General features: G+C 34.5%; 1 protein-coding gene across 1 annotated transcript; it reads right to left on the bottom strand.

The window, feature by feature from the left end:
- Positions 1 to 5,045: 5,045 nt before the first annotated feature.
- Positions 5,046 to 57,278, bottom strand: LOC118191218 (neprilysin-2-like). The gene is made up of 12 exons (XM_085814141.1): positions 57,060 to 57,278; positions 50,815 to 50,913; positions 45,494 to 45,571; positions 45,296 to 45,399; positions 43,361 to 43,425; positions 29,144 to 29,195; positions 28,930 to 28,997; positions 27,447 to 27,574; positions 21,648 to 21,713; positions 12,188 to 12,283; positions 9,625 to 9,701; positions 5,046 to 5,369 (listed from the first exon to the last, which is right to left on the bottom strand). The coding sequence occupies exons 1-12, from the start codon at positions 57,264 to 57,266 to the stop codon at positions 5,270 to 5,272; spliced, it is 1,140 nt and encodes a 379-aa protein (XP_085670267.1). The 5' UTR covers positions 57,267 to 57,278; the 3' UTR covers positions 5,046 to 5,269.
- Between the last annotated feature and the right edge of the window lie 3,670 nt (positions 57,279 to 60,948).

Below are 60,948 nucleotides of genomic sequence, written 5' to 3'. Positions count from 1 at the left end.
CCAATACGTGCACGATAGTGCAAGATAGTTTGTCAGCCACTGAAAAGCTCCTAAAGATTATTTCAGCTCAGAATTTACAGTCTCAAAATACAAGTCTTGAATTTATAGTTTTATTTTATGATATCCGTCAATTTTATTAGTATGCTAACAAAACAACGCATCTGGGAACCAGTTATTTATTACCATTAAAAGTATTTTGATAACAAAATGCATAAGCAGTGTTAAAATGTTAAAATTATCTTTTTGAGTTTACGTAAAATTAATTTTACTTACTTGCGGAGAGAAACAGTCGGCAAAAGATGTCTGTTACAACACCCATTTTAAACTTCTTGAATGTAGTTATTATGAACAGTTTGTAGGTTATAAAGTGTACTATGCACTGTTTCAAAAACGGAAAGCTATTGAGTGGATTGCGTTAGTATAAAAACAGCAGCTTTCGCTACGTGAACAATACGAAGCTTTTCATGTGGCGTCACTATAGCAGGAGTTATATCTGCTGAATATTATTTTTTCGTGCCATATGACATCAAAATCCGGCATTGTTCAACTTTATCCACATATGTTCTGAAGCTTACATGTGAAGAATTAAATATCGCAATTGCCAATCAATGACAATGTTTTACCAATTAGATAAATATGCATGTGGCGTACAGTTAAGCGTTAGATAAATATCAACCTTTCTTACGCTCCATTTATGGTATTTTTAACCCTAATCAGAATACTCTGTCTTAAACATCAGCTTTTGCCCTTCTAGAAATAGTATATCCTTATGTACAACTCACAATATGCAAATAGTTAAAGTAGCTGAAATTTTAAGATCGCTTGCTTACGGGTCTGCTTGGAGTTCTCACTGTGCTTAATGTGAATACTAGTCAATTTCTTTTAAGAATTTCCGCAAAGGTCTCTAGTCTAAGGCGATTTATCCTCTTCTCTTGTGCTAATAAATTTGTCTTAAGTATAAATATACGTTAAAGCTGCATTTAAGGTCACTGCGAATTATCGACAATAACTTACATTGACTATTACACAACATTATATTGGCTATTACACAACCCCTGAATAGCCGCTTAAATTCTTAGGCATTACTTTGGTTAAGCAGACTTAAAATAATTTATAATGCAACGTAATAGCTGATTCCTTGCGGAACACACCACTGTCCTAAAGAAAACGACAATTAACATCTGATTTCCCCATCGGCACCTGTAAATGATCTATATTAATGCGAATCATGTATATACGTAAATAATTTCAGTGAAATTATGTGCGAGATCGTAGTATTTTTGTAGTTGCATGGCGAAACCAAACAATACGAGACTTAAAAGAGAATTTCGAGAATATAAATGGCCGCGAAAACATAATGAGTTAAGACTTTTAGATTTACGGGCAGATAAAGGAAAAGTACCCTCTAAAGTGTTTGTCATAAATCTCAACGTTGAACAGTGGGGAAACGGGCGGTAAGTTTGGCTCAAAGCATATAGGGTAAAGGAAAAGCGTCTGTCAGTATTTCGCACGACAACGTCGAAGATATTTGGCGCGTCCCTGTGAAAGTATAAACAATGTTTATTAGAAATATTCACATACCAATATAAAAAAGGACAAAAGTCGTTTCTTTAGATTGGAGATTCTTAACCGGTAGTATGCGTACCACTGGTGGTAACGCAAGGCAAAAACAGGTGGGTACACAAGGAAAAAAATTACCCCACGATGTCAGGCCTCTCCAATGCTTTATTGCTTGCCTTGTGACGTATGGTCACCCCCTATTTTCCATTTTCGACCTCCTATTTATGCGCCAAACTTATCTACGTTATGTACTGTTAAGCAATAAATTTATTGAGCCGGAAACTTCGCGCTTCGGCGTGATATCGCGTCAATACTCGTCTAGAACGAATTAATACAAAGAAAAGTATCTTTAACTATAAATTTAAAAATTAAATACACCAACATCCCGTTTAATTTGTTTGTTGTTGTTGTTGAAGTATTTCGTTTCGTTGCATATTTGTCTCCAGTCAGTCGAATCATGAGCCATTCTCGGAATTTCAAGGTCTTTTATTTCCAACTGTGAAGCTTTTCGATGCAATAAATCAACGTTATGGAAATACATCTTGACTAAATACAAGCTTGTTTTTCTTTTTTATCCAAATAGAGATTTATTTTAGAATGTAAAATGTATTATAAAAAAATTTGCATTTTGTCCTTCTTAAAAACGTAGATTACCGAGCGTAGCTTCCTGGATCAGAACGCTTTCCCGCGGCAGTCAACCTCTAGGACAGGAGTCCCAACATTTTTGTCCCTAAGAGCACATTCTAAAATATCTGTTAGACGGCGGGAACCATTTACGTTTTCAAGATGAATTTATAGTTAAATAGACTTAGTTATACATGCAAATAAAAAAGGAGATCGGTCGCATTTCGCTTTGTGTTGGTATCTGTGTTGGACCCAAATTTTATTCTGTTAAAAATGGGAACCCTTGATCTAGGAGATAATAGGGAAGTAAATGCTATTTATTGATAGAATATTGTTTATTTAATTCCCATATCGAGTCATCCAACACGAAATTGAGAGTACAAAAAACGAAGCAGATCATTATTGTGTATGGTGGTGCCAACGGGCCGGCTGCATGGGTGTTTTAGTAGTTTTCCCCATGTGTAACGTGTATACGAGTCAGTTTCACTTAGAAAGTCCTCCAAGAAGGCATCCTTCCCCTTAGGCAGATAGCCCTCGAGGCTCTCATGAAAAATGGAAAATGCTCTCATGAAAGTTCTGATGTTTGCAAACTGCACGCCAACTAAACTAAGTCCTGTTTAGTGGCTAAATCAACTGAAACCTTCAGCAAATCGGGATAAACCACCTGATGCATCCCTCCCCTTAGGAAGATAGCCCTCGAGGCTTTGCCATAATTAAATAACCTAACTTAACCTAACCTAACCTTGTGTATGGTGAAAAATGTTGCCATGAAATTTCTGATGTTTGGCAAACCGCACGCCAACTAAACTAAGCCCTGTTTAGTGGCTAAATCAACTGAAACCTTCAGAAAATCGGGATGAGCCATCTGATGCATTTGTGGCAAAACTCTACTACTATTTTGACGGAATTTTCGAAAATTTTCTGATCTATTGTATTCATTATTATGTAATGAGCACAGACGAAGGAAAATGTTCTGTATGCAAACCTTCCAATCTAGAGTTGCAAATTTATGAAAATCACTGCTGATTCCTGTTTCCTTAACATTCGTAATTGTCGTTATTCGGCGTGTTATTTTTACTTTAAAATGGCACTTATATTCTTACGTTTTCTCAAAAAATAATCGATAACTTTTATAATACGAGTATCTTTGAGGTATCCATTACTTTCCACCTGTTAATAGTACGAAGTTTCGTGGCAAGGTTAGTGCATTTTTGTTTGTATAGGATTACATATTTAATTGCAGAAAAATGACTGCAATGTATGCCAAGAAATACAAATGCTTTCGTTAATTACAATATACTGAATTTATCATACGTAAAATTTAAGCATGATGTTGCCCGTTCTTATTAACAATTGGTAGTGTGCAGCACTAGCCCTTCCATGACTTTTCTATCACTGCTAAAAACTATGAAACATTTCTGTATTGTGTGGAGAAAAAAACTGCTGCGAAATTTTCATCTCAGAAAGTTTACGGGAACAATACATAAATTCGTTTCATTTATTATTCCTTACATCTTGGGATATGCATATCTATCATTGATGATAAATCTGGTGTAAAAGGATAATATAGCTTATTTGTAGATAATTTTTCCAATGTAATTTTCTAAGTTTAATGTCCACTGGTGAGAAAATGTAAATAGGCCATAGAAAACTTTTATTACTTTTATAACTCTTAACTTTTATATAAATATCAGCGGGTATTATTTCTTTATTTAAGCTCTTAGCATCATCTAATCCATGTGCAAAAGATGAACTAGTACGTATTCAATGAAAAATATTGTTTACTTTTTTTAGTCCAAAGGGATTTGAATCCCGAAGGACTATTAGTTTCGTTTTGGCATTTTGTGTCGGACTCATAAATGTCGGTTCACTTTTCAAACTGTTGCCACAAAATGTTAGAGTCCTGCATTATATTTGAAGAAATTAAATAATGAAAAATCTGCATAAATGTATGTATATTTCTCGTATTGTGATTAAACAACGGTACATAGAGTCATCGAATTTTGAATAACGTACCTCCAACGAATATGAGCATGTGGAAGACCAAATTTGAAATTTGAAATTTGTTTTAGGATCGATTTCCTATTTTTTAAAACTTTGACGAATTTTTGATTAACAAACTCAAGGATTTCAAAGCGAGCAATGGCAACGTTGTGCAGAAAAAACATTTTTATCTCCAGCGCGTGAGTCTCTGTATCGGAAATTCTAAAGATATGCTCGTTTTAAAACTATTTTGCGATATTGCTGTTGCACTGGATCTTATGGTTTAAGTGCGAGGAACATGATATTTAATAAAGAAAGGTAACACACAAAATGTTAAAAAACGCCCCTTTGGACGTAATTTAAAATCTGAAACATTTCACATTTTTTTTTTTTTTTTTTTTTTTTTTTTTTTTTTTTTTGCTAGTAGTCATTAATGTTACAGACTTTTGATGTATTATGTTCTCCATTCGCCAGAGTGTATATTTTTCCTCATTTATTTACTTTTGTTTTATTTTATATTCAAAGTAAACATATTGGATTTTAAATTCACCTTTGTTTCCAACTTTTTATTTCACTTAAACATGTTTTTCTTTTTAATAATTCGTTCTTTACTTTGAAAGTTTTAATGTTTTTAGGACAATTTATGTTATTAGACAAATTTTTATCCGATTTAATGTCGAACAGTAATTAAGAAAGGAAATTAGTTCCAAAATGATGTAAATCTTTCATTCCAACAGCTGTTTTAAGATAAATATAAGGAATGCAGACCTTGAACCTATTTTCATTTCGTTTTATTGAAGAAAAATATCCAACAAATAAAGGCAATTTTTAGAGGTGGTATAAATTTTTAGTCACAATGTGTTTTGTTACTATATGGCTCTGCGTTAAATGATAATTACTGTCTGATTAGATTTGAGTTAAAAAAATGCCAGAATTTATGGAAAAGGAAATCCAGTATGTTATTTAATTAAAAGAAACCAGATACAATTGTAGATCTGTGTACAACTCTTGTCTTGTCTTATAATAATAACAGCAAAGAGTGAATACAAATATCTAAGAAATTTATTTCTGAAATGTTGGTTGAAATGAATTGATGATATTCCTACCAAACTCGGCATTTGGTTTCTCGATTCATTTGTGAATATGTATTACACTGAAAGTCTTCTGCAAACTCTGGTAGATTAGACATGGGTCCTATTGCTCTGAAACAGAATACATATAATAAATTTTAAATTAATTTAAACATAGTTTAAATTTAACAATATAACATTTGGGTCAACATTTTTTTTAATTTTGTTTTGAAATAATTAATTAAAACTCGTACATTAAACATTAGAAACAATGGAAGAAAACCTGAAACAAATTTATAGAACCTGGAATATTCCCTTACGAAAGTATCATTTCAAGAAATAATGCTACAGTTTTAACACCCTCCAGAAAAGGACATTAAAGCATTTTTTATTTCATTTCGTGTTCTTATCCTATACAGCAATATAATTACATGTAGAATAGTTAGTCGCTTGTTTAAATTTTTGGTAGATGGCTTGCCACCGAAAGTCTTTGCAGTACACGCTGCACACACACTGCACACACATACAGAAAGGGACCATTCTATATCTACCATTCTATTGGGCCGCTTGACAAAATTTAACTTGCGTTTTTTATGTCTCGAAAGTTCGACTTATGATACGAATTAGATTTATATTCAACACTGTTATAACAGGTAAATCGGACTTTTTTCGAAATGACATACCGATGTTTTTACATATTTAGACTGTACGATTCAAATTACGCCTAAATATAAAATTGTGTAAAATTTGGTCAGAAACTTACCGAGAAATTTAAAATTTATCTTCGCGTACTTTTTCCCCCACTTTGCGTCAAGAATACTTCACTTGGAGAAATTAATAATTTATGGTAACCTATTTCCCTTTCCCTTTTTTCATTGTGCACGAGCAAAAAAAAGGGGCCATCGTTCGTTCTTATTAATGGTTTGAATTAAGTGCGTAAAATACAAATGGCGTTATTTTCGCTTTAAACAAATATGCCAAACTTCAAAACGCGCCAATATGTAAATTCACTTGCATCATTGGAAATTTTAAATAAAATACTCTAATTTGTTGCAGGTATGCCTAAAAATACATCTACTTTAAGGTGATGGTAAAAACTTTATATATGTTATAATTAAAAAATATTTTCGAAAAATTTGCAATCTTTGTTCAAAAATGCAAGTTTTAAAAATAAATCAGAAAATACGGGTGAATTTTACTTGAATTGAACCTTAAATTTTGTTTGTGAGAAAAGAGATATTAATAAATATATGCTAAATTTAATTACCGTATTTATGCGAATCTAATGCGCATCAATGGTATGAGGAATTTGTTGAATCTTATTTAGTACAACAATGGATTTGTATATAAACTATCAGTCAATGTTATGATAATTTTATTTAAATTTAGATACCATATTTTATACAACAAGTAGTAGAACATAGAATTAACCTATTAGTGTGCTATTGTAATGTGAAACAATCATTGTTAATTACCACTATCGTATATACGGTACCTGTCGTAAAATATGAACATGAAATAAATAGTAACATTTCTATCTAGCTAACAGTTTCTAAAATCAGTGATTAATAGTAAAGGTCTTTATTCACTAAAGTTTTCATCACGGGAACCCTCGCAGCTCCCTTCGTCAGAAGCTGATTCATTTCTTCTTTCCTCATCATCATCGTCGTCATCCTCGGCGTTCCAGAGCACGTCATCTTCACAGCCATTCAATGAATTTGACATGCAGCATTTCTCAAAAGATTTCACAATCATTGGTGCTTCGATGCTTTTCGAGGCAGCAGAAATCCAGTGTGCAACAATGTGCGGTGCAGCATGCTTAATTTTTCCTGTCGGGGGTCTATTCGCGGTTTGGCTCACAAAACCATTTTTCGTACTCCGCCTGAACGTACCCCTTAAAAGTTTTATTTATACTAACGTCCAGGGGTTGTAACACAGACGGCATCCCTCCAGGAATGATAAAAAGATCACTGCCTAGGGTGTGCATCTTCTTTTTTACGTCGTCGGTGAGATGACCACGAAATGCGTCCAGACAAAGCATTGATGGTGGATTGGAGAGCCCACCGGGACGGCGTTCCCGTACATTTCGGAGCCAATCAATCGTCATCCACCCCTTCTCTTGGTTTCGAATCAGAACATCATCTGGGAACAGCTTTTCATTCTTAGGGGTTTTAGGGCATGTTTTCCGTTTGAAGATTAAGAAAGGGAGACGTTTGCACCCGTCTGCTGTTATTGCCAGCATTATTACGCGTTGTTTTTCACATCCCGAAGTTTTGATGATAACTTCCTTAGTCCCCTTCTCCGTAACAGTGTAGTTAGGAGGCATATCAAACCAAATTAGCGTCTCGTCAGCGTTGCCAATTTGCCCCATTGAAAAATTCTTTTCCTTCCAAGTGTGATGACATACCGCTGAAATGTTAGTAGTTTTCTCTCAAAATCTGCAGGAAGCTTTTGGCATATTGTTGTACGGCGTCTTAGAGATAAGGGCATTCGCTTCATAAACCGATCCACCCATCCACGGCTAGCCTTAAACTCTTTTTTTCGGTATTCCAAGAACTTCAGCCTCCTCTTTTGCTTTATATCTTATGGTGTCACTAGTCACAAGTTGTCCATTTGTCCTCCTTTCACGTACAAATTCCAAAACGTTTTCTTCAATTTTAGGGTGTCTTCCTTTGCGAGGGCCAGCGAATTTCTTTCTACTAGCTTTAGTTGCAAACAGTGCCAATTTCTGTTGCTGCCACAAGCGAACATTGCTTTCAGCTACGTTGAACTCTCTCCCTGCCTTTCTATTGCCCGCGTACGATGATCGGGACAGAAGTGAATATTACGTGGAATATTTGATACGCAATTACAGTTTGATGCAATAATTGTGGTAGACGCAAGTATTACAAGATGTTTATTTATACAAAACTCCAAAATACAAAATTAATTATCTGTAACGATATGATATATTTCATAGCATTTCTGGTACATGTAACGGAACATTACACTTTTTACACTCGTGTTCTATGTGGATTTTCTCGTACTTGATCTGCATACTGATTCGTTTCGGTTAAATATTGTTCCAAAATATGTCATCAAATATTAGATTAAATATACCAAATTCACCTCCACTTCCTCCTAATTAATATAAGGCTTCCTTTCTTATGCCAGGAGTCATCGTATAGTCCCAGATTTTCGGACTATTTCTTATTTCTTTCCAAAGCCAGGACTCTGGTAGTTGATCGTCATCGGATGTATCATCAATAATTATTCGCCTATACTTTCTTCGAAAATTACAAAATTCGTCATGTTTAGGATTGCCCGAATTAGCGTGTTACACAAGTCGTGCAAATGTCCCGAACGCTGCGCGAGCTTGTATACAATTTCGGCCCAACATCTTCGAATCTAAATCGTAAGTTAAGGGGTTAATTATCTAATCAAGGGCTCGATATTATCAATTAACTCCAACTTTCGCTGTATGCTGAGATTAGCATGAAAAGTTCATATTGTTTTCCGATTGTCAGAACTTCGTGTCCCATAGAGGGGTGCTTCAAGTAGCATAAGCGCGATATAGTATGTCTAGGAGGACAGGATAGAAGATGGCGAAGGAGAGAAAACTGCTAGCTTAGTCAAGGTACACCAGCGGAAGTTGGAGTTAGTTGATAATATTCAGCCTTTGATTAGATAATTAACTTGTTGCAATCGTTTGGGAGATTGAGAACTTGCGAGCCAGAGATGTGCATCTGAGTGTTTGCCATCAAAGTATGAGCTCGAATTAACACTCGAAAGCCACGTGTTTGGTTTTAACCGTTTTGTGCACTCTTTGTGAGTTTTTTACTAAACTGATTGAGCAACTATTGGTCTCGTTCATTCGCTCTCCCAACACTGTTGTAATTTCAGATTGGAATTCTAATATTCCTCTTTTCTGCATCTCAGAGTGGAATGCGCTCCTATGTTCTATGGTAATTATTGCTCCTCTGGATGAGTATTATCCTCCCTCTTAATTTGTAAAAACAATTTAGAATAACCTTGTGACTGAATTCGTTTCGAAGAAGAAATTTATCAATTATTACTTAATTTGTGAATATATAATTGAGTGCAACTAAGATAAACGTGCGATAAATACGTAGGTCCTTACTTAATCTGAAACAGATTTTAATAAGGCAAAAACTATTTTTGCAGTATGGCGTATTGACAGGCTGTTCGCAAAGGAGTCGTTACTTAAATACAATATTGAAATTTATAATGATATTATCTTAACTTCCTTAAATAGGGAATAACCAATATTTTAAACGCATTTCCAACAGAAAAAATTTTAACGTCGCATTTTATGGCCCATGCGCCTTTTTATTATTAGCGTGCCCACTTGAATGTAAAAAAACAAACGAATTCATATTTCACTTACCTAAACTTACGTAGTGTATGCGAGTCAGAGAGAATGCTTAACTTTTGAAGTTCTGGGGTCATTTTATTGCACATTACCTGAAAAATTTGAATTTAACACTTCGACAAAAATTCATTTTCACCCTAGTAAATAGACAGTACAAAGATAAAAAATAAGTATAGAGAGCAAGTACCGTGGCCATTAAAACAATAGGAATTAAGGCTATCAGAAAGGTAATCACAAAAACCACCTCATGAGTCAAAAACCATACTTTTAATATTTTTCGAACACACGCTGAATGATTTTATTTCATACTGGAACTCATAATTATACAATGTGAGATTAAATTGATGCATTCTATTCTTCCCCCCGGAAGGTCGTATGATGTAAAATTCAAATATGAATATGATGTATTCCATTTGTAAAATTTATATAATTTTAAAAATTACTTTTTGTTTAATTCTATTGTTGATTTTCCCCGTTAAATCCTATGTGATATATCTGACCTCGAATCTAAAATTTCTGAAGAACACAAAACCTTGTCTTAAACTTAAAGGTTTATTCAACTGGAACTTCAAAAAATGATGAAAAATTTAACATCATAAACGAAAATTTAATATCTTAGGTAGAAACATTCAAAATGCTTTAAAGTGTCAGCTATTCCGGCCCGGTGAAGAACACTTTCTTTAAAAGGACAAAATCCATCTGGCCCTTTCGGCATACATCTCCATTTTAGTTTCGCTGGATTCAGACTTCAGCTCCTACGTGTTTTGAACTTAAACGGCCGGACTGGAACTGGAACAGGACCGGAACAGGACTGGAACCGGAACAAGACGGGAACCGTAACAGGACGGGAACCGGAACAAGACTGGAACCGGAACCTATCATCCCCTGGCTTTTTCCACGGGCAGGTCTACTCTGGCTCGAACTGAAAATGAACTGCGCCGCTACCAAGGAAAGCACCTCCTTTTATTGACGGCGGTTGCCGTTACTACAGACGATTATGCAAAATATTTAACATCATCCTTTTGTTTATATTTTTCACATGAACCTCTCCAGAATAAGGCGGTGTTTAACCCAAACAAAAGTATAAATTACGATAGATAAACCATCTATGACAGTGCATCTGACAGTGCACTCAGTTACGCCCTAAGGTATTTTCTCCCTCCTTTCTGCATGCCTTCGTGGTGTAAAGGTAGCACACTCGGCGCGTGTTTGAGAGGTCCAAGTTCAAGTCCCGGTGAGGGCATTGCTTATTTTTCACTTCTCTCCTGCTTCATAAAATGACCTAACGACTCTACAGTTTTTCTCCTGAAATACCCACCAGTAATCAATTTGATTCTTGTTAGAAATTTCTGATAGAAGTAGCGAATAATTCGCAGGAGGATTTTGAGCATAAAATTTAAGTTTCAGTAAAACAGTAAAATTAAAAAAATTAATAATGAAATTTCTCACACTTGCAGACCAAAATATACAAGATAATAAGTGAAGAAGCTTTCTAAAGAAGAATTTTTCCATAGAAGCTTTGTCGCATGATGAATAATGAGACTATAATGGTTGACTTTCATAAACACATTTGAGCCAATCCAGGCCGTCGAAAATAGTCTGCTTGGTTACTAAAATATACCTAATTTAACATGTTTTACACATCAGACTGAATATTTCTTAGATGGAAAAAAATAAAAATTTTTACTGCATTTTTTAACTGATTACTACTGCTGTTTTTAAATAAATACATTACTTAAATAAAATAGAAATTGTAGTTACTATTATAGAAATATTTAGGCTGATTTCGACTGTATTCGTGATGTTGGATTTTTACGCTTCGTCCTTTCATTAAAAATACCGAAACCTAAAATCTAAAACTACATTTTAAATAAATTTTTACTAGACGATACGTTTTTTGCAATGCTATCAAACAGTAAAGGTATATCCCCACCATATAAAGTATATAAGGTATTTTCTCCCTGCTTCCAGCATGCCTTCGCGCTGTAACAGTAGCACACTCGGCGCGTATTCAAGAGGTCCAGGTTCGAGTCCCGGCGACGGCATTACACATTTTTTCACATCTCCTGATTCAAAATAACCTTATGACTCCACAACCTTTAATCATTTATTTCAGCTTCGTTACTCAATATGTGGTACAAAAATGAATTGCAATTAACTGGAAATTCTATAACTGAAAATTTCTTTAACCCGAACACAAACTGAAGCCCCATATTTCTTAGGGAAAATTCAACGTTAGTGAAATCATATAAATTCAATCTTTTTGTGAAAAACTCATCTCCATCTTGCAGCAGACGAACGCTTTTTAAAGATAACATCTGCTGCAAATTAAATTTAAAATTATATCTAACTTGCATAGGTATTTCATACATTGAAGCAATTGGCCATTAAGGCTCATTTTGGGATATTTGCAATTTCTGAAGTTTAGATTTGAGCGACCGTTTATCACTTAATATATTTATGGACTTTTACGCATGCTCCGAAACTGTTTCAACCAACGTTTGACCCACTGATTCTCACAAAAGCTATTCTCTGTTATGAAATCTTTAGGTACTGACACGAAACATAGAACACTTACCTGTGCTGCACTTATCCAGAACAACTGACTAGTAGTATAGTTGAGTCCAGGCAGCATTCGTTCAGATCCTAGTTCAATTGTCGCTCTTTTATAGCTCTGTTTGATAAATATCAAGAAGAAACAACGTCAACAAAACTATCTTTAAAACAAAAAATTAAAGCCTGAAAGTTTTCAGATTTTATATCGGGTTTTAACGAAAGTTTGCCACTATCCCTGATAAAAATGCCCATAAAAGTTTTACGGGGAATTGGCCTACGGGTAGGCCAAATCCGAGTAAAAATCCACAGACATAAACCCATACAACTGTACGGGTACCCGTAAGCCAAAATTACCCGTAAAAACCCATAGAAAGAAAACTGCACAGCTGTATGGGTACCCGTAGGCCAAATACGCGTAAGAAACCTGTAAACAGAAACCCGTACGACTGTATGGATACGAGTAGGCCAAATCTCTGTATAACTGTAAACAAAATCCCAGTAAAAACACATAGCCAGAAATCAGAACTTTATGCATATCCATTGGCCAAATCTCCATTAAAAAATGGACATTCCGTAGGTCTATGCATCGTAAAAACCAGTAGACAAAAGCACGTACACCTATACACGGACCTATAGGTCAAATCCTGTAAAAACCACTACACAAAAATCCACAGACCAATAAAGGTACCTTTTGGAAAAATTGCTACACAAAACAGTACACAAAAACCCATAAAGAAAAACAATAGTATTATATAGTGGGATAATAACAATAGTATTAATAGTACCATAGTGGAGTCTCCATACATAGAATGTGTATCCATATACAGAATCCGTATAAAAATCAATACACAAAAATAGAACTGTAGATCAAATTTCCATAAAATCATAAACCAGCAAAAGTACAGAACTAATAGATGAAATGTACAGAACTAAATAGCGGATAAAGCATGTACAGTAATTTTAAATAAAGTTTTTAAAATATCTAGAAGCCTAAAGGCCCCTATCCTTCTCAATGCACGTCAATATCTATAAACATATTACAAAATATTTGTATAAATTCTCTTTACAAAATTTTAAACTTCCTTTATATAATTTTGAAAATAAAATGAATAGAAAGGTAATAATCAAAGTCATGATTCACAACCATCGAATGATATATGTACATATATATATATATGTAAAAAAATAAAGAATATGCAAAAGATTAAATTAGCAGCGTAAAATTAATTTTCCTTCTCTATTCTAAAAACAGTAATCTCTCTGCACTGCATCATTTCGAGATTAATTCATGTCATATGACTCTAACATAATTTGATGTTGTAAAAGGAACTAAAACAGCCAAAGGTAATTTTACAGCAGTATTAATTATAAAAAAAATGCATCGAGAACCAAAATTAACTCGGTCCGAATTAAGATTTCACCCTTAACATGATGCGTTTGCTTTCTACGCTTTCGCCTAGCTGGACTGCAGTCTGCCTGCTCCTTGTTTCTTACTACACATTTATCAAAAATGTAAATTTTTGGAATAGGCATAATGTGCCAACTTGTTTGTGGCTGGAACATATTTGCTGAAAGAAAAGTTGAATTAAAACTACATCGACTACCAAATTTCTTATTCATTGTGGATTGGCGTTTCAAAATCTCTAAGCCATCAAAATTCTTGCTGTTCATTACGGATTCAGCTGCTTGTATTCGACTACAGAATCTATTACATATATATATAATATCATTTCATTTGATGGTTGCGAATCATTACTTTGACTGTATATATATTATTGATTTCATTATAAATATATACATATAGTACTGTATCTCGCTGCATATATTTGTATTTCAGTTCTTTAATTGGGAGATTAAACAATGGTATTTAATCACATCAGCTTGTTTAACAATTTGATACCTAATGAGAGATGTATTGCCAAGGGATGGTACTTTCTAGCATCTGATTAAATTTTAAGTTACCTACAATGCACTAAACCAAATTTAAAAACAAAACTAGGAGAAACCCTAATTTTCAGGAAGAGAAACACTATAACCAGCAAGCAAAAAGAATAAGGGACTTACAAATTAGAAACTTAATATAGAGTTCAAATTTAGCATACTTGTTACCCCTTAAAGCTCGCTTACCACTGATAATAACACCCTACTGCTTATTATGACACGCTGCGTGGAAGAAAGGATGAATCCTAGAATATAATGTAGTGAAGAAATAATAATATACAAACACTATGTCAACCCCCTATTACAATACTTTGAATGTTACCTGTATCTCTTAGAAGATAAATAAAGCATGAAGATAAAATATAATAAACTTAATAATACTCAAAATACAATAAATTATATTGTAGCAAAACGAACTTAAAAAAATTTACAAGTCTCAACAAATACCAATTCTCAATGCACAGTTCGAGAATTAAGGAAATATCTCATAGCGTATAATATTTTATTCCGTATCTCACTGTTAGTGCTATATAATCTTCCACAGATTGTATATAAATAAAATCTATAACATAATGGGTATTTATACTACATGTAGTTCTTGATGTAAAAAAGATTAACTTTCGTACTGTAAAAATTCCATCTATGTGAATAAGTATGAATATACTCATATACACATAATTATACGTATATATTTATTAAATAACTAATATAATGAAACTAAAAAAAACTAAAAAAAAATCCCAGAATTGTACAAAAATGACATTGCGCACTCCTTTGACTTTATCCATGTACACATCGACCTATTTTTCACTTAAAAAGTCAAAAGAAATTGACAAAAATCCATTGTTATTGTTACTCTTGTAAAGAGCGTCAAACAAACGCCAAATAAATAAGTGGGCGATTTTGCACTTTACCCGAAAAAATATATATAAATACCATTTACCTATCTATATTAATAATTTATTATTACAGAAGACTTTTCATATATCATCCCAAAGGAACATAAATTTAATTAAAGCGATGCATTATTGGAATAAATTTACAGTAATATTTATACAAACAAATAATTTTAGTGCAGAAAATTGTAACTACCATTTTCACAGTATAACTAATGAAAGAAAATAATGTTTAAACATTACTCTAACTATCAAAATCGTAACAACAACCTTGTATTTAGCGTAAGTATAATGAAACACTCAATCGATTTCGAGGGCAGCTAAAGGTCCCTCCTCATCAGGAGAAAGAAATACCTAGAAAGAAGAAAATAAAGAAGAAGGAGTCTCAGAAACACGTGGTCCTTATCAGCACTGCACGTGGTTATAACTGGATTTTTAATCAGAGTTGCACTGGCCGCCTACTTTTACTGAGCAGAGGCTATCTGATCAAGCATAAAGGACAAGAAAAATTAGTGAAGTTAAAATAGGGAGCGAGGGGCAAATGCACCTTCACGCTCTGAACTTCAAATAAAATGACCTTTAGCTGCCCTCGAAATCGATTGAGTGTTTCATTATACTTACGCTAATTACAAGGTTGTTGCTACGATTTTGATTGTCACATTAGCGTGTTTCTCTTCTAGTCTACTCTAACTATATTTGAAAGCAATGCTAAAACAGTGCCCTTTCAAGACTCAGGTGAGGAGACAGGAGACCACTGGGTGAGCAGCTGTGCCGCCATGAAGACTTTCAGCTTTATTGCTCACTCAGTGGGACCACGTTTATTTAAAATTTTATTACAATAATATTACAATAATATATTTTATATTACAATAATTCATAAATAGTTCACTGTTCATTATAGTGCGCAGTTCATAAGTCTGTTAAAGTTTATTTATCTGTTGAAGTTAATAATTAGTCTGAAGTAAGTTCTGATAAAGCTCTGAGAAATTTTATAGTTAGTGTGAAGTAAGTTTCATATTTGTTGATTGAAGTTGGGCTGTCTTGAAGTGATGCTAATTATGCCGAAAAAATGCTGATGTGGAATTGTGATGCCTTAATTTATGCTGCCTTTAGATTACATGTGGTTTCACTTAATGTTATTTTTTTCAAATAAATAATTCACTTTTTATACCCCCCCCAAAAAAAGACTAGTACATTTAATATTACATAAATCTATTTCTATTTCAAAAGCAATTTATGAAAAACACATTCGAAATTTTCTTCACCAAACTAATAATAATGAAAATTAAATTAGGCATAAAAATGATTATATGTGTTTTAACAAAATAGCACAAAATATTTAATGTAAAAATGTGGTTCTAGTCTCCTACTTGTAAAGAAAAATAGACCAAAAAGAAAAAACAATGTAAGCTACTATGATCATCTAAATTTTCACATAATTTTAGTAATGGAAAAAAGATTCCTTAAGCTTGTATGTCTTGAATTCAATAAGTAAAAAACCCTATTCAATAAGTAATAAACACATTAAATATTTCAATGTTTACTTCATTAATAAAACTTACCTTTCTTGTTCGCAAAATATAATTAGTGCATTTTTTAACACAGAAAAAAGCATTCTTTCTGTTCAGCCGCATCACATTAGTCGAAAAATTGAAAATTGAATCATTCAAGATCATTTTTACGTAAGGTATGCTCAGATTTATTAGTACATAATATTCAAATAATAAAGCATCTACATGAACAAGCTTTAAAATGTATTTCTAAACTGTAATCAAAAAAAATAAATTTTCCAAAATACAATTTCAGTAGAATGCAAAAACTATATTTCTACATCTGATCTAAACACACTGAACCAAATTATCAAGTCTGAAATTATCACTTTCCAGTCTTTAATCACATTGCTTTTCAGGATAAAAGTAAATGTAGTATGTATTTTAAATCAAATAAATAAGCATATTTAGTAAAAACCCTCTCTAAAACGACCACCTGCGTTTCCAGGTTACTCTGATGATGTTAAAGAGATCATATTTTTATTCTGTTAATTTATTGTTTACAAGAAGTTTATTAACATCAGATACTAAAATAGCATAACCCCATAAAAACCTACAGAAGATTTATTACTATATTGATACCAGTAACAAAACCAGTAAAAATGAATATAAACCAATACAAGCCAGTAAAAGTTTCTGACATTGATGTTGCTTGTATGGGTGTCAATTGATACCAGTAAGAAAAACCTACAGAGATCAATAGAAACCAGGAGAAGTCAGTAGAAACCATCAAAAATTCTATAAGTAGCAGTAGAACGTTTTACTGGTTTCTATGGGTCATTTTGAAACTAGTAAGAAAAACCACCAGAGACCTACAGAAACCAGTAAAAGTCAATAAAAACCCATAAAACCTTATGGGTACCCATAAAAAATTTTACTTGTTTCTATGGGGCATTTTTAGCAGGGATCGCAAATAGTTCGCGTTGGCGTGTTAATCATATCTTGTCAAATGTTGTATCATATGACACTGCAAAAGTTTGCTACCGAAAGTTCAAAAATAAGGACTATGACATTTAAGAAGCAGAGAACTCTGGCCGGCCTACTGATGTCGATGAGGCCTGCCTGCGAGAATCTTGTGTGATTGAGTAAGCAACCACCCAAGTGCTTGCTAAGTAGTTAGACTTATTGCCATGTTTATTAGTTGCTAGCGGAAATATTATGCTTTGTATATCTGGTGAAATAGCCGTGGCATTATTCACAAAGTGTATCTGGAAAAAGGTAAAACCTCGACAGTAAGGTGTGGTGCGAGATGCTAGTTCTTGTTGACGCTGCTATCAAAGTAAAACGTCGAACTGAGTTCCGGAGCAAAAAGGTAATGTTCAATCAAGGTAAGGCAAGTCCACATGCGTCTGCATTCACCGGCTGGATTCTGTTGGGACTTGAATGGGATTTTTTGCCACACCAAAGATATAGTGCCGACATCGCTCCTCCGTACTTTTGCCTTTCTTCACACCTGCAACTACATCTTGCTGATGCTATCTTCCATTCTGTACAAGACGTCCGAATTGAAGTTTGGTCTGTTTTTGGATTCGTGGCCACCAAATTTCAGGGAAGAAAACTTTGAAAACCACCAAAACGTCGTAGAAAATCGTAGATTTGAGTGGTTATTACTACCCGCATTAAAGGTATTGATTTCATATTTTTTCCCTAATTTTACTAAGAAAATATCTTTGCCGGAAATTTTTCATTACAACAGATATTATGCTCGAATGGAAGTTTTCATTTTTTAATTTACAGACTCATACACGTTACGAGAGTATTTGGACTAAAAATATTTTAAAACAGCATATCTTTAGAATTTCCGATAAACAGTTTACTGCTGGAGATAAAAATGTTTTATTTCCTACAGTGTTGCCGATGTCGCTTTAAAATTGTTGAGTTTTTATTGAAAAATTCGTTAAAGTTTTACAAAGTATGAAATAGACCCAATAAAGCAAATTCTAAGCTCGGGCTTCCAGGTGCCCATGTTCGGTCGAAGGACTTCGTTATTAAAAATTTTATGGTTCTAGATACCGTTCATTTTTTATAATGCTAGAAACAGGCATGCATTCATGGCAGATTCTTCAATTATTTGATTTCTTTAAATATAATGTAGGGCGTGACAACAATTTGAAAAATGATACAGAGCTTTTAGTGATCCAACTCAAAATGCCATTTTGAGACTAATAATAGCCCTTCTGGGCTAGCCAATGCTGAGAATCGTTCGAGCACACTATCAAAATGCGAACTTTACGTAAAAAGAATTTCTATTTTGAACGTCATAAAATCAGAAAAATAATAATTTTGTAGTCTATTAACTGCTAATAGGAACACTAAACCGAAAGTAATTTTAGAATTTAGACACAAGAATTTTCATTACAGTATATTTAAAGTCACTAGGTCAGCTGGCACTCACTGCTGAGTTTTAACTTATTTCCTCCCAACCTTTCTAAGATATCAGATAAATTGTATTGATATAACAATTTTTGGATTCAATTGGTTAGACAAACAGTGTATAATAGTAAATGTTTTATAAATACTTTTCATGAATGGAAAAAAGTAAAAGCCTTTTTATTAATAAAAAGGCATTTACGTTTGGTAATTGGTACTTTTACTTTGGTAATTTTACTTTTTACTAATTAGTGATTAATGTAATAGTACAATGTAAGCAAATGTAAGCACAATGGAAGTTCATGGTAACATCAAGCTTCTTCTTTCTGACTTTTTCTCCTACAAATTTTGAAATTACGTCATCAAAATTGATGCCTTTAGCTACATTATTTTCTATTGACAAAATAATCAGTCTAGAGAAACTTGCTTGGCTCGCAGCGGACGTAAAATAATTAATTAGTCCTAGCTTCGGAAAAACTCCTCTTACATAATGATAGCCAAAAAACACAAAGTTATGAAAAGTCTTAACGCAAAAGTGATGTTGGGAACAAGAAAGAATTCATTGACATTCTAAAAATCTTAAAGGAAATCTAGCTGAGAGACTATTCCTTTGCTCTCCTCTGGCACTGAATTACTTTGAGGATATCATCTGAATTTAATCGTAATTTGCAAACAAACCTTTTACAGACTTCAAAAGTTCACGTTTTGTGGTTTTGATCAGATTGCTGGGCTCTTAGACAGCAAATCGATCTGATGTTTTTTCTATGGTATTTCAACGTTTATCGATTTCTTGTTGAAAACTGTCAGTGTACAGGCAGAGAGAAGTTTTCACAGGGTATAAGCAATGCTTAAGTCCCTAACGTTTTCCTTGCTTGAACCCTTTAATGTACTCCAGCTGTTGAAGAGGGTTTGTCGTACCCATTTCGTCGGCACATTCCTAAATCTAGACCATCCCGTTCAATAACCTTCAAAATTTCTTTCATTATGCCAACGGCCTTCTTCCTGGTTTGCTGAATATAACTTAGAAATGACTCTTTTACATCTACGCTTTTATTTTTCTGTGTGAACAAAAGAAGATGATGAACGTACCGGAAAAGATAGTACTAAAATACGTTGCATTTTCGATATCACTCAGATCTTTTCTTTAATAATTCTGCTCAGAACTGAGATAAACTGAATTTGTGTGGTAGGGAAGAAATGGCTTGAAAATCTCTTACCCGGTTATTGCTGAGTTGACTGTTCTAACTACATCAAGTATCCGCTTAATACAGCATCATATTTTGATAACAATTTAATCATCTATAGAAAACTTCCGTTGCTTTTTGCCAGCATATGCTCTTTAAGATCGCAGTTCTTGCATCTATATGGGTAGACATACTGATGCCTGCCTTCATAAACCAGACTGTGGTTTCGTTTCAGGTAACACGTTATGTGCCCCTTCAGGATTCATATTCACAGTTAAAAGATGGAGCCTTTCGAACAGCTGCAATCAATGTTTTACCGCTGCGTTTTGGCGATGTTTTATGAACAAAGAATCTTGCTGTTTCAGTAATGGTTCGTATATACTACATTCACATTTCGACTTCTATAACGAACGTTCTGAAGCATTTGGACTTTTTTGGTACTCTATTTCTTGTTCGTTGATTCAAATTCGCTGATTATCTTCTTTTTTACCAGTGAGATAAAGAGGGACTCCTTTTTAAAATCGCTTGTGAAAGACAGTCATGAAGATTAGAATTCTTATTTCCCTATCTGATATTTATGGCGGTCCTCAACTGTGCGTAAGTGATATGGCGATCTTTAGCCAAGAGATGCCTGCAGCAGAAATATTTTTGTTAAAATAAAATTAACAGCCTTATAAGGTGTTTCATTTTGGAATTTATTCCCAGCTTGCGCACCATTGTGGCATACAAAAGTACATTATATCTAAATACTATGATAAATCTTTCTGGCTGCGGTTATAACCCTTTTCATAAGCATGTAAAGTTAATCCAAAAATCATTCCTAAATAGTGGCTTGCTTTTCTTGGACTACTAGGGTCCTTGATTATTCCGAATGAAATCGGGTTAAATGCTTTTCAACCTAGAACATCTCTATGTGTTGTTTTAAGGTATGCGGATATAATGATATTAAGTGTTTAACGCTCATAAATTATGAAGTACTTAAAAAATTATTGAATACCCTACACGCACTTTATCTTCATCGAACAACACTAAATTTACAATAATGTAAGCTATGCAACCATGTTCCGACATCTGGTTTTTAATGCTAAGGTAACTATAAATTAAAGAAATTTGAGTATGCTTATACTAAAATGTTTCAAGTTTTAGAATACGTAATCGAATAAATTATCATTTTGCATTAAAATAATTTTTAACGTCATTTTTAATATCAACGGATTGTGAAAGGAATTTTGATGGGGTGCAGCTTGTTTTCTGAATAGTATAGATTTCTCTCTGAGCACTGGAATGTTCAACACTTTATAATAACTAGACACTGAGAAATTAATCGCAACAAATACAAATTTCGTTTATGTTACTTTCCGTTCACTTTCTTCCGTTCACTTTCTTCTTGAATACCGTTCACTTTCTTCTTGAATCTCGGTACTTAAATGTATCTTTTAAACGTATATATCGACGTTTCCTACAATATACGTGTTTAAATTTTTTTCTCTAGAATTTTAATAACAAACTTATGATTTCTTTAAAATCAGAATCTTTCTTACCTGGTAAGCTAATCTGAGACCTCCGTTGTCAGCTATATTTTCTCCCTGTGTCGTAATGCCGTTTAGCTGCGAAAGATAAGCGGCCGTTTATTTCAACAGATATTACATACGTGCATTTGAATACTGTAAAACAGGCGCAGAAATGCTTATGATAAACATTATGTAAATTGCTGAGCAAACGTGCGTGTTTCATTCCTGCCACATTAACAGCTAACTTAATATGTTTAAAAGCATTGTTGCTTCTGGAAGTTATTCTCATTCCTAAACTTCGTGACAATTTGCATATCGTTCTACCACTTCAAACGTAATCACGAGCTTGTTCCTTCCAGAGGATCATGCCGAATTTGAGAAAAGCGTTGAGATTTAAGCAGTTATCTGGAACCAATAGTTGGTCATTAGCCTGCATTCAACCATTAAAGCAACCAGGAGGACGGGTCTAAGGGTCGCCCACGCTTCCTTTCGTATCAGCACCTTTATAGAGGACATCGCCTCTCTGTATATTTAGTCTTATGTCATATCCGGCCTGAGTTGGTATCTACCTGAAGAACGGCAAACGCGTCTGGTCATAAGCGTGGCAGATCATAAAGATGGACATGTTAGGGTATGCGTGATGACGAGGAAAGTCTTGTACAAATCGGTATGCGAAAGATTTTATGGCTAGCTTGATGAAAAGTTATGAATTGGGGATTCTCATCGGATTTTCTTTGAAATGTGAATTTTAATTTCGTCAAGCAGACTGTTATCTTTATATTTTTGTTTGTAATGCGCTAAAAGAGATTGATTAAAATTTTTTAATGTTAAATGCCATTAAGTCTTAATCTACAAGCACGGATCCCTTCCATCTCGATAACTCAGGAAGGCAAGTTAGTGGCACTTTTTTAATTAAATTTCAAATAGCTAGCTAAATTGGTCACTTTAATCCATACATCGTAAAGCAGAACTAAAGGAAGTGCCATAACTTAACCCTTTTCTTTCCAAATTTTATTAAATTTGGAAAGAAAAAGGTTAAAGAAAATCGCATTTTTTAAAAATCCATTAAGGATCTGAAAATCATTTACAGAAACTACGAAATACGAGATATTCGCTCACGATTAATTCACGAATTTCATCTCAAATGTGTTTTCATTTGTAAGGCAAACTCGGAGATACTTAAAACTAAAGAATAGGGAACGTAATCAATAAGTTGAACAGAAAGGAAGTGGGAAGTCCATCACAACTTTCCATTCTCCAGATAAAAAAGCTTTAAAGAATAAAAAGCCTTTCATTTCCTTTCGGAGGAAAGGTTCGCGCTTCCCCCTTTTGGTTAAGCACTCAAATTATCACTTGTTTATTTGTGCTACACGTATTAGGAGTAACATTAAGGCTTAGTAAGATTCAGTGCAACAGCAGTCAAAAAAATATTATTTTTTATTTTAACGTATTCAAGTATCTTACTGTAATCAAACTCTCAAATCTATAACCAATGTATACATGGAACTTAAAATGTATCCTATGTATTAATGTATCTAACTAACGTATCATATTTAATGTAGTATTGCGAGCATTTGTTGTATTTAAGAATTATTATTATTTGTAGTAACAGTATTTGATGTAGGTAGGAATTATGGCAACGAGCGCCCAAGAGCATCACCAGCGCATTCTAACAGCTAATGTTTATATATTCATGCAGCTAACGCTTTCATGTAAAATCATCCAGGTCGCAGTTTGTTCATGCGACTTCATAGAGAAGCTAAAGCATTCCCGAGGTAGGCTTCCTGGGCCTTGGGAGATGCTGGTTTAAGGTATCTGCCTACGTTAAAAAAACGATTTCGGCGAAAAAATTCGATTTTTTTTATTGCCCAATTTGAAAGGTCAATTTTGTAGGATTCCGAAAATGGTTCATTTTTACGTTTGTGATAATTAGAAGAGAAGGTATAGCCAATTAACTGCACTGGAATTGAAAGCAGAAAGACCGGAAGTGCCATTTAAAAGGCTCAACTTAAAAATAAACAATGTTGTTATCCGTGCTTTTTTTTAACTGTTTGTGTGTAAAATTGTGCTAAAACATTTCATTTCAATTCTGGGTACTTTTTTTTGTTTCTGGCAATAATTATTTGCCTTAATTCTTTGAACTGGGACTGGCAACATTGCGGTTTTTTTAACTGGGTTTGGCAACATTGCGATTAGGTATAAAGACTATGTTGCTGGGTGCATATATAGCCGTTTTAATTTTTAATTCAGGGTATCTTGGATTACTTCCTGTGTTTGAATATTTAGGTATATCAATTGAACAAGAAATGATTAAAAATTACTTTGGAATTGATAACGAAAGAATAAAGAACTCGAAAATTCATTCGTCGCTCATTTCGAAAATAGCCAGAAAAAAATTAAAATCAAAGAGGAAATCAAAATTACTTAAGTATAAAGATATGGAGGGTGTGATGTACAAATGTGGAGAATTTTAAGTGTGTAAATACAACAGAACAGTTTTTCTGTTAATGTGAAATCTTTAAATGCGTTTTCTGAAAAACTAATTTTTCTAGTGTTTTTACATACAAGAAATGTAATTACTCAAAATGTTCTAAAGATATCTCTATTAAATTTCACTAAAATGTTTTCTATATTATTTATTAGGTTTTAAGCTACAATCTAAGTAATATTTATTAATTTAATTGTTTTATAAGTATTTCTATATAAAACGATAAGAAATATTTTACAAAAAACTGTGTTTTTTCATGTAATTACACATATTTTAGTAAATTTTAGAAATATCATATACATTTTAGTTCATAACACAGATAAGTGTTGTAGTAATATACAGTATAAAAAAAATTGAAATATATGCTGTGAGAAAAAATATACGGCATTTAACGTAAGTCTTAAATTCTCCTAAAAATTTGCATAAAATTGCATATATTTCAAAAATTTATAAAAATATTCCTAAAAATTTACTTATTTTCATGATTTGATATCATATTTTGACTAAATAAATATATATTTCATCAGAATTCTATGTTTTTAAAAAAAAGTGCTCCGAACGTAGGCAGATACCTTAAGATACGATAGTGGAGGGCGTGAGACCTATACCTGCTTAGCTTTGTTAGACACCAGGTGTCCCCGTCCTCCGTCACCTGTCACCTGTCTTAACATAGTATAAAGTATAGTTTTCGTCGTAACGTAAACTAACGAGACCTAGGGCAAGGAATTATTCCCGAGTCTTAAGGACGACAAATATTAAGGGGCCGTATACATTCGAACACTTTTTTAAAAATTTTTAAGTTTGTGCATTTTATTTTGCCTCTAAAGTAATTAATGATGAAAAAATGAAGAAGTTGAGTTATTATTTAATGACCATTAATTTTGTATTTTTTGGAGTAAAGTAAGAAAACAAGTAACAAAAAACAGCAATATTTACAGTAAATTAGAAACACTGTGTTAAAAAAAGTATAATCTATTTTCCCATTTTGTAAAATGCAAACTCATAATAAGGATATTCTCAAGGAGGTAGACTATTATTTTAAAGCTAGGAAGTTATTTAAAAATTTTTAAGCTAGATTGTGTAATATAACAAAGAAAAAGCATATTTTCTCATTAAATTCATGTTTAACACTTAATAACTTTATAAAAAATGCATTTATCAACTATTAAATAGTCTGCCTCCTTACTGAAAGTGTTCTAAACATGTATACCAAATTGCATAGGATTTAAGTGGTCATTTTTAAAGATATTGTGTTTCCTGTTAGCATTAAAACACAAAAAATGAAAAACGAGAATTCAAACATTCGATTACCTACTTTTAATCAATTTGTAAACTTAAAATTCCACTGATTTATAACTAATGCCCTCTTGTTTTTCAGAATTTACATTTTTTTGCCTTCTCGCAACTTTTAAAAATTTTCTCTGGTTTTTAAAGCCAAATCAGGAAATGTTGTTTTGCATTGTCGATATGGTTAACATCAAACATTTCATACTCGTTTGCAGTGTAGTAACCAATATCTATACCTAATTTGCCATACCTACATCTAATGTATACCAATATCTATCTATACCTATAAAAATTAATGAATATTACTCAGTAATAAATAAAAAAACGCTTATCAGCAATGTAAACACAGAATCAAAACACGAGTGAAAATGCGTTACTGAATTCATAACACACAGCTTGAAAATATTTTAGAACTTTGTTTTGTTGCTATCATAAAAATACTTTTTGGTCTTTAAAATGCAATTAATTGAATAAAGTTTTAAGCCTCGAAAATAAAAGTAAACAACTCTGACACACCCACTCCGGCCTTTTTAATATTTATGTATTGTGCACTTTTGGTATGCTTTTCAAGAACATGGTGTCAAATAAAGTATCATAACTTCGGTTTAAATGAACGTAGGAACAAAATTCAAACAGTTTTGTAAACATAAGTAATACTTTCATCGAGCCTAAGAACAAAAAAAGGAGTTGTTTTTTGACCAAAATCTCGGTTTCTAAGATATACAGCGCCCTTAATATAATTTCACAGTTCGCCTCATTTAGGCGCACACAAAATCCAACACTCCTGTCTTAACTCAAACAGGTAACGATGAACTTAAAATTAAAAAGTTCAGCCAAGCGGTTCACAGGATAATTTAACACGCGGGAAGGCTCTAACTTGTAAAATTTGTCGTAAACAAGGTTAATGGCTAAAAGCGGTCAACGCACAGAAATTTAACCAGGAGTGCTACGTCAGAAAACCAGTGGTTTGTATTTTACTGAATTCACCGCAAAGTAGATCACCTGAAATCTACAGCATAGATATGTTTTTTTCTTTAGTGATGTGTGAAATTTCAGTTTACCGAGTGATTCCAAATGTTTTTAAATTTAGAAAGATCTCGGAATGTAAATTATCCCCTACAAGAACAAGGAATGTGATATCGAGGGCTTGGCAAATGCGATGGAATGAGAAACAGTAAGGATCAATGGCCACTTTTTCCTATACTTTGTAAGACATATTCTGCTTTCTTGCCGCATACTTTCGTTATGTAATTGAAAACACGTCCAGCTACAATCCGAGGTCCGGATTCGAACCCCTCGAAGGCATTGCTGAGTTTTCCTGTTTTCTGCTCCGATAAATATTTAATAACTATACAACTCGGACCAACATAGAGGCATCGAAACGAAGTTTTACAACCAAATAAAAGGTTTTAAAGATATGGATGTACATTCGAATTCTTTTCTACGAGTGATACCTAAATTTTATATTTTCCCACAAAAAGTTGTTTATAAAATTTTAGTCGAATTTAGTCGAGTGATGTTAATTTAATTTTTAGTCGAGTAAATAGTCGGATTTCATTAGAGAGATATTTCTCGAATTCATTAGAGAAATATATCTCTAATGAAATTCGAGGAAATAAGTTTAAATGAAATTCGAGGAAATAAGTTTAAATGAAATGCAAGAAAAATTGCGTATAATTTAACATTCCGTACAAGGAAGTCATGTAAAGTACACATGAGATTTTTTATTGTTCGTGAAGAACAACAAAAACTTCTTTTTTTGTGGAAAACTTTTATTGGTCATGACGAATTATTTAAATTTCGAATGCAAATGAACTTTAATACACTTTCGTTAAATATTATTACATATGCTTTTCTTTCAATAAAATAATAAAGATAAATATTTTCGGTGGTTTCTTTCAAATATTTTTGTTGGTATTTTAGATCCGGAACTTGTCTTTTTTCATACGAATCGTTTCATACGTACTCTTCAGAATTGTATCTATCGTATATAAATAGCATTGATACTGTGCATGCATCTTAGATTTATAGGAACAGTACCAAATATATATTACCTGTAGTCCATTTTCAGCAGTGTAGTTACCATACTGCTCTATGATACACTGGGCTTTCGTCCTGAAAATCTCATCTGATTCTCTATCCCACCAGTTGACATTATTACCAACTTTATTAAACTGCCGACCTGCAATGTTATCCGAAGTATTAAAAGTGATGAATGAAAAGAAATGAACATTTTGATTCTTGCGTATTTTTAAGCATGAAATTCTAAAACCAAATGAGAAAATTGTTTTCGGAACAGAAGCATACAAATGTAACTGAAGTGGTCATAAGCTTCCTGTCAATCTGTAAGCAATTTTCTCCTTTCCTCACCGCGTATGTTTCTGGTGTGACTGAAAGCACCTTCAGGTGGTAGTTGGAAGTTCGAGAGTTTGAACACCAATGAGAGCATAGCTGACTTTTACTATTTCTAACTTCAATATTGTTGATCTGCAAATGAAACTTTTAAACAGCTTAAAAACTGATTGCATTCAACCTATTTGGGAAATGCACGCGCATTCATATAGGTAATATGTCCAGAAATTTTGCTGTGCGAAATCTTACGATGGTTATGATGATTGGCGGAAGATGACGATTGGTTGAGTAACGTGTTGTGGACCGATGAAGCTCATTTCACGCTCCGAGGGTCTGTCAACGCCCACAACTGCAGAATTTGGGCTACCGAAAATCCTAGAACTGTCGTAGAAACTCCATTGCACGACGAGAAAGTCACGGTATGGGTTGGATTTACCACATCTACTGTTATCGGGCTTTTTTTCTTCGAGGAAATGCGTGATTCTGGTTTTGTAACTGCTACCGTGACGGGTGAGAGGTACGCCGATAAGTTACAGAATTGCATCGTCCTCAGCCTGGCTGATAAACACCTGCTGGAACGTACGATTTTTATGCAGGATGGCGCTCCACCCCATATTGCTAGACGCATGAAAGATCTCTTGCGCGCGTCGTTTGGTGATGATCGTGTGCTCAGCCGCCATTTTCGTCATGCTTGGCCTCCCATGTCTCCAGACCTCAGTCCGTGCGATTATTGGCTTTGGGGTTACCTGAAGTCTCAAGTGTATCGTGATCGACCGACATCTCTAGGGATGCTGAAAAACAACATCCGACGCCAATGTCTCACCATAACTCCGGACATGCTTTACAGTGCTGTTCATAACATTATTCCTCGACTACAGCTATTGCTGAGGAATGATGGTGAACATATTGAGCATTTCCTGTAAAGAACATCATCTTTGCTTTGTCTTAATTTGTTATGCTAATTATTGCTTTTCTGATCAGATTATTGCTTTTCTAATTATTGCTTTTCTAATAAAACCCCATGTCATTCTAAGTATGTGTGTCAATTTTTACCTGTCTATCTACATTATTCTGTGATTTATCAAGTTTTCAAATTTATAATGACTTTTTGATCACCCGGTATATATATGACATATGCTTCTACACATACAGTATATTGGAGGACATTTTATTGTAAATAATTACCTTCATCATCGAATCCGTGCATCATTTCGTGACCAGCCAAAGAACCAAGGGCTCCAAAATTCAAATAACTGAAATAAATGCAAAAATCTAAATTGATATTTTCTGCTGCTGTTGTTCTTAAATTCTGTTATAAATGAACTAATAGCAATGTAAAAAAGTGCATTTTAGACCAAATTAAATTTAAAGAAGTATGCGAAATAGACAAGTAACTTACTATGGTCGATTCTTGTCGAATAGGGGAGAGAGTAAAAGTCCTGGATTAAAAACTGTAAAATAAATGTTGATTATGAAGAATGCACTAGATCATAAAAATCAGTTATTTTTTTAATTTAATTAATCATTTTGAAACAATGGTGTATGAGATAAGAAGCTCAAACTGCATATCTCATATTATCATTATTCCTTTTTTTCCCCAATATTAACTTTTAATCTTATATCATACGAGTATAAAGTTCCTTGATTTTTAGTAGCATTAAATATACGAAACTTCTAAGAATTTAAGTGAATTATCCTTATATTTTGTTAAGTATCAGACAGACTGGGAAAAGATGTAAAGAATCATTTTATTTAACACAAATAAAAGTTAACAGAATGTACCACTGGTGCTTACAAACATACCCAGCATTTATGACTTAAATCAAGAGTAATGAAATTGACTTAACTAAGTAAATGTAAGTTAGGCAAACCAGAACAAGTCAGGAAAGTCAAATTAGCAACGTAACCCTCCGCAGAGGGAACATGCTCTGATTCTACCCTCTAAAACATTCCTTTAAATACTTTCTCCTTTTTCATCTTATTTAAATACACATGAGTAACAAATTTACGTTCTAGCAGGCAAATAGGAACCGAGAAGGACAGAAAAGCGAATTAAAATAAAATAATTTGATTAATTATCTAAACGAAACCTTGAACAAGTGAAATCATATTTTAGAGCAAATCTCAAATCATGCCTGCCTTTGGTACGCCAAAGTAATACACTGCGCGAAATTCATTTATTTCAGACACAAGTTATATATTCTTAGCACGTTTTTACAGTACCGAAATTCATAAATGGATTATGAATTAAACTGTGTGTCCCACAAATTGTTTCCTGTAAGTAGGGAACTCAATATGATAAATATTTTAACTTCATCATCATCAATCAACTGCAATATTATGGCATAAAACCATCACATAGTTCCAGGCGTTTTCGGCATACTAGAGCAAATATGATTTAGGGATAACAGTTCAGTTTGAGAATCATTGCACAGTATTTCAAAGCAGATAGCTGTGTTTAAGAAGAAATTCTTTCTGAATTGGAGAGTCTTGATATTCTATTTATTTAATTTAACAGAATGTGCGTTTTTTAAGAATAGACATTTTTTCTACAAAATGTTTTCAACTATTATTGTCGCAAAGCATAAGAATTAGCTACCTCAACGTTTAATAAAACTTTAAACTTAAAATTTCTAATTTTTTTTTTTTTTTAAGGATAAACATTCATTTTGTTTGCTTTTTTTGCTTTATTGATTTTGAAGGGATACTAATTTTCGGATTTATTGAATTTGATATTTCGCCTGCTACTGATATTATAAATGTTGGTTTCAAATAAATTATATTTAAAAATGAGGTTTATATATAATAATCAGCTTTTATTTAAATGGATAGGATAATTTAATGCACTTAAAAAAGAAAAATAATTTATCATATACTTTAATGAGACTAACAGATTAAATAGTTCAATTTAGAGAATTCATCTATAAATTTATATTATGAATAATAAAAGCGTGGAGGCGCTCGTGTTAAATTTAAAAAAAAAGATAATAGTTTATTTATCTGACCGTGCAATTATATTAATAGTAAATTAATAAAGATAAAAGCTTATATACTTGACAAAGGAATTAAATGTACAGATTTCAGTTTTTAAGCGCTCCTCATTTTTATCATTGGTAATATAAAATTATAGATGTATTCTATAAATAAGATTATTTAATTTATTATTTCCACTCAGGTAACAAAGAAAGTTCATGCCGCTTCCGTTACGCATAAAAAATGGTCCATAAGAATCTTAAACACACATTTTATTCTCCGAAATAATCATCATTTTTTTTCATTTGGCCAACATGTTCCCAATGAGACATTTACTTGTTAATGATCTTTTTTAAAGAAAAATCCTTTTAAGTCCAAAAATTGTGATATAGGCGTTGTGACATCGTCGCATTTTCGAAACTGTACTTCGTACAGCTGACCATCCATGGCTAAAAACATTATTAGTTGCATTGCACTAAGGCAATAGTCTAATGGAACAATACCCGGAGAATAGGATGGCTAAGGCAAAATTTCGTAACCCGATGTTTTGATAACCTCTTTATCGCTTTTCCCTATGAGGTCTGGCATTATCGTGGTGATCTCCTCTTCGGTTGACCAATGCTAACTGTTTCTGGTGACCAATGCTAACTGTTTCTGGTGACCAATGCTAACTTGTTTCCGGTGTAATGCAACTAAAACTATTTGCATTTGTGACTAATAGACATCGGCTGTTAGGGTGTTTTCGCTTTCTAAGATATCCATAGTGGACAATACCGCATGTGGTCAAAACACATCATTATCTTCTTTTGGTGAATGTCCGGTTTAGCGGCCAATGAGATTGAACCAGAATTCGACTAATGATGTTTCATCTTCCTGTTATCATACATGATCCATTTTGTCACATATCAAGATCTGTCCAATAACGGAGCTTTATTATGGCACAACTGCAACAACAAGTAGATGTTCAATCCTTCGAACTGGGACAGGACTGGGACGAACGTTTCCTCGGACAGGACAGGAGAAACATATTTATTTAGTTTCCATGGTTATGAAGATGTCATCGAATGGTTTCGTCAGCTACTTCAAACCTGTGTGCAAGCTCCTGGCTGGTTTAACGAAGGCTCTGCTTCATTTTTTCCTCCAGCTGTACTTTGTCGAGGGTGGATAGACAACCAACATAAGGCTTATCTTCAAGGATCGCGTTTCCGGAAGCAAATCGCTTGAATCGCTTTTGAGCAGTCCGTTAACTCACTGATGTCTCTCCAAACGCGGAGCATATTCCTCTAGCCTTCTCTGCATCTTTGTTTCCTAATTTTTACTCGTAAAGGAAAGTAGCTCTCAAAATCTCCTTTTAGAATGACATATTTTTCCGAAAATTTCGTTTTTTAGAAAGTCGATAGCGAAACGTGCGATGCACTATCAACTCTCTACTGATTAAGGTTTGATAGAAATGTAAACATATGACGTCATCAGAATCAATTTGACCCCACTAACGCGCCAAAGTAACTGTCTCAAAAACCGTACGAACTTTATTGGATACCTGATATTCGAATTTTTTTCACCTTTTAGTGCATTAATTATCATATTAATTTTAAATAAAAGCTTATTATATAAAACATTTTTAAACAGTATTTTATTTTCCTTTTTTAGTGTCTGATACACGCTATCTAAATTTTTGGACATTATTCTTAGTTATTAGTTTTAATCATATTTAAACAAGCAGTAAATTATAAAGAAATTGCGAAATAAAAAATAACTGAACGTCAATCAGAGAATGGCGCAACAATATTCCATTTTAGAAATTGGATGTAAGAACAATATTCAAACGAGCATTTTATCTGAAGCTATAATGAAAAATGAATATTACTAATTTGTCATTAAGTGCGCCAAATTGCAAACTCAAAGCTATTTTACTGAAATAAACGCCTTTTACTCAAATCTATAAAACATTAAATAAATGTAGAAACCTACTGTATTAATATTTTTTTCTAATCATTCTAATTCTAAAAGGGTGCGAAAAGTTTGTTTTACTATAATCTGTGAAAATTCCGCTATATTTTTAGATGTCGAAATTTTAAAATCATATACGTAAATTAATGTACAAAATCAAATGTTTTTCCAAAATTCGTCAAGCATTTAGAAATTAAACTACAATTTTTACATAAATTTGTAGGGTTTATATTTATTTTAACTAACATTTATTTTAAGTTTAAACTATCTTTCCTGTCAAGCCTTACTTTCCCCTGGAACTGCCAATGCTAGAATATGTAAATTTGAGTAGAACGCGCAAGGATTCAAATTATCAGCGGAAGTATTATGATTTAAATAGAAGGAAACGAGTTCTGTGTGTGATATTCTTACTTCACGAGCGCGGAGGTAGTTAGCGAGAAATTGAAGAACCCCGCGTTTCGGCCTATGTGCTTGGCGGGAAGTAGTGTTAATCGTTCAAGTGAGCTTCAAGTCTGCTGAATTAGCAGCGGTATTGTAAAACGCGGTGAGTTAGTTATTTTAGAGAGCCTCGTAGTTAGAGTCTTGTCTTTAATTTCCTTTCAGGTTATTATTTTTATTTGACCGCCGAGTTGGCGCCGTCTGTAAGCGTCAAGAGCACGCAATTGTAATTTATTACGTTGAATAAAAAGGGACTTAAACCCTTCACAAGACTCGGTGTTTTATCCAGTTTCCACAGTCACCTCTTGGTTGCGTGCAAGTTGGAGGCGCGCAACGTTACATTGGCGCCCGAACACTTATCGAACTGAAATGGCCGAAAACTGGATGGAAGCCGCTGGACAACACCAAGAAATGACAAGCCAGTTAGAAGGATTTGGATACCTGGTCCAGACTTTGAGAGCGTCAATCAAGCCAAACGTCCATTTCGACGGAAAAAATTCGGTGGCGGTATTTCTAGAAGGTCTAGAAAACCACTTTCAGCTCTACCCTGTGCCTGAAAGACAAAAAGTTGCCATCGCCTCATCAGCACTAAGAGGATAGGCCGCGCTATGGTGGAAAAACATAGGCAAATTTTTATTAGGGGAATTTGGAAGCCAGACATATATATTTGAAAATTTCAAAAAATCGTTAGTAAAGGCCTTCCCCATAGTGAAAGATCGCGCACGGCTGGAAGCCGAACTATATAGTTTCTATCAACGGGATATAGCAGAATTGACGGACTTTATTCTACGAAAAATCAAGCTAACGGATATGCTGTATGGAAAGAAACCCGATGCGGAAATTATTGAAATAATATTACCAAGATTGTTACCCGCTGTTCAAGACTACTTTGAAATTAGAAACCCAAGCACATTGCAGGAACTCTTCGAATTGGCGGTGAAGTTTCAAAATCGCAGAATAGCGGAAAAAGCGAGAGGGGAAACATATTCTCGAAGTACCCGAAGGAAATCTTCAAATGAGGAAACCAGAAATGGAAATCGCTCTTATGGGGGAAAGAGCTATCAACCTAACTCATCGAAACTCGAAGGTCAAGGCCCAAAAAGAAAATTTGAAAATAAACATCCGCGTACCCAGAAGACACAGATTGAAAGGAAAGCTTTAAACGAGTAGAGGGGCCTGTGAAAGGGAGGGTCCAGACCCCGGAAGTTTTAAAAAAACCCTCAAATAGACATTTAAATACGGTCATCGTAAAAAACTCACAGCTACCAATTATACAAGTCCTGGTTGGCGATGTACCAGTAGAAGCCCTCATCGATACAGGAGCAGAAGGAAATTTTATGAGTGAAAATTTCTTCAAAAAGAATTTTTATAGGGTACGATTATTTAAAACCAAAAATACGGAAATTATAGCGGCGCATGGAAAAACATGTCACTGCATCGGGAAATTATCATTAAACTTACAGGTAAAAGAGGAAAGTCTCAAAGTATTAATTTTTGTGGTGAAAGATCTGCAACATTCTCTTATTTTAGGTATGGAGTTTTTAAGGGCCGCGAGGGCCAAATTGAATTTTCAAGATAGTTCCGTGGTGTTGGAGATGGACCAGAGGGTGGTGGAACCTGTGGAGACACCGCAAGTGGACCTCAGCCATCTGAATGACCATGAAAGGAAAGCAATACAGCAAGTGGTGAGTAATTTTTCTCATTTATTTTCTGAAAAACCAGAAAACTGCCAAATAGTGACGCACAAGATTCAATTAAATGCCGAAAAACCTTGTAGGACTAAACCTTATCGGTATGACAAACAAAAAGACGTAATCATCAAAGAACATATTCAGGAGATGTTAAAGAATAAAATAATAACGCCCATAAATAGTGAGTACGCGAGTCCAGTCGTACTATGTAGGAAAAAGAACGAGTTTCCTCCTTCGGATAAAAGGGCTTGGAGGTTTGCTATTGATTACAGAAAACTAAATAGTATTACCAAATTTCCAGTTTACCCTTTGCCGGTTATAGACGAGATCATTAGACAGATCAAATCGACAAGATATATGTCTACTTTGGACTTAACGTCTGGCTACTATCAAATAGCTATGAGACCCGAAGATATACATAAAACCGCGTTTATAACAAAATCGGGCACTTATGCATTTTTACGCATGCCTTTTGGGTTGTGTGGGGCCCCATCAACATTCCAGAGAGCTATGGACATTGTTCTAAAGCCTGTCCTAGGAAAATCAACTTTAATTTATCTAGATGATATAATTATAACGAGTAGTACGTTTGAACAACATATTAATGATCTAGAACAATTTTTTAAATTATTAAAAGAGGCCGGTCTTACAATTGACGCCTCAAAATGCAAGTTCGCAACTAAAGAACTTAAATATCTCGGTTATAAAATTTCGCAAAAGGGTATAGAAACGCAAGATTCAAAAATAAAAGCTATTAAGAATTTCCCACCGCCCAACACCGCCAAGAAACTTTCTTCCTTCCTTGGGTTATGTTCTTACTATCGATCTTTCATAATAGATTTCGCTAATATTGTTGAACCACTCTTAGTAATCAAAAGAAAAAAGGGTAAATTTACGTGGACAGCGGAAGCTAACACAGCTTTTGAAAGATTAAAAGAAGCGCTCATTAATGCCCCTGTTTTAAAATTCCCGGAGGGGGACGAAAACCTGGAAATTGCAGCAGATGCGTCAGACTATGCGGTGGGTGCGGTTTTTATGCAAAATAACCATCCTCTGGCATTTTTTAGTAAAACATTGAATCAGACTCAAAGGAATTATACAGCTACAGAAAGAGAAACATTAGCCGTATTAATGGCTGTACACAAATTTCGAGTTTATTTCGGCAAATCGCCAGTAACAGTCTTTTCGGATCATGCGGCTGTTGGTAGACTTTACGCGGGGAAAAACCTAACGCCCAGGTTAATAAGATGGGCTTTAAAGCTCCAAGAATATAATATCACAATAAAATATAAACCGGGTAAGGAAAACAATGTAGCTGACGCACTTTCTCGTATAAAACTGGACGATGAACGAAATGAACTTAAATGCGCTGTGTTGACTTCAAAAATTTTAGATTCTAGAGATACGGTTATTACTGAACTGAAAGCTGATCCTGAATTTGGAAATATCTATGCTTATTTGAAAGACCCCGAAAGCTTTGAGCATACAGATATCGATGCGATAAGAAATAGAGCAAAAAACTATGAAATAATAGATAATTTATTATTCTATACGAAAACAACAAACGAAAATCTTGAGTATAAGCCAGTCATCCCAGCCTCGCTTCGATTAAGCATTTTGAAGGAGTTGCACGAAGAAAAAACAGCGGGCCACCTAGGGGTCAGAAAGACTATAAAAAGGGTACGCGAGGCGGTATATTTCCCGCAATTATACAAAATAGTAACGGCGTATGTCAGGTCCTGCAATCAATGTCAGTTAATAAATGATATTAATTACAGCCCGGCCGGGTACTTAAATAGCATTCGCGCTACATTTCCGAATGAAATTTTAGGCATAGATCTTCTTGGTCCCTTCCCCCAGAGCGAGTTAAATAAAAATCGTTTTCCTTTAGTAATAGTAGATCATTTTTCAAAATGGACAGAAATTGTTCCACTTAAATGCGCGTCAGCCAAAACAGTCGCAGATGCATTCTTACACAGATACATTTTAAAATACGGTGCACCGATAAAAGTCATTAGCGATAACGGAAAACAATTCATTAGTCAAATATTTGAAAACATATGCAATGGACTTGGCATACGCCATATCAAAATGGTTCCGTATAGACCACAGGCTAACATAGCAGAAAGAGTTAATAAAAACATAGTAAAAATAATTCGCAGTTACGTGAGCACACATCACAAGCGCTGGGATGGCTACATAAATGAATTAGCTTATGCTTTAAGAACGGCACATCACGATACTACGGGAAAAACTCCAGCAGAATTATTCTTAGGCCGAAAATTAATTACGCCTTTAGATAAATTATTCTTTGTGCAACAAAGAGAGCAGGAGTTTAAACAAAAAGATGTGCAAAAGCTAATTGATCAGACGCTTAAAAGCTCGGATACGGCAAGAAATAGGCAGAAAATATATTATGATAGAAAACGCCGTGAAGCAGATTTTAAAGTTGGGGATAAAGTATTGAAGCGGAAATTTTCTTTATCAAGTGCCCCAGACAATTTTATGGCAAAGCTAGCTCCAAAGTTTGAAGGCCCCTATGTAATTCAGGAAATCAAAGGAGTAGTCTTATATCTTAAGAACGAGAGAGGGGAAATCTGTAAAGCAAGTCCCGACCAGGTGAAAAAATACTATAATCCAAATGATTTTGAAATCCTTAAAAGTTTCTTGCAGGACTCAAGTCTAAACGAAGCAGAAGGTCCAGAGACAATAACAACTATTCCACCACCCAAGAAACAGAGAACTGAAGAGAGACCTAGCTCTTCTACAACCCGGACGTCGGTATCAAAAAGAAAAAATAATTTTCAAACTCCAGCGTTTAAGAAAAACAAAAATACAGATGCACCGGGTAAAGAAACCGTGGTAAAGAGAAAAACACCACCTACAAAGGATTGCAGAAAAAATTATACATCAAGGAGAACGCGCACACGGCCACAGAGTCAGGTGCCAGCAAGGCCGCCGTTCCGGAAACTGAAACGGCAACAGGAGGCACAAAAATACGAGGAACAGAAGAAATTCAAGAAGGACTCCAGACCGGAAGACGTCAAGACCAGCTGTCCCAGGCAGAAACGCAAAGGCCAACAACCAGACGATTACTCCGTCAAGAGGTCAGCATGTAGAGGACGCAAAAGAAAGAGCAACGGGGACGACACTCGCAGATCAATAAGGAGAAGATTGACATCCATGACACCTCTAACTTGGGATCAATTTTGTGAAAAACGAATGACGGAGTTTCAAGCATCGAAAACTCAAAGATAAGTTAAAACCTTCTATATTTTTTTTTCTCTTTTGTTCCGAAATGTTATGCATAAGTACGAAGTTCTATGCTTTGACGAAAGTCAATATGTCTCGGTTGAGACTTAGTTTTGTTTTACTTTATTTAGCTAAGGCAAAAGTATCATTTTCTTTAAGTGTAAAAGCTAAAAACAAGCATTTTCTGTTGGTCGAAAGACTAATTCTGTTATGTTAAAGCCAAAATTTGGCCGAAGATAAAAATAACTTCGTATTCTTGTATTAATAAGAATTTTAGTTTCAGTGCCGCCAGCTTGGCGAAGAATGAGTAAAGTAAAAATTTATTTTCTCTTATTCATTTTATGGTAAATTGTGAAAATCATATGTATTAAAATTTTGTAAATGTACATAAATACTTGAATGTTATGTAAAAGTAGAATTTAGTCAAAAGCATAAAATTGTAGATGCTAAAAGTGAATGCTTAAAAGCAATGAAGTCAAAATTTAAGTATTAAATTGTAGATAAAGTCATGCTTTAGAGCGAAAGCCTGCATGTTTAAAGATGAATGAGGGGGAAGTTAGAATGAATGTGTTTTGTAGGGTTCTCCACCTACATTTGAATTTTTAAGACTATTAAAGTAGCTCATGGAGTTGTAGAATGTCGAGTAAGGTGTGTCTATTTGGTTGTTGAATTCTAACAAATCATGGTGGTTAGGGGAAGTGTTGTAAGACTAAAACACGAATATTCCCGTTTGACACCACACATGGTGGAGAGCCAGGGTAAAGTTAAATTAATGCTTGAAAAATTGAATGAATGTGAAGTAAGCAATAACTAAGAAAAACGAATCGTTAAAAACAAAAATTTATTGTGTCAAGAAAGTGTAAATTATAATGTATGTAAAAAGATACTGATACTTATTCCTTCCAGATGCTGGAAAGAAAGACCAAGATTGATTGATGAAGTCCAGGAAAAGTTGCTGTAAGAAGAGAGCTTTATAACGATCAACAGGATTTTAGTATATAATTTGTTACATAAGATTTTTTTTTTTTTGTGTGTGTGAACGAGGTTCTCGCCATTTAGTTCAGAATTAGAGAAACTTACAACAGGTCGTTTGTAGGACCTGCTTCCAAGTTTTCCAAATTCTGGCAGCGGCAAATGTAGGGTTTATATTTATTTTAACTAACATTTATTTTAAGTTTAAACTATCTTTCCTGTCAAGCCTTACTTTCCCCTGGAACTGCCAATGCCAGAATATGTAAATTTGACTAGAACGCGCAAGGATTCAAATTATCAGCGGAAGTATTATGATTTAAATAGAAGGAAACGAGTTCGGTGTGTGATATTCTTACTTCACGAGCGCGGAGGTAGTTAGCGAGAAATTGAAGAACCCCGCGTTTCGGCCTATGTGCTTGGCGGGAAGTAGTGTTAATCGTTCAAGTGAGCTTCAAGTCTGCTGAATTAGCAGCGGTATTGTAAAACGCGGTGAGTTAGTTATTTTAGAGAGCCTCGTAGTTAGAATATTGTCTTTAATTTCTTTTCAGGTTATTATTTTTATTTGACCGCCGAGTTGGCGCCGTCTGTAAGCGTCAAGAGCACGCAATTGTAATTTATTACGTTGAATAAAAAGGGACTTAAACCCTTCACAAGACTCGGTGTTTTATCCAGTTTCCACAGTCACCTCTTGGTTGCGTGCAAGTTGGAGGCGCGCAACGTTACAAATTTTACTGAAAAGATTTTTTTTGTGCTCTGTTTGATGAAGGGGCAAGCTGTAAATTTTTTATGTGCTTAGTTTGTTCTCTAAACACTTAAAGTATGGAGTAAAAAGATAAAAATTCATGTTCAGTATTTATTCACAATGGCGATAAAAATGTTACATACTTCAGAGTAAAAAGAAGTATCCGAGGGAATATAAGAAAAGGCGTCTAGGGCTATTCAATTATGGCAAAGCACACGAGGGCTATCTGCCTAAAGGGAGGGATGCCTTCGTGGAGGACTTTCTAAGGGAAACTGGCTCGTATACAAGTTACACATGGGGAAAACCACGAATATAAGAAAAGAGGAATGATAAAAGAAAATTAGCCAAGTAGTTAGAGATAATGAAAATATAAATAAAGAAGAGAACCTTATGCAACAGGAAAATTTTTAGGATTATTCATAGCTTAAAACAAATATTTAGTTAAATTTACCGAAGCTGTTTGAGAAAATTTCCAAAATAATATTGAAGTATTTTGCACCCTTCGATTATTTTATGAATGAAAAATATTTATGCATGAATAAAACAATATTAAAATATTTGATGTTAAATAAAGATATGTATTGGAACATACTATAAGTATTAAAGGTAAGCGTAAAAATATTCTTAAAATGTATTTTTCTCAAAATAAAATTTTCCTGATATCTTCAGAATGTTCCATGCGCTTTAGTTTTTGTACAGAAAGAGCGTAATTTGTAATTTGGTTCCCTGAGTATACAGACAGGGTGATTCAGAATTCATCATCAATATTTGTTGGGGACGTAGGGAATAGGAAAAGAAGCAGATTTCACATAGGAAGCATGGATGCAGACGAACTCGTGTTGGTGTAGAGGGCGCTGTATGTACACAACTCATACATAAGCACAGCTGTTTGACGCGAGCAATCAGTTGAAGGAAAACAGAAGAAGCCCGAAAAATCTCTTTACAGCGAGAAGTTGAAGAAAACGTCCGAGCCTCTGCCGGATGAAGCAAATGTAGCATTTGATTGGCTCAGAGATAAACAAGTTAACATATTCCTTAGGATAATTATCTCATAAGTAGAAAAAGATCCATAAAGCTAACACTACAGCAGAGACATTATTTGCCGGTTTTAACGCTGCAAATAACATTGATGAAATTAGACGAATCTGAAGAGTAAGAAGATGTTGATCGACCACAGGACTGCACTTGTTGGACTGAAAAAATGTGAACTACTGCTTTAAGATCTACTGCTTACCAGCGCTTACTTCACCTAGTTCCAGCCATTGATGATTTACTTCGGTCATTCTTTTTCTCGCCTGCGGCCGGCGGTGTATGTGCACCCACTGATTTAATTACATCAAAGTGAAAGGCCATAGACATCATTTGATTTACAGGTCATATCTCGCTAGTAGTTGGTACCTGAATGTGAAGCGATGATTCTGCGTGCAATCAGTCGTCATTCGACTAGATGACTTTTCAGAAGTAACATGAACCGGTGTACGTGGAATGAACTTGCAACTTACGGTGTGGGAGGAGGAAGATGTCTTCGAGCCAGGCAATTGTATGCAGCGCGCTTCCCCAACTGCCCTGTGCCACAGCATCAAATGTTTTTACCTATCCATCGAAAACTGTATGAAACAAAATCATTTGCTGCTAGCAATGTTAATCGAGGGGGGCACCGATCGGCACGGACTGTAGCAGTAGAAGAAGCTGTTCTACAGGAAATCTACGAGCAGCCTAGTGGATATTCCAGATATGGCTAGGCGGTTTGAAATTTCGCAAGCAACAGCGTAGCTGATATTAAACGATGAAACGTCACATCCGTTTCATATGCAAACAGTGCAATTACTAGCAGTAGACGACCATCCCAAGCGTGCTATTTTTTTGTCAGTGGTTCATGAAGAAAACAGCCATTGATTCCAATTGCCCAACGTTTGCCCTTTTCACCGATGAAGCGTTTTTCACTCGAGAGGGTGTCTTCAAGGCACACAATTCGCATGTGTGGGCTCATCAGAACCCACAAGGTACAAGACATGGAGCTGCGCAACAACGTTTTGCTGTCAATGTGTCGACTGGGATTGTTGGTGCCTGTTTGTTGGGCCCGTTTTTACCACCGTCCCGTTTGGACAGTGTCAAGTACCTGACATTTCTTCAGGCTGTGCTACCGGTTCTTCTGAACGAGGTTCCTGATGGTATTATCCGGCAAATGTGGTTCCAGTATGATGGCGCACCTGCACATTTCGCAAATGCTCTGAGTGCTTACCTAAACAGAAAGTTTGGAGGTCCATGCATTGCTCGCGGTGAACCGGTTTCTTGGCCACCACATTCACCGGATTTATGTCCAATCAATTTCTTTGTATACGGTTTAATGTGTGCTTTTAACTTGTTTTTATATGACTTCATCCTCTGGATTTGGTACATTTGTCCACTTGTTTTTATTTATTGTATTTTAATTTGATCAATTGTAATCATCCCATTTCGTGTTTGGCGCGCTATAACCATCTTTGGTTTTGCGCCAATAACCTCTCACTCACTCACTCACTCTTTGTATAGGGTGCTATGAAAAACATGTTGTATGAGACCCCTGTTGATACTGCTACGGACCTTGTAACACGGATATCGGTTGCTGTCGCAAACATCCGGGAAATGCCAGGTATAGTCCAGAAGGTCCGGTTGTCTATGCAACGAAGTTGTGAGTCGTGCATTCTAGACATGGTTGGCAGTTCGAGCACATCTTGTAAGTCTGAAAAAAAAAACCGATGCAAATGAATGTTACATGTAAGATAAATGTTTTTTTCCCTTACAACTTCCTTCTTATGTGTCCTTTCCATCATTGAACTGGGGTCATTTTGCCCTACTACATGGCATATGCGCCCATGCATTTTTGTGTGAAATCTCCTACTTTTCCTGTTCCCTACCTCCCCACCAAATATTGATGATTAATTCTGAATCCCCTGTATAACAAAATTTGATATGCATTCTTCAGGGCGAAATCATAAAGGGAATAAAATCCCAATTAAGATGCTTTAAAGTGCGAAATTTTGTCCCAAATTTAGGCATGCATAAAAGAAATATTAATTAAAAATTAACGTTTTATGTAATTCACAAATTGATACCAAGTTCAGTTTCAAAAGCATTTTCAATAAAAATAAGACAAAAGTAACAAGAAATTAAAAAATAAGACGCATGGAGCATTTTGAAAAAAAATAAAATTAAAACTTATTTTAAAATTTAATAAGCCAGAAATATTTTAAAATTATTTGATATAACTAGGCTAAAATATGATTGCGAAATTTCATATCTTCATGATAATAATTTTTAAAAAATTCAATGTTCACTATTCTCTTAAACAAAAATATGCTTGAAAAATCGTTTAACTATTCAATAAAATAATCTAAATCAAATTTTTAAAACGTGGTTTCACTGCATTGCATTGTCATCGACAAGCAGTGCATGTACAAAATTTGAACTCGATAGCTTATCACTGAAAGGCTGATAGTCGATGACAGTATTCCATTCAATGTAAAACATGGGGAGCAAATTAAATAGAAGCTTATAATAATTCTTATGAAATCGATAAGATTAAGGTAATCATGAAATAAAAATTAAATATGTTCACCAATGAGGTTCCTGTATATATCATAATAAGCATTTGCGTCAGTTTCTCTTGTATGTTCCATCCATCTGCAAATAATTAGTTTTCAATGAAAAATCATGTTCCACATTTTAGTAACAGAATTCTCATATACGTTACATTAATTTTATTAAGTAAAAACTGAAGTTTGGAAAGAAAGCTTTTGAATATGATTCATTCATAGAAATAATGTAAGAATTTCGTTTTCTCATTCATTCAAAACTGAAACGTTTTAAACGTATCTTAAATGAGAGTATATATCTGACTACAAAAATAAATTTCTTTTCTAAATCCTTAGGTATTCTTTGCGTTTAAATGTAGAAAAAAATTCTGGTATTGCAGAAACCTTGTGTAAATAAAAAAATTCTTATGGTCATGCCAATTTTGTTTCATTTTTAGTAGCAGACTGAGAAAGTTAGGCTGTTTCCATCTCAAACGTTAATTGCAGTTGATGCGGAAAATAAACAACAAATTGCATCTTGCCTTTTAATGATCTTGCCTTTTTATCATTTTTATCTATTTGTTCTTTGCAACAATAAACGCAAAAACGTTAGGTCAGGCATATCACAAATACAAAAGGAAGCTTAATATTATATACATACTAGCGGAAGTATCCGATACCAGTTAAGTTAGATTGAGAGTAATGCATCTAACAACGTAGAGAACGATACCGCGGTAATCCTTTTCTAATAACGATGCAAAACGTACGATTCATAGTCATACATTTTTCAGTGGGATGCGATATGGAACCCACATAAATTTCGATAGAAAAATAAGTTAATTATTCCTCATTCTATCAGCAACAATGGCACGCAGTTTTTAATGACTTTCTTTCGTCTTTGGTCGTAAAAGCTCAAGTTCCATCGAATATTTCCCCTATATTCAATTTTATTCGAGTAAATGTGGCAAAACTTTCATCATAATCGGTCAGAAATCAAAAACGCGAACAAACAAACACACAAACAGCAATTTTTCTTCCTTTTGAAAAATTTTGTAAAACTTACAAATTTTGGATTAGCAAACTCTAAGATTTGAAAGAGAGCCGAGCAACACTTTTCGAAATAAATCATTTTAAATCATCAACGCGCGAGACTGTTGCCGCTCGAAAAAATGAGTGCAAAAATTAGCGCTATCAGAGTTTTTAATTAATATTTCGGCTGAATTAAGTCATACGAAAATGGAAATAGTCGAAATGGCTTCCCACGAATTTTTGGAATCGGGAATAATATATCTATTGTTTGGCAATGCTATTTTTATTTCATCTTAAAACTTAGAAATTTTTCATTAGCAAATTCTAGGATTTGAAAGCGAGCAGTGGCAACAGCTTTCGAAATAAAGCAGGTTTTCATCTCCATCTTTCCGAGACTGCTTTCACTCGGAAAAATTAGGGTTAAAATTATCGTTTTTCCGAGTTTTTAATTGACAGTGACGATAGCTAAAGTAGTGATAGAGTTATGAGAGGACAAACACAGACTTTCCTCTTTATATGTATATGTATATAGAGAGAGAGGTAAATGAATAAATACAAAGTAAAATGCAGTTAAAAAACGAATGCAACAAGAACTATCAATAATCAAGAAATAAAATAAATTAATACGTTTAGAATCCATAACGCATTCAATTCGAAAAAAACCATATGGAATAATAAAAAAGTCCGAAACACAGTGGTAAAGTATATGAAAGATGCAATAAATGTTAAAACCATAAAAAAGGGGAAGTAGTAATTGACACTTTCCCTGCATTGTTTTCAAGGTAGTTGGTGCAATGAAAGAAGAAAATACATTAGCTGCTTCTGATTAGATATACCATAATTGTTATCAAAGGTTTTCTGATTAACATTTTATATTTGAAATATATTTTTAAGGAGCTGATAAGAAATCAAATCAATTATGAAGTTAGCAAAGTTGAATAAATACATACGCTTCTTTTACAAAAGGTTTTCGAAGACTAGACAACGAGGAATAGGTTAACCATCTGCGCACTTTTAGTATTTTCATGAAATAATTTTCGTTGCCAAATTGCAACTGTAGAAGGAAATAAAATATACGAATAATAGATTAAAACATTAATTGTTTTGTTAATTGCTTCAGAAAATCTCTATACTAAAAAGGTACTTACATTTTTATACTGATCAGAGACAATAGAATCATTCAGAAACACATCAGGTAATCCAATCCGATAAGTTAATGCAGTGGCCTACAAAATTAAGATAAATTAGTACATTTGTTATTAAACATATCTGCAGGTATAGGACTTCACAGACAATTCTGAGATACCTTTTTAATTTCATGTACGAAGTAAAGGAAGTATTGTAATCATGAAAAATTCCGGGTATCCTATTTCGACGAAAATATCCATTTTGACCGCTGTAGAATGTAATTGAACGATGTTTTGGCGTGACATCTCTACGTAAGGACAGAATAAAGAACTCTATTTCCTCAAACAAATTATAAAAATGATTTAAAAGGGATTCAGAAGAAAGGTTTTCGTCGCGTCCGTCCGTAGGTATTTATCTCGTAAAACTCAACGAGTAGACTGAAAACATTGTACTTTTGTATATATGACTGCTATAATATGTAGTTTTACACTCCTAGTTTGGTTGCAATCGCCCCACCAAAAGTATATAAATATATGTATATATGTATTGACTCTGTTACTCGGCTCAGAGAGCTCAATTTATTTGTTCTTATATGTTTGTAAATTATGCATTCATTTAAAACAATGATGTCAAACTTGCGGCCCGCGGGCCGCATGCGGCCCATAACAAATATTTTTGCGGCCTGGCCAATATATCGGTAAATAATAATATATAATAATAAAATAACATATCGACGAAGAAAAAAATTAAATGTTTACTGCTAAGTAATTAACGACATTCAGTGTTGTTATATTACTCACAGCGAGCTGACATGCACGCTACTTAAATTACAAATGCATGTGAGTAGCTTGCGTTCAGCTACCTTCTGCTTTTGGGGGACACGTGCACTCAGAACTTGTACGCATCCCCCGATAGCCGAATGTGGCCGAACTCATGGTCTCAGTTTTCCAATCATAGTTTTGTACGATATAATGGTGCATGCATGTGCATGCACTTTGCTTTATTATTAATTATTACTTAATTCATATTGTTACGGATTTCATAGTTATTTATTTATTTAGTTTTTTTTTATTTAGAATTGTAATTAGATTTGCTTCATGTTGCCTTAGCAACGCAGACGATTTTTGAAAAGACAGCTGCGTTGGAAGGTTAAAAATAGAACAGCGCGTGCATTTAATACCTAATAAATAGATATCTCGTAATTGCTGTTGCCATCCACAAAAATCCAGATATTTATAGATGTTTCCAGTATATTCGAGAAATGAATTATAAAGCTTATAAAAGCCGAGAACAAACAACTCATCTCAGTAGTAGCTGTAGTTCTAGCGAACTGTTTGTTTACTTAATGCTGTGATTGATTTGTAGCGATTTCGCTGTGAGATAGAATTAGTTTCTCTGTTTTGAATTGATTTTTGCTAAACGTTTGACATTTTGTGATATTGTTAGAATATTTTTGAAGAAATATATCATGCGGCCCGCCTAAAGTTAAACCTTGTTTGTTTGGCCCAAGTGTACCTATGAGTTTGACATTCCTGATTTAAAAGATATTGCACCTATGTTTTATCTACAGATCATGTATATAATCTCTCATTATATAAATGCATGTAGAGGAAATAGATGGCATATATATATATATTTAATCAAATAATTGTCACGTCAAATTTTTCTGGAGAAAAATATAAGAAAAATTAAAATTAAAACTTTCTTCTGGAACTATGATACAAATTAAAATGGTAGTAAAAATTATTCCGTATGATATTCACTAAACTTTTCGGAATTCAAAACCGTACGAATATATAGTTGGACAGCAGCGCAAGTCAAATTATTTGTTAATAACATTTTATCATCTTTCAGTGGGTATATATTTGTCATTTATTATATAACTTTTCTTTATTTATATAAATAGTATTGTAGTTATTTACCTTCTTCACATGATCTTGGTATAAAACAAAATCTGTTGTGTATATCACATGCCTTTCTTGCACGGAATATTAAATAATAATCATTTTTTGCTGCATTTCATTCAAACTCATTTTCTTGAATTTCATTACAGATATATTTCTCATTCAATTAATTCAGCTCTCACTTCGCGGCAAGGTAAAATACATAAAACTTAAAGATATCTTCATTAAAAATTAAAAATTAATAATTAAATAGAAAAACATAAAACACAAAATACAATTAATACAACTGAAAGAACAATTTCTACGCAGAAACAAGCTATTCGACGAAGGCAGATTTTTCGGAGCACAAAACTGAACTTTTCGGAATTCAAAACACAAAAGCACAAAACTATTTCGGAGCACAAAACTATTTTGGTTCCACTCGGCAAAAAGAAACTGAATGTGCACAAAGTAACCTGATTCACTATTATGCTGAATTTCATATGCAAACAAATATGGCTGCTATGGTAAGAAAATCTAAGGCTTAGCTGCACTTAAGCAACTTTTAATTTGTTTATAATCGTACATATATTGCATGCATATTAACCAAAGGCATAAAAACCTTAACAGGAACATAAGAACAACTTAATGCACTAATATTTAAAGCACAAATTGCATAGTTTACCAATATATAAAAATAAAAAGTACTGAGCTCACAGAGCCGAATAACAGAATGGATATATATATATATATGTATTTCTGTACTTTTGATGCAGTCGATTGCAATCAAAAAGTAAAAAAGGTGTGCAAAGGAAGTTGCACACCTACATGTTATAGCAGTTCTATATACAAAATTTCAACTGTTTTTCTTTTTTAGTTAAAAGAGATACATACATATATCCTTACTTGTGTACGTACGCACGAAAAATTCTCTTCTGGATCCATTTTAAATTCTTTATGAATCATGTTTTGAGAAAAGAATCCTTTATTCTGTCCTTATGTGCAGATGTGAAGCAAAACACCGCTATATTGTATTCGATAGCGATCAGAATGGATGTTCTGTTGAAATATAATACCCGAAATTTTTTGCGATTACAATACTTTGTGCAAGGAAGTAAAAATAGAAAAATGTTTCTAAAAGAAAGAGGTTATTGAACTTGCTTGGAAACGTGTTATTTCTTTGAATACAAAAGTGTTACATATCACCTTACAAGGGAAAGATGCAGGTGTATTTCATCTCTTGTTAGTCAATACACAGCAAAGCAAGTGATAATCAGTGTCATGCCATTATCGCATACATGAATAAAATTAATGCAGTACTTGAAAAATCTGCTGTGAAATTTCTTTAATCTGAAGAATAAGTAACACGACATGACAAATACTGTTAATTTTGGTCCCACCAGTGGCCTAATGAATGGCTGACGGTTGAATAATGGAACTGCATTCAGATTTATTGCATGGTTAGTTTCTGTGTTTTTTCCAATGCATGACGTGAACACGAACCTGTTGGCCTTTGAAAATCCTTCATCAAATTATCCCTCCTTTCGGGCAACAGCCCATGTGTGCTTTTCCCCATTCGAATACTCTAAATGTTTGTTAATTTTCCCGAAGACCGCAGAAAACGACCTAGGATAATGCATATTATCCTTCAAGCCTCTTGTTTGTTACCACTGTTTTAAGTGGAAGTATCTCCTACTTTACGAACATTTCTTTACACCACATCAGTGGGATCTGTATTGTTTTTCTTATTTTTTTTTTCAGGTAATGATAACAATTTCAACCGCAAAAACTTAGACTACTCAGTTTCAGCAGCATCTTCATACATACCTCTTCTAAGGCTTCTAGTGCGTTCGTTGTCCTTCTAGCTTTCGAAAACCAAGCTTGATTGGACTGTATTGCTGATATATTGCTTTTTAATATAACTTTAGTTTTCCAGAATTATTTATTATGTTCTGATGCCGTTTTCTAAGGCATGAGAAAACTTAAACAGATCTTCTAATCTAAAAATGTACAGAATGTCTCAAAAGGTCATTACCAAACTTAACATGCTAGTCTGTCATACCATGACAAACAAGATTTACATAGTAACTCGTGTCCGAAACTACGAATGGCGACAGCTAGAGGGCGATGTTCGCAAACTTATGAGAGAGTCAAAAGCTTGTTGTAGAAGAATGAAGAATTACTAACTCAGAATTGGCCGATATGCATTACATCTATGGTTCCACAGATGGAAATAGACAGGCCGCGGCACGAATGTCCCTTTAGCGCTTCCGAAATAAACGTCAGCAATTCGTGCTTTGCTTGGACAGATTGCAAAAATCAAGAACTTTCCAAACAAGTAGCCATATCGGTCGAGAATGGTCGAGAATGCACTACACGCGCAACTGTCGCAAAGAAAGCTCTGCTATGGGTTCAGGCGAGACCGCAAACGAGTCTCTGAGCAACCGAGCGCGTTTCGCGTACATCGTTCCACCGTTATACGCATACTGCACGAGGACACGCTACATCCCTGCCATGTTCAAACATTACAGGCGTTGTGCGAATGATAATTAAACCCCATGCGTTGGATTCGCATACTGGTATTTGCACAAACTTGTCGCACAGCTGGATTTTCCATCGTGGATTTTGTTTTCCGATGAAGCCATTTTTACATGTGACGGTGTCCTAAACATGCACAACATACACGTGTGGTCGCATGAAACCTTAAGGTGTACAAGTGCACACGGAAGTCACCAGCGTTGCAACATCGGTGACTTGGCCTCGACGGGAAAGTCTATCGCACGTTTTTAGAAAGAGTGTTCCTAGATCTGATAGTTGACTGACAGAAGATGCAGACCGAAACCTCTGGTTTCAGCATGATGACTACCTGCACAATTTAACAGCACTGTGCGGGAATACCTCGATAGAACATATCCTAATCGCTGGATTGGCAGAGGCGAATCAGTTGCATAGCCACAGCAATCTCCCCATCTCACTGTCCTGGATTTCTATTAGTGGAGATACATGAAGTCCATGCTGTAGGCGACGATCGTAACATAGAACATGGAACTTGTCTCCATGATCGTGGAAGCGGCGGCACATGTAAACGACGCAACTGCACAATTTGAATGTGCCCATGAATCCATGCGCTGATGTTCTGAAGCATGTATTGTGACGAATAGAAGGAATATTGAACATTTCCTGTGATCTAGCCATGTTCTGTAATAAAGGTCAAATTAACACTTCTTTGCTAGAGATCACTGTTCGCCTTTTCGAACGTAGAATTCTAGGCAAGTCTTGTTTGTCTTGATATGACAGACAAGCATGTTAATTTTAGCAACAACTACTAGAGACACCCTATAGTCACTGCCTTTCGGATTTACACCATTCTTGCATAAGAAACGTGTAACAAAATAGGTGTAATTTCATAAAAAACTATTAAATGTATTTATATAAATAAAAAGTGAATATTACAAAACCTTTTCTACGGCTGCAGTCTTAGTTCTTTCACTCAGCCAATTAGTTTTTTCCAGCATACTTGGGAGATACTCAAGAATATAGCCAATCATGAATTCTGCCTAAAAGATAAAAACATGTTCCTTGCTACAGAAAATCTAAATAATAAGGATTTGCTTCATAACATAATTTCTCCATATAAAAATAATAAATGAATACTCCTTTCATTTTAGAAATCTATGAAAACCTCTTTAGGCTGCTTGAAAATGACTGTGAAAATTAATATCGTTTAACAACAGGTAATAAATCCTCGGATTCAGATTAAGAATATAAAATTAAGGCAAACATTCGAATTATAATCACGATTACCATATCATAATATTAGTAACGGCATAAGAAACTAATATATTTATGCGGCTGTTGTATTACTAAATACTTCGTTATACACTTGTGGGCAAAATTAAGAAAATTTTCAAAATATGCCTATTTTTACGAAATGCGTTTAACCAGAGGTACTAATTAGTACTTCGAAGAATAATGCAAGTATTCAAAGTCGGATACGTAAGCGTGTCTGCATATTCTTATACGTTGTAACAGATGTAAATATTACTAGTCAAATCTTACACAACTGATATAGACAAATAAAAATGTATTTTGTTACGGTATTTTGTATCTAGTTTGCTATTTTTAATAGAATCGTATTTAAAATTGATTCGTTTGCCCGTCCAATGCAGCGAGTGAAGTGTTTTAAGAGAAAGCTACGCCGAAAAAGTAAGAATACTTGGGCACGCGCATTCAATAAATAGACATCTCGTAATTGCTTTTACTTTCCAGGAACCTTGAGAAAATAGAAATTACCAGAAGCTTCTTATGGCTGAATAAAAAGCTTATAAAAGCCAGACAAGAACATCTCAGCTTAGTTGTTTATTAGTTTTTGTTTAGATAACTGTTGTTTGTTGATGGTAGTGAATTCGTGGTGAGATCGGATGAGTTTTGCGCTTTGGATTGTGTTCTATTTAATGTTTTAGTAGCTTAAAATATAACTACTGTTTTTATTACGCGATATTGAGATATTGTATGAATGTCTTTGAGGAATAATCCAGCGTTCTGTTATATTTCTTACGATAGGAATAAATTTTGTTAACTATTTACCGGACTTGTGCATTCAATCTATTAGAAAGCCGTACGCATGCAACACTTTTTGGCGTGGGGAGTGGAGTTGAATACCAGTCACTAGAGTGATGGAAGAATAATTAAGGCAGTTGATAACTGCATTTGCTGCATTTCAAGAACAAATGGAAGGAGCCATAAATTTTGTTAAACAAGAAATGGAAACTGGTCAGGAAGAGGATAAAGCGGGCAAGAATCCGTTAAAGAATTAATGAAGACGGTTCAAGAAAGATCTGGAGCAGGCCAAGAGGAGATGAAAAGAAAAATTATCTGCTTAAGAGAGAACAAATTCGAGGGTATGGAAGGCAGAATTGAAGCTGTTGAAAATAAAGTTGGACACACTGAAGAAAGAGTTTCTTCTGTAAACGAACAAATAGAAGATGAGTATCTGCCGTGGAACAGCAGATTGATGACGGGTTTACTGCGGTCGCCAATGAAGTTGATACCTTCAAGAAATTCTCAGCGACGTCAGGGAGGAGTAGTGATGGTTTTAAATTTTTACCTACGCCTGCTCGCCCCTAAAGCTAATCACATATGATGTGAAGTCCTCCTAGTAAGTGTATAAGATACAAATTTCTATAGTGGCGGAAGCGAATGGATGGGGTTCCCAAGCTAAGGCCTGTCATCTCGCCGCTTCTGTGAGAGCAGACGCACAGATATCCTTGAGACTCTTCCCGAAAACAAAAGGCTAGATTTCAAACCTCTGTCCGGCGCATTGGAGCTGCGCTTTGGGGAGAAAGGTTTGTAAATTAAAATCCCGTTTACAGAAGCCCGCCGAAACACTCCAGGAGCTCGTCACGAATGTTGAAAGGCTACTTCACCTCGCTTTTTCGGAGTGCCCGACAGATACAAGGAAAATCCTGTCCCTGCAATACTTTATCGACGTAATCCGGAATCCTGAAATACAGAAAGCTCTGCGAGTGCCTTGTGTCAAGGACATAAAAAATGCTCTAGAGTATGCCATGAAATTCGAGGCAGCCCAGCAAGCAACTCGAAGACATCTCCACCCATTCAGAGCTGTGTGAGTCCACGAGCCAGTCGATAAATTGATGGCTCGTTTAGAATATTTATGTAGACATGTCAATGCTTTGATACGGAGTAGGAGTGAGAACAAAGTGGCTCTACAGTGTTGGAAATGTGGTACTGAAGGCCCCATACGAAAAAACTGCCGAACACCCCAGGGCATACAAAATAAAACAGACGATTTGACAATACAGTCAGTGCCTTGAGACGGAATAGGAGTCGAAGGAAACAAACCCTAAAATGCTGGAACTGCGGTGCTGAAGGCCACATACGAAGGAACTTCAGAACACCCCACAGCACGAACAATAAGACGATTTAAACAGACAATTAAATGCTATGAGATGGAAAAACAGTGATAAGAAACCTGAACTGAGAGTTGAAGGTAGCGTGCGAAAGAATTGCAGAACACCCCAGGGCACTGAAAATAAGACCATTATTCAGGACGGACGCAGAAAAAAATGAATGACCATATTGCGGACCGGAGTTTGCTATTAAAAGCCCCATTTTAAAGCGCTAAAGATTTCTGCGGTGAGTGGCAACAGTAATGGACTATGCATCAATGGGCATATCAATTGAGTTCTTTTCAATAACAGGAGCTAATATTTCGATAATTGGCAAGGATTTAGTTCAACAAATTAAAGATAAACTCATTTGGACGCTATGTTGTGTTACACTCCAGACTGCGTCTGGTGATAAATATGACATATATGAAGTTAAACGTGAACATCACGTTTGGAAGTGCTGCCTACTATCACACGGCGTATGTGGCAGTAATTACAGATCCTTGATTATTCGGATTGGACTCTTTAAGGGGACTCATACACCTTAAAATCCGTAACATCTTCGAATATGTGACTGTTGCAAGAATTGGGATAACTTATTTATTTTAAAAGAAATTACTTCCAATTGTTTACAGCTAACTACATAATATAGCTGCTTTCTTAAATAGTAATCAGAAAGTTTGTGTTGCCACAAATATTTTTATAATTTAATCCGCTTTGTGACAAAATGTTTCGGCATGTTTCTACCTTGCGCGCACAGTTTAAAACATTCTGTTGCATAATTTAATACCATATTTAATACATAGCTTTTATAACATTTGGAAACTAATGTGAACTTCAAATTCTAAAAATTTCATATTAAATTTTTATTTTATTTTGAGTTGAATTTATAAAATGTATTTTATTAAAAAAATTGTAATATTTTCGTCCATAAAATTTTTCAATATTAAAATATTCATCAGATTTTTGGTTCAGTTAGAAAATAGTGCCCATATAAAGAATTCCATCAAATTTCAAGTATGTACCATTAGCCATTTTTAAAATATCATGCGCGCAATGTGGAAAGGTGGCGAAATATTTTGTCACAAAGAGGATTCCTTTGATCAAAGGAATTCCTTTGATCTCGTAACTGAAAACATAATAAAATCCTCTACAAACACGATATTAAACAACTACTGTAAACAAAAACAAAAAATGATTTTACAAAAACCTTCTTGTAAAAAAAGAAAATTATCAACTTTGATAATGTGTTTATTGTAACTAATGTAATTTACAGTTAGTCTAAAATTGCAGAAATAATATATGAAAATTTAGTAGTAACATCCTGAGCTTTAAAGACATATCTGCAATTTTTTAATAGCTTCAAAAGAGACTTTTTTAATTCTAAATTTTTTAAATCGTAAATAATAATTAATTTTCAACCATTAGTCTGTTTTGTGAACAGAGACAGTGCTACTACTTAATTATGATTAAATGATTAATTTTTGTAACCATTGAAGCAGTTCAAATCTCTAAATTGCTATTCATTCGACTCGTCATGACAATATATTTTGTATCATAATTTATTTTAATTATAATTAGGTCCTTATAGATATATTTTACTCTAGTTCTTGTAAATGACTTCAAAATCTTTAATAAAACTTTATTTCTTGTAATTTTTTTTTAAATTTCAAAATGAGCTATTTTTATCAATTATAATTTATGTTTTGAATTTTTATTTAAATGTTTTTCAGATTTTGTACTTTCTATTAGATCAATGTAGAAAATGTGTACAAAATCCCACAAATCGAATAATTTTGAATTAATTCCACATTTCTAATCTTGCTTATTAGATCAGATTCTTTGCTTAAAATTAACTGTATGTTGCATTATTTTTTTCAAACTGTATTCATCCTTTTGTTAGTTTTATGATTCTGAGTAGGAGTTCGTATTTATGTTTGTATGAATAATAATAAAAAAAAATTAGTTGAACTGTTTCAGTGAAATGAATTTTTTCTTTACAAATGATTTTACATTAGATTGTGTTGTCAATATTAAAGTTCTATGTCTGACATTATTTAAAATATTTTAAATAAGGTGAAAGTATAGTTAATGTATGTGAAAAATATATAATATAGTTTTGATAATAATTACCACACCTTTCAGAAAAAAGTAGTTTTAACATTTGCTGTGCTGAAACGTAACTTTAATTGATTAGTATTTACTTTAAAAAGAATTAAATTTAAATTTAAAAATCAAGATTGCAAGTTCTTTAAAGGAGGAAAGTAATTAATAAATTAAAAGAAACGTCAACAGTAAAAAAAAATGGATTGTAAGTTGTTTCCAAAACTATTTGGTCTTTGCACTAACGTAACTTCAGTAGCCTAAATGGGATGACTCATAAGGGAGCTTTCTGTCCTTGTACTCTAGGTGGCGTTGAATGTGGCCACCTTTGGCATGTCCGAGTTGTGGAATTTCTCCCCCCTCCGGGGGTGAGGTAACGAAACCCTGAGTTAGGAAGGTTATTGGCAGCGAGAAAAGGAAGGTATTTTTTAGAGCTGCTAGCGCTATGGGCATTTTTCCCCGCTAGAACTATGACTCTTCGTGTATGCTGTTCATCGCAAATATTCCCGTTTAACAAACTTCCGAAATTACGGGACTGGGTGTATCCCAGTCCCACATCATCACTAACAGCAACTATTCATTTTTTTTTTAATTAAAATTCCTGTTACTGTTAAAACTTGAGTTAGAAGTGCATTTCAACCCTGGATTACAACAGGAATGGGCATTTTCCCCCGCTAGAACTATGACTCTTCGTGTATGCTGTTCATCGCAAACATTCCCGTTTAACAAACTTCTGAAATTACGGGACTGGATGTATCCCAGTCCCACATCATCATTAACAGCAACTATTCATTTTTTTTAATTAAAATTCCTGTTACTGTTAAAACTTGAGTTAGAAGTGCATTTCAACTCTGGATTACAACAGGGCTTTGGGTAGCAGATTCGATTACTGCACCACAATATTTTTTATGCCGCCATTGTAGAGTTTCTTGTTTTTACGAAGCAGTCTAGGTAGAAATTCGAGCCATGTGTTTCGCTTGTGTTTACATGTGTTTCACTTGTTCATTGAGCATGTTATCTACATATGTTAATTCCTTTAATATTGATCAAATATATAAATTTATATATGTAACCTGGCTATTTTAAGAATTAAATGGAAGCGAAACGTACCAAAGTAAAACATACAATGCAACCAAAAAAATCTTAATTTGTCAGTGTCAATTTTGTGAAACACTATATCGATTTAAAGGGCGGTCAGATGCAGATCTCTTGGAGCAAACATTTTCTCCTTCAGGAAGGGGAAAATGCTTGCTCAAGAGATAAACAACATTTGCAAAAATATTTTTGCTCCTGAAGAAAGGAGATCTGATAGTGTCTGAGTGAAGAAAGAAGTGTCTGATAGAATGTTGAAATGATAATGCTTTATTCCAAATCTACGGAAAGCTAAGGTTGCTGCTATGCATAATTTTATATTTAAAAATTTTGCGTAACAGCATAATTTAGTAGATTTCATTATAATTCAAAAGCATTTCACTCGCATAAGTTTAGATATTGATAGTGTTACATTATTAGAGAATTTTTCACAACCATATTCACTACGAAAAATAGCATATTTGCCTTTTGCTCAACTCATAATAAAATAATTCATAGAAGACATTCATTTTTAGAAGTAGCCAAAACGCGCAAATATAAAACTGTCAAAATATGTGAGCTATGCATATGCAAGTTTAAAAAATGCATTTAGCACTTACGAATTCTTCAGTGCTGTCATCGGCGTAGTTTTTTTTATAATAAGCGTCTACGGCCAAACCAAAATACTTTTTAATAGAATAAACACAATGCTCCCAACGAGGTGTTTCCTTGCTTTTTCCTGAGATGACTGAAAAATATTCCTGAGGTAGATTCCGCCAGTCATTCGATAATAATGAAAAGGACTGCTGAACAACCGTCCACATCATATAGTTGGCAATTACTCTGGAAAGAGAAAGACCAAACATAAGACTGCAGAAGATTTTCATTTTTACTTCCTTGTACGAAGTAAAAAGGAAGTATTGTAATCGCGAAAAATTTCGGGCATCATATTTCAACGAAAATACGCATTTTGACCGCTATCGAATGCAATTTAGCGATGCTTCTGCGTGATATCCGTACGTAAGGACAGAATAAATGATCCAACCAAAAAAAATTATAAAACTGCTTTAAAATGAATACTGAAAAGAATTTTTCGTGGCATCTGTGCTTACGTACGTACCCCGCATAACTCAAAAAGACTAGTCTCAGAACGTTGAAATTTTGTACGTAGAAACTGTTAGAATATGCAGATGTGCAGCTCATATTTTGGTTGCAATCGGCCGCACCAAAAGCATATAAATATGTATTGTTGCGTGCGTACGGGTTCGTTATGAAATGAATGCACAAGTCCGATAAAAAATGAACAAAAATTTATTATTATCACAACAAAAATGCTTAAATTTTCTCAAATTATCACGCAGTATTACAATATCTCACAGTAGTTTTCTTTTAACTACTCAAATGTCCAATAGAACGTAATTCAAAACAGCTAAAGAACGCTAATCAGCGAATTCGCTACAATCAACAACAGTAGTTTTCTAAACAACAACAAACTAAGCAACGAACTACAAACTGAGATGTTTTCCTCCTTTTATAAGATTTCAAAATCACGCGCTAGAATTTTCCAGTACTTTCTCGAAATCAAAAAGAGATATTTATTTATTTAATGCACGCGCTCTTGTATTTTCAATTTTCCGGCTTAGCTTTCTTTTAATATTCGTCACGCGCTGCACTTCGCGAGAAATAAAACCATTTAATTTATAACTGAACTAACATTAGTTTTTTAAATACCAAATTCGTAACATTGCCCCCTTTCCAAGGACTGCACGTCCCGGGCAGTACAATCCCTGGACAGGAAGCTAAACTTACAACTGTGGCATAAATGCAACTGAGACATAAACATTACATCACAATATCAAACAACATGAACAATAAATGCAATAACTAACTTAAACAAATCAAATGCTATCAGATACTAAATACAAATCAAATACTAAATACAAATCAAATCAAATACATATTTAAAAACAAAATGCACCATGGTCTCATACTATTTACAATTATTTACATTATGTACTATGGCCATTGTAGTGAGCTAACATGTCGTAATGAACGACTTTAGGTTTAGATTTCGAACACTTACGGATCATGACGTCATTCAGTCTCTTCAGGACTGTATATGGACCATCCGAAGGTGACTGTAATTCAGGCCTGACTCCTTTTCGCCGAATCGGGTTCCACAACCACACCTTGTCTCTTGTTGAATCTATGTCCAGTAGCTCTCGCGTTGTATCTGGTCTTCACTTTCTCCGTCGCCAAGTTCACTCGCTTTCGTGCGGAACGGTGCATCACTTCAAAACGGGCCTTGACATCTTGGATGTGTTCCTCAGGCGATGAAGGCGCATCCGTACGGCGATGAAACAGGCGGTCACAAGGCAGACGAAGGTCTCGACCGAAGAGCATCTGAGATGGAGAATAGCTGGTAGTCTGGTGTTTCTTTTCGACCCTAGCATGATTTCGGCTGTTTCTCGAGCTGGTTCTTTCGGACAAAGCGTCGGCATTTCCAGGTGAGGATCCCTTCTTAGGATGGATAGTCATGTCTTCAGATCCTGAAAGCAGTTTGTTGTTTTTCAAGTCTAAGTAAAAATTGTATTTCCTTAAAAAGTCCAATCCGAGTATGCATGGATCTGTAATATCCGCCACATATGCCGTATGATGGTAGGCGGCACTTCCAAATGTGATTTTCACGTTTAACTTCCCAGTTATGTCGATATTATCACCAGACGCAGTCTGAAGGGTAACACAGGATGGCGTCCAAATAAGTTTATCTTTAAACTGTTCAGCGAAATCTTTCCTAATGATGGTAACATTAGCTCCTGTGTCAATGATCATATCGCAAGGAACTCCATCGATATTCCCATTAATGGACATTCCGTTACTGTTGCCACTCACTGTATAAATTTTAAGCGCTTTAAAACAAGGTTTTTCATTATCTGACAACCTCCGTTCCTCGATATGGTGACTAATTTGTTTACTGCGTCTTTGCTGGGAAATTGTCTTATTTTCCGTACCTCGGGATGTTCTGCAATTTTTTCGTATGTGGCCTTCAACTCCGCAGTTCCAGCATTTTAGAATTAGTTTCTTTTCACTTATGTTCTTTCTCAAGCCACTGACTTGTCTGGTAAAATCACTGCTTTATATTCCGTACCCTGGGGTGTTCTGCAATTCCGTCTTAGGTGACCTTCACTACCACATCTCCAACACCTTAGAGCCACTTTCTTCTCCCTCCTACTCCGTATCAAAGCGTCGACTTGTCTGGCTAAATCATCTAAACGAGCCATCAGTTGATCCACTGGCTCATGGACTCGCACAGCTCTAACTGGGTAGCGATCTCTATTAGTTGCTTGCTGGGCTGCCTCGAACTTCATGGCGTACAACAGAGCGCTTTTTATGTCCTTTACATCTGCCATTCGAAGAGCTTTCTGTATTTCAGGATCCCGGATGCCGTCGATGAAATATTGCAGCGACAGGATTTCTCTTGTTTCTGTCGGGCACTCCAAAAAGGCGAGGTGGGACAGCCTTTCAACATCCGTGGCGAGCTCCTGAAGTGTTTCGGTAGGCTTCTGTTGACGAGATTTTAATTGGAGCCTGCTGTAGTCTTTTAAACACTTCTCCCCAAAGCGCAGCTCCAAGGCGCCGGACAGAGCTTCGAAATCTAACCTTTTGTTTTCGGGAAGAGTTTGAAGGATATCCGCTGCGTCGGCTCTTAGAGAAGCGGCGAGATGACAGGCCTTAGCTTGGGAATCCCATCCATTCGCATCCGCCACGATAGAAAATTGTGTCTTATACACCTGCCAGGAGGTCTTCCCATCATATGTCGATAGCTTCAGAGGTGGACGAGCAGGCATTGGTAAGAATTTAAAATCATCACTCCTGCTCCCTGCCGACGCTACGAATTTCTTTAAAGTATCCATTTCTTTGGCAACTGCAGAAACTCTCTCATCAATTTGTTGTTCGATTTGGTGTTGGACGGCACAAACTCTTCCTTCAATTCGTTCCTCCACAGCAGAAACTTTCCCTTCTATATGTTCTTTTACAGAAGAAACTCTTTCTTCTATTTCTTCTTTCACCGAAGAAACTCTTTCTTCAATATGATCTTTTACGGAAGAAACTTTTTCTTCAATATGTCCAACTTTATTTTCAACTGCGTCAATTCTGCCTTCCATAGCTTCAAATTTATTTTCTATTATGCAAGTAATTTCTCTTTTCATTTCTTCTTGACCAGCTTGAACGGCTTTCATTTCGTCCTTAACGAATTCCTGCCCCAATTTCATTTCTTCCTTAACGGATTCCTGGCCCAATTTTATTTCCTCTTTAATTTCTTCTTTAAATGAGGCAAAGGCTGATATTAAATGCCTTAATTGCTCTTCCATCGCTCTTGTTATTGGCATTCAAAACCCACTTCTCACACCAAAAATTGTTGCGTGCGCGTACGGGTTCGTTATGAAATGAATGCACAAGTCCGATAAAAAAAATGAACAAAAATTTATTATTATCACAACAAAAATG

This window comes from Stegodyphus dumicola, chromosome 3, assembly GCF_044657685.1.
Source record: "Stegodyphus dumicola isolate Sdum_Otavi_A_Nest chromosome 3, ASM4465768v1".
NCBI lineage: Eukaryota > Metazoa > Arthropoda > Arachnida > Araneae > Eresidae > Stegodyphus > Stegodyphus dumicola.
This window is presented reverse-complemented; position numbering and strand designations above follow the sequence as displayed.

What these genes read in the sequence shown, in the direction of transcription:
- LOC118191218 (XM_085814141.1), bottom strand. Translation starts at nt 57,266, where the DNA reads ATGATGTGGACGGTTGTTCAGCAGTCCTTTTCATTATTATCGAATGAC. An exon ending in GCACGGATTCGATGATGAAG is followed by an intron (nt 27,575 to 28,929) that starts GTAATTATTTAC and finishes ATAACATTGCAG; the next exon opens with GTCGGCAGTTTAATAAAGTT. An exon ending in CATACACTACGTAAGTTTAG is followed by an intron (nt 5,370 to 9,624) that starts GTAAGTGAAATA and finishes ATTCTGTTTCAG; the next exon opens with AGCAATAGGACCCATGTCTA.